Source organism: Lissotriton helveticus, chromosome 4_1 (genome assembly GCF_964261635.1).
Source record: "Lissotriton helveticus chromosome 4_1, aLisHel1.1, whole genome shotgun sequence".
Classification (NCBI taxonomy): Eukaryota; Metazoa; Chordata; class Amphibia; order Caudata; family Salamandridae; genus Lissotriton; species Lissotriton helveticus.
In genome coordinates, this window is record NC_136063.1 from 194803834 (window position 1) to 194875922 (window position 72089).

Consider the following 72089-nt stretch of genomic DNA (forward strand, 5'->3'; position numbering starts at 1 on the left):
TCTCAATTGTCTGGCCGGCTGATACCATCTGATTTTGTTCCTGAGGTAGGTTGGTCCCTTTCCCAGTAAAGATCTGAAGGTTATGCAGAGCATCTTGAAGATAGCTCTCTTCCTCACCGGGAGCCAGTGTAGCTGGTGTAGCAGAGGAGCTGATGGAGTTCTTGCTGGTTTGTTGAGAGCAAGCAGGGCCGCGGTGCTCTGCACTACCTGGAGTCGAGATAGAAGGTCCTCCCTTGCTCCTACCAGCAGCAAGTTTCCATAATCCAGCCGGCTCACAAGGAGTGACTGGATGAGGGTCTTCCTTTCAGATAAAGGAATCCATGGAAAGACCTTTCTAAGCATTCTCATGATGCCGAAGCAGGCCCCTGAAACCGCTTGACCTGTTCCTCCATGGATAGTCTATTGTCTATCTTGATGGCCAAGTTCTTCGCACAGCTCTTGGGTGCGGGGGCATTCCCAAGTTCAGTGGGCCACCATTCTGAGGACCAGTCCTCCGCCTTCCTGGACAGCAGTATTTCGGTTTTAGATGAGTTTAGCTGTAGAATTTTTTTTCTCATCCAGGTGGCAATGCTAGACATGCAGCTTCTGAACCTTGATTGGGTGGAGATAACATCCTCCCCAATTGGGACGATTAGCTGCGTGTCGTCCGCATATGATATGGTATGAAAACCATGGCCCCTGATGATGTCGGCCAGTGGGGTTAAGTATACATTGAACAGGGTCGGACTGAGCACCGATCCCTGTGGTACACCCTTGTCTACCTTAACAGTTTGTGATATGAACTCATCTAGCTGGATACTCTGGATATGTCCTGAAAGGAAACTCTGGATCCACTTGAGTGCCCTACCCTGCACTCCTATCCCCCCCAATCTGCCTAGCAGTGTCGTGTGTGAGATGGTGTCAAACGCTGCTGACAGATCGAGGAGGACTAGGATAACTGGGGTCCCGCTATGCAGGGTCATTCTTAGAGTATCTGTCACCTCCAACAGTGCAGCTTCCGTGCTGTGTGATGCACAAAATCCCGATTGGGAGGGGTCCAGGAGGTTATGCTGATCCAGGTAGTTGAAGAGTTGTTGGTTCACCTGCGTTTCAAGAACCTTCGAGCAGCAAGGGAGAAGAGAGATTGGCCTATAGTTCTGTAGGTCATTCAGGTCTGCTGCCACTTTTTTCAGGAGTGGCTTTACCCGTGCACTCTTTCATTCATTAGGAAAGACCGCCACCTCCAGTGAGATGTTATATATCTTGGCCAGAGCCTCTGCCAGGACCGAACTGAGCGCTGCCATAACGGCTGGAGGGGCCGGATCTAATGGCGAACCCGATTTTACACGGTTTAATAGGGGCCCCACTTGCTCTCTGGTTACCTTGGTAAAGGCATCCAACCCATAGGGCAGGGCTGGTTCTTGTGATCTGTTTCAGGGCAGATATTCCTCGTCTTGGTCGAGAGATGTCGGTTCAAAGGATTGGTAGATCAGATCGATCTTACTGGAAAAATACCTGGCGATGTCATCACACCTGTCCTGCGTGGGGGGGGAGGGCTTCATTGCTAGCCTTGGGGTTTGTGAATTCTTTCAGGATCCTATAAAGTTCCCTGGAGGAGTTGTCCGCCTCCATAATGTGTGCACCCATATATGTCCTTCTTGCTGTATTACAGCTATTTAAGTAGGCTCTGTGGGAAGTCCGATATGTTAATATGTTAATCTATCTGACACCTCCTTAGTTTTCCTCCACCTCCTCTCTAAAGCCCCTCATAGAGATTTTTCCCTCCTGAGGGTATCCGAGTACTAAGGCGCAGGGGCTGCCCTCTCCTGCGTTTTGGCTCTTTTCAGCGGGGCTATGATGTCTAGGGCTCCCTGAATGGCTCCAACTAGTCCTTCCCATGCAGAGTTGGGATCTACGTCCTTGTCTGTGCTTTATTTTATAGACCCCCGCAACATATGCCCACATTCCCCAAATTGCTAGGTGATATGATCTCCCACTTAGTTATTAACCACGTCAGAATCCTCATAATTGGAGCTTTTAATTCTTGGCCTAATGATACACGGGAAAGCGCTGACTCTAGAATTTACTGATCCCCTTTCTGGAATGAATTGCACCCAGCATGTGAACGCAGCCACTCACATAAAGGGGCACATTTTAGACCTAATTTGGAAATTTCTAAGTATTTCTCCATGTACCATTATTTCATTACATTCACGATCTTCAGGATGTCCTTTACTAAACATTTACTGACAAGGAATGATTTGGCCAGAAACTGGAACCGTGCTAATATTGGGAAATCTTGTTCCTTATTAACCGCCACAGCCCCAATGCAAAAAAAGTCCCCCCACATTCAGGCAAAAAACCTCAAGCCATGGCTGGAATTTGCCAGCGATAACATTGCGCCCCTCAAGAAAATTAAGATTATGCATCCCCATGACGCTCGACGAGGATTCTCGAACGATTTAAAGCTAAAGGAACTAGCCTTAAGGCAAGCTGAACGTAGATGTAGCCGCGATTACTCCTTGGACAAAAAGGCCTTTTATGTAATACTCCTTAAATAATATAAAAATGCTATCCTTCAGACCAAGGCTGAACATTTTTCCTCAAAAATCATAAATTCGGTGAACAAGTCCAAGGATATTTTCTCCATAGTCAACAAACTTGCCAAACTGGATAGAGTCATGGCAAAACCTGTTCCCTCGCAATCTTTATGCAACTCTCTCAATTTCTATTTCATTGAGAAAATTGACACGATTAAGGCAGGTATCCCTTCTTCTATTTCTTCTATGGCCTCTCCAATCCTATGTAAAAACTCACTTTTACTTGATCAATCCCCCCCATCTCAAAGGAAAACTTCTTTGTTCTACTCAAAAAAGTTGGTTCGGGTTTCCCCATCGATTGCTGCCCTCCTCGCATTTTACGTGAAGCATTTCTTACCTGCCCGGACCCTCTTCTTGCACTTCTTAACAATCCCCTTAAACTTGGTATTTTTCCCAACATCTTCAAAAGTGCTGAAATTGTTCTGATTTTTAAGAAGCCTAACGCTGATCCCCTGGTTCTTTGTAATTACCACCCCATTTTGCTGCTGCCTTACCTAGGAAAAATTGTGGAAGCTCATGTAGCAAATTGAACACTCCCACTTCCTTGACCCCCATCAGGTAGGATTTAGACCTGCTCATTCAACAGAGTCAGTGATCCTTGTAGTTATGAATCAGTTCAGAAGGGGGGCTGACAAGAGACTCACCCAGGCTTTGGTACTGCTTGATTTATCAGCTGCTTTTGATGCTGCTTTTGACACAGTCAATCACAGTCTCTGATCGACCGTGTCAGCAGCGCCGGGATCCAGGGTCTGGCACTGATGTGGATATCCTCATTTATTTTGTACTTATTACCTTTGATCTGGTCACTATGTGAAAGAATGGTTGAACATATAACTATGACGACCTGCAGCTGGTGTTTGATATAAATTCTTCCACTTCTTCAGTTTCCTATTTCTAGTATACCAAGAGCTTTATTAGTGATTAGTGAATGACAATCAACTGAAACTGAATCCTGATAAAACTGAGCTTATTTTGATAGGTGGACCAGCTAACCCGTGGAACTCTAGTTTGGCTCTGTTAAGAGCTTGGGGATTGTGATTAGTAGCGATCTGTCCATGAAAGCCCAGATTGGATTTGTGGTCTCTGCCTACTTTTTCCACCTGAGTAGAATCCGGAATATCAGTAGATTCTTGACCACTGAGGCTTTGACTCTGATCGTCCTAGCCTTAGTAATTTTGCGTATTGATTACTAAGGCACATTGTCTGTGAAGGACATTATTGCTAGGGGGTTGCATTTCCAATGAAATCATAATTCCATACCCCCACCCTAACTCCAACTAGTCTTCTGTCATGTGTAATGTGACAGGAAACAGTGTTAGTAGGAGAGTCCTGGTAGGAGTGGGAGTAAGGGGGGCAAAACCCCTTGGGTAGGGTTAGCATGGGATGCACACTTTCATAGAAGTAAGGAGCTACAAGAAAACAGTTGTGGGGAATGCCAAAGGGGGCATTCGGAATGCCTATAAGGGAAATTATGTTTCTTATTGCTAGGTCCCTATTTATTCATCATTTTGGTACTTGGGCGATTCTGCGAGAGTATCCTATGCCTAGGAGATGGGCCACTTTCGAAGTCCGCGGTATTCCTTCCTTCGCAGCGCATGGTGAAAAGTAGATATTTGTCCCAGAGGAATGCCGAACGTTTTATATCCATTTCACTAGTCGAATGACTAGACAAGTCAACACTTCTTTGAATAATTATGTCCGGCGACATCTGCTTCAAATGGCAGATATGTGAATGATTCTGCATAGATCAGGAAATATGGCAACTTCCATCGTCCAGTTCTGAGAAGCTGGCGACCTCCATTAACTAAGATGGAGTGAGGACCTATATAAAATGGAGTCGGACATCGGGGGCTTTACTTCACGTTTTGGTTGATTTTTTACTGTATCGATAACCTGTCACGTAAAGTAATTCCTCTTATACTTGGCATTTGTAAAATACTCAACCAGTGGTGCAACTGTGTTGACTAATATAACACTTCACCTTTTGTGTGATCTAGCCAATGTAAATTAAATTGCATTGAAAGTGAATACAATACACCACGTTCCTAGAATTACAATTTGAAAAGAAACTCAGATCATGTTGTATTTGCTAATACTGAAAAACGCTGGTGTTAGTAGTATAATTACAGGCAGAACAATTGCCACATTTGTAGTATTGTTGAACAGGTGGATGCTTATATAGGGACTGGATGTTGTTAGTTTTATGCTTAGGCTTATTAGCCATTACCAGATGATCTTTCAAATTGCAACCCTGTTTGAAAGAAAACAAAGGAATGTCAGGTGAAAAATCTCTGATACTCGGTACATTCCAGTAGTTGTTGATACTTGTTACTCGCAGTGGATACTATAGCGACAAAAGTAATTTAGGTTGGAAAAAAATATCCCTTTGTGAGTACCAAGGTATTATTAAGGAGCCCCCCACTATCTCTTGGGATAGCTTTGCTCAATTAACTTACATGACAATACATTATCTTCTCTAAAGAAATCCTTATTCAGTTTACAAATACTACAAATGTGTAAATACTGCCCATATGGAAGACCATCTCATGGGACACCAGGATGGAAAGTAGTATAATGTAAAATGTTCTTTCTGTGATTTTTCAAAACAGAGTGGAGTAGAGGCAGTTGTCTGAGATCTTGACAGTCAAATCTAGGTAATTTATTTTTTCACTGCTAGCATGATAAGTACATTTTTGACAGTTGGTTAGAATAAATACATATTGTTTGAGTACGCCCTCATTGCTATACCAGATCATTAACACGTAATTTATGTAACTTTTCCATGAACGTATTATGTGGTGGATGAGATTAAGACTGTTCAAAATTTAAGAAGACTCTAGGAATTTGACAAATAGAATTGCAAAGTTTGGAGTGAACACTGCTACCATTGATGCCCCCTTATGTTGTAGGTAAAATTAAGCATCAGAAAGAAAAAATATTTTTATTAGGGTAGTTTCCAGCAGAGAGATGATAAGTTCAGTGGGTACTGATAGTGGTGCTGGTTCGAAGTTAAGGAGGTCTTTTACTATACAAATGCCTCCTTCCTGGGGGTATTTGTATATAGCGTTTCTATGTCGAGCGTTACTAATAATACTTTTGTGTGGTCAAACTCCATGTCCTCTATCAGATGGATGAAGTGTGTAGTGTTTTTTTTAAATGGGATTTCATCAGGGAACATGTCTCTAATAAAAAAGTAAAAATTATCTCCTCAGGGGGTCCAGAAAAAATCCACAACCCAAAAGAATGGGTCTTACCAGGGGTGATTCCAGACTTTTATGGATCTTAGGAAGTGTGTACCATACAGAGTGAGTGATTTTTATTATTGAGGAAGTGATACTAATTATGACTTAAAAAGCCAACCATTTCAGCATTTTTGGTCACTTTTTTAATAGTGGCATTGATCTTTGGTAATGCATTGTGAGCCAATGGTGTTTAGGGTACAAGGTTGTGGATCTGTTCATAAATCTCATTATTGTACATTGCCTTGTCTTGTATAACTATCTTGCCTCCTTTATCAGAAGATTTTATTACAATGTTGTCATTTTGTTCAATTCAAGAAGGTCCTTTCTTTCTAGAAGGCTGTTGTTGTATGGAACAAAGGTGGGATCTTTTGGTTAGATGTAGAACTGAAAGTGGACTTCAGGCGTAGACCACTAATATTAGGCGTGCTATTGTTATCTTAGTTGTGAATGAAAACTTGGAGTCCTATTTGTCAGTCCCTTACTTAGCAAAGAGATCTCTGTCCTGGACAGGCAGTGTTGTGATAAATTAAAGATGGGTATTGCTGAGCGTGGGTTGTTGGGGGCTCCTTTGATAAAACTTCCAGCTGGTTTGGCATTCTTCTGGAGGAAAGGTATTCTTGCCCCTCCTACTGTCTCTCTTGTTGTTTCCCTGTTGGTCTCGGGCTAAATAATGACAGTGTCATTCGGCTTGTAATGAAGTTTCTGGGCCCTTTCCCCCATCTGAGTTGCTTGAGTCCACTGAAGGCTCCGAGAAGGTGACCACAAGTTAGGATTTTTATCTTCCTCATGATTGTGAAGTGCCTGTTTAGGACGGAGTGGTGTACAAATCATATAATAGGCATGGCCATGTTTTTTCTTTATTCTAGTTCTTTATATCATGGTTAACCTTAGTTACCTTTGTCTGATGCTCGAATTGGTTAAAGTATCTGACTGTAGAATAGCATTTTCCAACTCAAGAATTTCTTCCAGTTCTAGTTTACTAAGCTCCAATGCAGAGTTGATCCTTTGGACCTGCCAAAGCCTGGAGCAGGTAGTAGCAGTGTGGCTAAATTTGTTTCTAAACTTTCTATCATCAATCAAAATAGCAGGTACATTTTGCACTCATTGATCCAAAAGGATTACGTCTGCCCTTAGGTATTAAGTAAGCATGGGAGCATAGAGTTCAGTATAAATGTATTTCTTTGGACACTTTTCTACTTGAGAAACATTTTCCTCGGTTGGTTAGTGCGTGGTATTATTAGAAGCCAACAGTGTCTGAAACAATGTGGGGCCACTAATAACTTTAGTAATGTATTCCTCAGTGTATATATGGTAAGTCCCTAATCTGCCATAATATATAAAGACAAGGAGGAAGGAGGAAGAGAACTTATTCTAGATATATTGGTCAGAGTTCATATTATAGTATAAACCTTTGCAGTTCATAAACTGCACATTAACTATGCCAAAAAACAAGGGTAAACCCAATTTCTTAAACCAGGAAACTGGGACAATAATTTATGTCAAAACATCGATGGTTCACTGTAGACTCATTTAAAGCACTAATCTTTGATTACGTTTTGTGGATACAGCCTCTATTTACAAAGGATATCCTACGTAAGTGAAAAACATACATGACAAGAGATTAGGGGCCAGATGTAGGTAGCTAAATAATGGTCGGTAACGGGCGAAACTCTGTAATTTTCTCGTTACTGACTGGCATTTAGCCCGTTCTAATGTAGGAGGCTGTAACTAAGGATTCAGTAATTTACCGATTCCTTATTTTAAGGAAACGGTAAAAAACCGATTCCTTATTTTAAGGAATCGGTAAATTACCGAATTCTTAAAACCTATGTAGGTAGCACTCAAGTGAGTGCATTTTTGCCTTAGGGATTCGTTATTTACCACCAACTACAAGTTGGTGGTAAATACCGAATACCTTTAAAAAAGCAATATTTTGCTTTTTTCAAGGAGCCATGTGGCAGACATACATGCCCTTAGGGCATGTATGTGCGCCACATGTGCACACATGCACGATTCAGGGGTGCAACAGGGTGTCAATGTGACACCGGGTAATAGTTAATGGCTTCCCATTCATTCCTATGGGCCTCTAGGCCCTTAGGAATGAATGGGAAGGTATTTCTTATTACCGAATCAGTATTCCCGAATCTGTAATAAGAAATATTACTGAATCAGCAAATTTTACCAATTCATTACCTACATCTTATTTACCGATTCCTAAATACCGAATCAGTAAAATTCTGTATTTAGGAATCGGTAAAATGAGATAACCTACATCTAGCCCTAGATTCTCTAAAGAAATTCTCTTTCTGTTTACAATTTGGACAAATGTGTAAAAAGTGCCCATAAGGAAGACCACATGGAAGACCACCTCCCTCTTTTTTCCTGATATGTTTACTTTTCTACAGGGTTTCTGTTCCCACTCATTAAGAGTACCCAATGTTTTCCCTCATCTCTTCAAGGCTTGACATGTGTAAGTCAAGCTTTTTTTTATTTTGGTATACCATCCATTGGTGGTTTCGGCCCAAGTACTCCCGGAAAAATAGTGCTCACTCCTACTGTCCTGATGATAGCCTCCCTTTGATCAGAGGTCAAAACACCGACGTGTACAGATGTTATGTAGACTTTACCCTCTTCACCTTTGTGAGCACTGTTCACTCATAGTTATTGTGGTCCTGAATTGTTTAAATACATTGTTTTTATTTTCATGTACTATGGTTGGGCTATAAACTCTTTATTTGGGTCACAAAGATTGCATATCTTTTCTCTTTTAAACTGACCTGGTCCGTAATGGCTGCATTGTTGTTATTTGGAGTAGTGAGTGGCGTGGCGATTCCGCTTAACAGAAGGTAAGACAATGGGATCAATACATGAATGATGGTTGGTGGCCCTGTCTGTCCCTCTTATATGGGGTGGGTGTTGGGATAAAAATGTATTTTTTATGTCAGTGTTCATGTGCTTGGGATACTAGTAATAGAGACTGAGAGCATTCAGAGTGTTCTTTTGTAGTGTTCACAAGATACCGGCATGTTCACACTTAGTGACCTTGTGGTTGCTGGGGATAGGTCTGGATGGCCAAATCATGGCATGATGAGTTGTTACAATTTGATTAATTGTAGTTTCATGTTTGGAGCACAACTGACAGTGCCTTTCAATGTGTATAAGGTGCTGTTTTTTTGGGTGGGTGATGTTTTGATGCACCATTGCATCGTGGAACATGAATTGGGTAGATTTGTTGTGTGAGAAGATAAATCGGTATGCATGTAGGAACGTGTTTGGTAATATATGTTTTTAATTTGGGGATAGTTCTAGGTAGCATGGAATATTTGAATTTGGAATGACAACACTGACAGAGGCTTTTATAAATTAGGTGGGCGGCCCCTCTCTTATGGGGACTGAGTAATTTATTACATCCCCATGGCGGAACAGCCATCCTGATATAGATATATAAGTAAACTAATAAGGGCCTATGTTTGATGGTAAAACCTTTAACCACGGCTAATCACTTGGGGGCTTATCCATGGGATTTTGGCCTAGGGCAGACCAGCAAAGCACCCAGCTGCGCTGCCATACACCAAAGTGAAAGGGTAGGAATGCACCGCATTTAAGCAATTTGGTGCAGAGCTGTTCTTTCTGACTGCACTGGCGCTGTTTCAGCAGTCTAGCATCAATATAGGCATCCTTGTACCATGGTGCATGTTGTCTCGGTTGCAGGCAGGATTTTTTTTATGCAGGTAGGGGAGTTTGTTCCTTTCTATGTGTGCTGCATAATTCAGCACGCAAGGAAAGAGGAAAAAACCGAGGAGAAATTAACATATTTCACCTCCTTACGTCTTACCCAGGGAGGTGTACAGATAGGGCCCATCCCCAGGATTACATCAATTTGAAAATCTGAAGCAGGGCGAAACTCTATTGGAGTTGTGTGAAAAAACCCAACACAATGCCCATTGAATGCCTTCCGTGCCTTCCGTGCGCAGAATAAGGCGACGCTGCGATTTCCACTGCGTCACTTAACTCATGCCGTATGAGGTCACTCAAAGCCACGCAAAATGAGAGCACATTGGCGCGCATGTACCACTTTACGTGGTGCAAAAGTGATGCAGGGCTCTCATAAATAAGCCCATATGGGGTATTTACCTCTGCTCCAGTGCAGTTGGCATAAAATTGCACCTAGGTCCCAGTCCACTGTGAAATTTTGTTTTTTCATAATGCTTCACTTTTTCTTAGGATTTGTCTTCAAAATTTTAAAGTGCATATCTCAAATTATTCAATAACCTATTTTAAATTGCTCAATAAATCTTTCTCTATTTTTCTAGATTGGTATTTTGTTGTGTTCTTTACTTTGGAATTGTTTGTACTACTTGAATTTAGCAGGAATTTTTCTGGGGATTGCCTGTTGCTTGTGCCAATAGGTTACAGGGACTGAGATGACATTCTCCCGTAACTATGGTTTGACCTTACTATAGTGGGGTTATTCGGTTGGTAGTATTACCCCTCTCTCAAATTAATAACCCGATTTCTGACACACGCACTATATCAGCCTACAGATTTGTGCAAAAACTTTGACAGATATACCTCTGGAAGGGCTTGTTGATGGTATAGCAATGTGTTCTGCGCAATCCATGCATGCATATGTAACAATGTCCACGCACAGTTAAATGTATAGGCTGATATCTAGTGCTCCATTTAATCAGAGGTTTTGTACCTGGCAAACTGTTTTTGAAACACCTATTAAGAGAAAGATATGTGGTTCTGTTGCTTGTCATCCTTTATAGTTATTTCCTGTACAGTAATTGCTTCTGTCATTAACTTTACGCTGAGCATTGTTCCCAGTGGAAACCTACTTCTCTATGTCAATAAGCACATATTTATTTTGCAATAAATATCAATTCGTGTTTGATTTCCCAGTAGAATTCCCCATTTCATTTTGCTCCATGAAGCCATTCTGTTTAGGTATTTCAATGACCGAAACAGGGTTTTGGCAAGCAGAAATCATAGAGTGTTTAACGAATTGATTCTGTTTGCTTCCTGAATATTGTTCCTGATAATTTATTCCACACCGGGCAAGATTTATCCACTGCTTGATGCGCTCGAGCGGGCCCATGTTTCCTCAGCACGTGCAGACATTTTTTCATCCATCTCGGGCATACCTCTGTTTTCTGACATCCGTGTTTTCTCACAGCTTGCTCTCTGCGCAGATTAGCTCCTTGAATCTTTACTCATACATTTCAAATTACAAACAGCATTACTGTAGCTGAACCTTCAAACACGAATGAATGGAGATCAATGAATATTAAATAATGGAGTGACATGCTGCATATTTTAACTCCAGGAATTGTATTCCTATACTTTGGCGAATCTCTTGGAGTTGCACTTTTTACAGAACATTAGACAATGGGTGGACTGGTGGTGTAGAGGGCACTTTTGATGCGATCACAAACTGAAATTCTAGAGTTAACCTATTCATGAATGGCCTTTGTGACAAGCTTTGATTTTTCAAAATATTCATACATGTTATACATATATATAGGGGCGTTTGATGCATGAGATTCATCCACTGGTCTGTTAAATTGTCATTCACATTTTGCTTCCATCTGTGTGCAATAGGTTAGCCCACTACACCACTGGATCTCTTTACTTTGTGTGATAGCACAGAGCATGTGCACATTTTTCACATCAGCCTAAAAACAGTTCCAGCAACAAAGCTGGTTCAAAGTATGCTTTTTTATTTTACTTGATTTTGGTTATTTATTTTGCCTACAGTTCGGGTACCCAGTTAGATGTTGATTTATTTCCTATATCTTTTATATGCATGGCTTGGCAACACAGCTGTTGCCATAACTTATGTGATTAACAGAAGTACTATAAGCCTGCAGTTGTCGGTAGAAGCGGACGGCTTCACGTATGCTTCGCGTGCTGCCTGTATGGTGTCTTAATGCAATTCTACTTTTAAAAACTACATTTTTTGATGCTCTGATGTGCATTTATTTTTATTTTTTGCAGTGTGGCTTTTTTTATTAGTTTTTTTTTTACAACATAAAGAACATATAACATATATTCATTGCGCTTTGTCGTTACAGGGTTGCAGCACACACTGGATATGGAGCAGGTTGTACATTAAAGCAATATAAGTCATTGCTCAATCTTCGGTTTACCTAACCGTTTTTATCAAATTGAACCTACCTGTTGTGACGGTGTGTTGCATGGTCTTTGCACCTCCCCGGTCCACCGCAGCCATTAGCGGGCTGATTGTTGTGGAGGGAGTACTGCTTTGGCCCGGCCGGCGTGGTTGCATTTCCACTTCGGGTTGCCGTCTCACGGACGCCATCTCGTTAGGGGAGGCAGTCTAGTCTTTCCTTCCCCTTGCTCCAGGACACACTATTTAGGCTGCACATGGCACGGGAGCGCACTTAATAAGTCTTCAGTTGTCGGTAGAAGCAGACAGCTTCACGTATGCTTCGCGCGCTGCTTGTATGGTGTCAACGCAATTCTACTTTTAAAAACTAAATTGTTCTGATGCTCTGATGTGCACTTTTTAAAGGAAAAGAAGTCATTGCACGAACTTCGTTTTACCTAATCGTTGTTATCAAATTGTACCTACCTGTTGTGACGGTGTGTTGCGTTCTCTCTGCACCTACCGGTCCACCACAGCCATTAGTGGGCTGATTGTTGTGCGGGGAGTACTGCTTTGGCCCGGCCATCGTGGTTACACTTCCACTTCCGGTTGCCGTCTCACGGCTGCCATCTTGTTAGGGGAGGCAATCCAGTCTTTCCTTCCCCTTGCTCCAGGACACACTATTTAGGCTGCCCATGGTGCGGGAGTCCTGGCGGCGTGCTGAAGGCGCTCCAAAGGCAAGCCTGTCTGCCCCCGTCCGCGCCTGGACTTTGCCAGACCCCAGACCCCAGACATGTTGGCGGTTCTAAATCAGGGGTGCCAATTTACTCCAGGGAGCTTCTGATGTCCACCGGCCAGCAGGTCAGCCCATGCGGACAGTGTCTGGGGGACGCAGTGGAAGGACCTTTCTGTTGTACCAAGTGTGGCTACAACTCCTGCCCCTCACTGCCCCTGCCTCATCTATGAACATTTTACACCTCAATATCCGTTCTTTGGTTAAACACTACATTGAGATCTATGACCTCATAGAGGATGAATCTCCTGATATGTTTTTCATAACCGAATCCTGACTGACTGACGCTACTGTGGCTGAACCAGGCCTTGCACTTCCCCTGGGGTTCAGTATTTTAACTCTTAACAGGGAGACTAGAGGAGGGGGCATAGCTGTCATCTTTAAATCCTGTTACCACTGCTCATTCGTCAAGGAGGATGTGGCCGGGTGCGAATGTGCTTGTTTCGTAATTTCCTTTAGTGCCCATTCTTCTATCACAGGTTTATTAGTCTACCGCCCCCCAAGACCGATCTCGGAATTCAAAACAGCCATTATTGAGGCTGTGAGTTCCCTGGCGCTAACAGCAACACATTTTTTTCTTGTTGGTGACTTAAACCTACATTTCGACCGTCCCTCTGACCCTGAAATCAGCAGCTTGTGCGCCGACTTTGCTGCCTGTCAATTAAGGCAGCTGGTAGTGGGCCCCACCTACACTGCTGGGCATTTACTTGACCGGTTTTTCTCTAACATCCCTTCTCTTACGGTCAAGACACCTAGCCCGGTGTCCATCTCCTAGTGTCCATCTTTCTCCGGCTTCCCGAGCCAGTACCCAGAGCCGACCTCAAGGCCACCTTTAGACATTGCTGGCACAAACTCAAACTACATGACTTGTGTGCCAGCCTGGCATCCTCTCTCCCGATCCTAGACACTGACCCAGAGCGAGCGTATAAATCACTCTGCGTCTGGATACTACATGCCTTAGACACTCTCATTCCTGCTAAATGGTCCAAGGGTCGCTGCAAGAGTTCCAACCCCTGGTACGACGACTCTCTGGCCACCTTGCGCTGCACATGTAAGAAGCTAGAACGGGCTTGGAGAAGGGAATACGACCCTGGGGCCAAAACAGTTGTACCAGGATGCGATTAAACGATACCACAAGGCCATACATCTGGCACGAGCGGCCTACCTCACTAATGAGATCAAGTCCAGTAAAAACCCTGTAAAAAGCATTTTTAAAATACTTAACAACTTTAAAAACAGGAAAGATCCCTCCATTTCGATGATCAAGTCTGGGCAGAAATGTGAACATTTGGCCACTTTCTTTGTTCAGAAAGTAGACATCTATAAATCCTTCCCTATTTGCCCTATGGATCCCGTGGTTCCATCAGATCCTCTTCCCACTCTTATCCTGCCAGTGATTCCCCCTATCTCCCAGAACGAGTTTCTTACTCAGAGCAAGAAGGTCAAATCAGGTTCCCCTATAGATCCCATGAGGCCAGCCCAATTTAGAGACTCCCTACCTGCTCTAATCATGCCCATGTGTCCGATTGTCAATTCCTCTTTTACTACGGCGGTGGTGCCTTTGTCATGGAAGCAAGCAAGGCTGGTCCCCCTGTTGAAGAAACCCTCACAGGACTTGACTAAGCCAGAAGGGAAATTTTTGACCCATATCTCTCCTGCCTTGGGACTCTAAAATTGCTGAGGCCCACACTAATAACATCCTTTTGGGCTTTCTGAACAAGACCGCGCCTTGGATCGCTCCCAGAATGGTTTCCGTCGTGGTCGTAGCACTGAGACAGAGCTTCTAGCAGTGAGTGAACATTTATGGACCATTTTAGATTAGGGACAAACAGCGGCCCTGATACTGCTTAATCTCAGCGCCGCGTTTGACACGGTCTCCCATCAGATCCTCCTGTGTCGCCTAGAGGAGTCGGGGTAATAGGTCTTGCCCTGGAGTGATTTCAATCTTTCCTGTCTGACAGAGCATTCAAGGTCCCTACCCCCTTCCTCTCACACGTCCATTCCATCAAGCAGGGGGTCCCCCAGGGCTCGGCATTAAGCCCTGTTTTGTTTAACCTTTACGTTCAACCCCTGGCGGAAGTGGCGAGGGACCATTGCTTGACCATGGAACCCTATGGTGATGATATGCAGCTGGTGGTGGCCCTCTCTGATGACTATACTCGGGTGCCGCGCAATTTTGATGCAGCTTAGCGGTGCTCGCACATTGGATGACTACCAACTGCCTTCAACTTAACGCCATCAAGTCAGAAGTGCTGTTGGTGGGGAGAGATAAGGGGCTCTGGAGCACGAAATGGTGGCTGGCATCCTTGAGCAGCGCCCCCACACCCAAGCCGGCAGTGAAATATCTAGGGATCTGGTTCTACTCCACTCCTGGGTTCCAGGTGCATACCAAGAAGATTGCTGGTACCTGCTTTGTACTTCTCCGGGGTCTGAGGCCCATGCTGGGTTTCTTCGACCCACCCACCCATCAGTTGATAGTCCAGGCAACAATTTTGTCCAGATTAGACTATGCTAACTCACTCATGTTAGGCGCAAATAAGGCAGAAGTGAATCACCTTCAGCGAGTCCAGACGCAGCTGCCCGAGTCCTGCTGAGGCTCCCCAGAACTAACCCTGGGCGAAGCACTACGCTACGCTCGCATAGTTTGCGAAGTTTGCGCAACTTCGCACTACGCGAGCTGCACCATGCACAGTGCAAACACGCGTAGCGCAGCGTTGCGTAGTGCAGCGGTAATTTTTTGCTTGTTCGCGTTCCTCAACGTCATGTTCGCGACCGCGAGCAAGCAAAATTACATCCTGGTGAGACTCTCAACGCGGGGAGGTCAGGTTTCTCATTGCAAGTGGTCTCGCATGCTCGCGACCACTCGCGATGAGAAACTACCAGTCCGGGTTGAGAAAGCTGCCGCTCGAGTAAAAATCTACTCGAGCAGCAGAAAACTACAGCTCGCACTGTGCAAGATGGCGTTTTCAATGATTGCACAGTGCCGGATGCTTGTCCGCACTGTGCAATCATTGATAACGCATCTTGCACAGTGCGAACATGGTACTACGCAGCTCGCGTAGTGCTACGTGAAGTTCGCGTAGTGCGAAGTGCACTTTGTGTAACTTCGCGTAGCGCTACTTCGCGAACTACGCCCAGGGTTACCCAGAACCTGCTCTACGACAGGTGCATTGTGGCGCCTACATTGGCTATCCATGACTAAAGGGATCCAATTCGAAGCACTATGCCTAACCTTCAAAATACTAAAGCTTTCCTCTCCTGAGATTCTGTCTAATTTGCTGAGTCTCTGATTCGGTCCATGAGTGGGTCTGTAACTGGGTTAATGAGTCTCTGAATGAGTCTGTGAGTGAGTACATGAGCCTCTGAGTGGGTGAGTGAGTGGATGCATGAGTTTCTGACTTGGTCTGTGAATGGGTGCATGATTTTCTCAGTGGGTCTGTGATGGGGTGAGTGAGTCTCTCAGTGGGTTTTTAAGTAGGTGCAAGAATGTCTGAGTGGCTCAGTGAGTGGGTGCATAAATCTCTGAGTGGGTGAGTGAATGGGTGCATGAGTGTCTGAGTGGGTGTGTGACTGGGTGTTTGAGTCTCTGAGTTGATCTGTGACTGGGTGCATGAGTGTCTGAGTTAGTCTGTGAATGGTTGTGAGAGTGTTTCTGCATGTGTAAGTATGTGTGTGACAGTGCCTGTATGGGTATGTCATAGGGTGTGAGAGTGTCTCTTTGAGAGTCAGATTGGGTGTAAAAGTAGTTCTATATTTTTTGGGGATGCACTAGCTCTGCAGTTTCCTCACAGAGCTATTGTATGAATTTTTGAAACCATTCAATCAAGAAATAGCAGCCACTCCAGGAAAATACTTCACGTTTTCATTTATTCAACTGACTGACGAGTTTTGACCTTACTGTCTTCGTCAAAGGTTAGACGAAGACCGTAAGGTCAAAACGCTTCAGCCAGTTGAATAAATTAACCAGTGAAGTATTTTCCTGTTTTGCTGGTTATTTCTTGGTTGAATGATATCAAGACTTCGGGCAATATAGAATGAGAGTCCCCTTCCCGCCACCAAGCACCTCCCCGATAGGTGGATGCAGTAGGGAATAGCATGGGAAGCTGTTATTTATATTTATATTCATAGAAAAAAACAAAGGTTACAGGGACGTTATAGTTAGGCTCAGGTTTCCCTCATACAAAACCAGTTAAATTCAGCAGTTATTAGTTAGCTGAGCAAACTATAACTCACATCCCCGCACTGCACTGCTTATGACCTCACATATTTCATCACTCTTGACATTGTCAGTGACATCACTGATGACATCTCAAATGACATCACTTAGTTTGTGGGTCTTAAATATATATATTAACCTTCTACAAAAGTTAGATTACTATAACAGTAGGCTACTAATGAGTAATACTATCTCTAACATGTGTGACCTGAGTGGGTGTATGTCTGTCTGTATCTGTGTGTGAGTGGCTGTATGGACGTTTGAATGCATGCATGAGTGACTGTATGGGTAAGTGATGACTTTATTATTAAGACTAATACCGCTATTGACTTTGAAATTAGCAAAATGCAACATAGAGTATCCATAGAGTTAGAAGCAGCACGAAGATTATCCCAGGGCTTAGCCTTCTCAAAAAAATCATCTTTAGGTAATATTGCCTCCGCAAAAACTCCCGAGCGTCTCTCTGGTCCCCGGCCATTGATAATAAAGGCGGATATCCATCACCTTCCATCAACCCCACCCTTGGAGCCATCTTTTATTCCTTTGTCGACATCCCCAAAGCTCACCCAGATTTTGCTGTTAAAAACCCCTGGTTTGGGTATAGGTATCCCTAAAAATTCTGTGATGCCTAAGCCACTTGCAAATGTTAATAATAGAGATGCTATTCACAAAAGGAAATGCCTTGCGAGATCAGCTTATGCCAGGAAAAAGGCCAAAATTGCGAGGGCACACTTCTTTAATAATCGTCAATTCATGGCTTTAAATAGGGTAGGTACAGATATTCCCCAAGCTAACACCTATCTAAATGGCGAGGAGACTGGTCCCAGTCTAGACAGTGCAGAATTAGATACAACAGCGGGGGAAATCCTTTCAAATACCATCGAGGGGGATATCGTGGGACCGTTAGGTGAGCCTGGTGAGCAACAGGGGGGTGATGAAGATTTCCTTAAAATTGTATGGGAGACATTGAAAAAGCTTTTATCCCCCTTGGAACTTAGACTCTCTCGAATAGAAAACAACCTGTTAGAAATGGACAAGACAATTGTTACTCGAGCTAGTCTTAGTCTAAAACAAATGGAATCAAATATTCTACAGGGAGATGAGAGCATTCCACAGACCCCAGCTGTAGTTTTACCGGCCCTGCCCCCGCTTATCCCAAACCTATATCCAAACCTCGCACAAAGGACTGTAACCCTATAGTTATTACCCCACAAATTACTGCCCCAATCCATCGCACTCTACAAGGCACAGCACCCACAAAATCTGGGTCTCGGTTCGCTGTCCAACAACAACTTAATAAGACTGCGAACCCACGTACATATTCTCAGGGACCTAGAAATGGAAACAGACATAACTTTCGTGGGGGTTTTATTGATTTACCACCTGATGCTAGGCCATATGTTGTAGTGTTAGCTGTGTGCCTGTTTTGGAGCCACAATCTCATGAGAACCATTGGTCACAAAAAACAAAGTTATTTATTGGCTTAACGCAAATAGACAGCTACCAAACCACCTAAGAAGTAACATCCTAATGGTACGTAGGGTTCCTTGGGTAGGCCCTACACCTAAGTCCATCACAGGGGACTGTATTGTCGTCTCATTTGCAGATCCATGTACAGCTCAACATCTATGTTCATGGGATACACGAGGCGACAATTCAACTATTGTTGTCAGGCCACTTACCTTTTTTTATCCCCCACGGCAAAATGCAAACCTAGAGGAGAACTGGTCAACAGTCCAAAATACCAAGCGGGGTGGGCGAAGGGAAGATTGGCAAGGTCAAAGGGGTTGGTGGAAAGGGCTCCAACTTCTAATATGTTCGGATGTTTGGATGAGGTTGATTGACTTCGGGGGGTAAACGATTTTATTCATGATCCCGAACTCACCTCTATCCCCGCGACTCCTGTTTTCACCCCACTAGATGCATCCGTAGATAGTGCTGCTTCCACAAAAGGATCATGTTCTGACCTAAGCCCTCTAACTAGGCCTATTGCGACTGGGGTGGAAGACGCGGGCCTACCAGAGGTGGAAGACGCAAGCATACCGGAGGCTATTCCTACCTGTAGTCAAGTGGGACCGCTCAAAGTGGTTTCCTGGAACATAGCAGGGTTAAGGGGTCGTTTGGATAATGATGATTGGGCCGAGTTCATCGACAACTACGACATTGTTGTTTTTCAGGAAAGCTGGGCAGTTGTTCCCTTATTTAGAGCGGGGCACCTGAACCACTATAAGCCTGCCATACAGGGCCCAAAGGGTAGAACCTCCGGAGGCTTGGTGGTGTGGATTAGAGCTTCTTTGGGGTATCAATCTACGGAAATCATGGTAGACAATACAGACTTACTTTGTATTAACCTCAGCAAGGGTAACAACGAGAGTATAGTACTAATAAACATCTATGCCCGAGGTAGTCAAGGTGGCCGTAAGCAATTGGTCATGAAGGACCTAGATTTGCGTTTGAGGAAGTTAAGCCGTGACCGTTTTATCCTAGTGGCAGGGGATTTGAACTGCTCATTTGAACCCATCCTAAGTTTAGCTGAAGACGTGGGAGCTGACGAGGACGCTGTTTGGAATATCCCTCCACTAACCATAGGTAAGGGTGTTAGGGGAACCGAGGCGGCCCTACACTGGATGGGATTTTGTATGGAGTGGGGGTTTCGGGCAGTGAATGGCCGCACACCCTCTGATAAGTCCGGCAAACCAACCTTCGACAACGGGACTAGTACAAGTCGAATCGACTACATACTAGTTAAAGTTGTTTTTTGGTCATTCGTGATGGATATGGAGGTAGAGGTAAGGCCGGAGAGCGATCACAATCCCCTCTCGTTGGGCCTTAGGGTACCCTGTTTGGGTGATGTACCTTCCGTAACAACATGCCCGACGTCTGAGATTACTTTGTGCAATATTAGAAGACGGGTAAAATGGCCCAGGGTCATAGCAGAGCCTCTGCTTATTAAAGAAATAGAGGAGGTGGTATTAAAACAATGGGTAAGATGGCGGAACTGCCTCCCCTCAGTGTGGTTGATTCTCCAATCATTAATCTACATGAAAAGTGCTTCATGGAATTAAAAAGTCTGCTCACAAAGCCATCGAATTCCAAGGAAGTTAAAGTTCGTAAAAGGTGGTACAATAAGTGTTGTAGGGAAGCACATACCAAATTAATTGCAGCAGTTAAATCGAGGAACTCCAATGAGATTAAGAATGCTAGGCAAATCTATAAACAGGTCTTATGGACAGCCAAGAGGGAATGGGATGACTCTTATTGGTCAGAACTACTCTTGGCGTGTAAATCATCTAATCAATTGAAGTTTTGGGAGACTGTTAAGTGGGGCAGGGACTCGGACTCTCAAACACCTGTTAATTATGTCTCTGCATTGGATTGGGTGGGTTTTTTCACCACGCAATTTGAAGACTTGAGTGTTGTGCTTGATACACAAATCAAGCCCGCATCGGGTCTATTTCTCCATAATGTTGGGGCAGCTCCCACTTTTTCTCCTTTAGACACGGTGCATGCCCTTGGTTCTGTTCTGCCAGGGAAAGCACCGGGACTGGATGCAATCCCAGCAGATCTTTTCAAATCGAACCTTGATGTATGGGTCCCCTACATAACCATGTTGGCCAACGCAATTGCAGCAGGGGCCAGGATCCCTCAATCTTGGAAAGGGGCAGAGATCTTGCCAATATTTAAAAAAGGGGATCGTTCATTGCCAAGCAATTATCACCCCTTAAGTCTGATCGACTCACTCCAAAAAACAGTCTCTAGAATGGTCCTTGCAAGAATTCAGGGTTGGATAGAGCAGGAAAATATACTATCCCCCATGCAAGCTGGGTTTAGACTGGGCACTAGTACTATAGACCAGGTGTTCAGACTCACTATGCTTTATTGGAAGGTGTTTTTTTTGGGTGGAGGGGTTATTTATGCCGCATTTGTGGATCTTAAGTCGGCTTTTGATTTGGTTCCAAGAGCGAAACTCTGGGATTCACTAAGACTCATGGGCCTACCTGTCGAACTCTTGGAAATAGTCATGAGACTACATGAGGACAACTTTGCCCGAGTGAGGTGGGGCAAACAGGGTCAGGTGACCGACAGCTTCCCGGTAAAACTTGGGGTGCGTCAGGGATGTGTGCTGGCCCCCACCCTGTTTCTCCTTTTCATCAACCAGGTTGTCAAAATTTTTTTTAATTCTCAGACTGATGCACCAACACTGGGCGGGTCTAAGTACCCGATGTTAAGTTTTGCCGACGATACCCTGCTTCTCTCTAAAACCCGTAGTGGGTTGCAAACAGCCCTGAATAGGTTTGCTGAGTTTTGCAGGGTAAATGACCTACAGATCAATGTTGATAAAACCAAATTTATGGTTTTCAGCAACAAAACCCCGATCAAAAGCTCCGCTACTCTAAATGGTGTCCTGATTGAACAGGTGAAAGCAATGACCTATCTGGGTGTGACCCTTGATTACCAACTTAGCTGGAAACCCCAGATGGAGGCATTAAACCTTAAATTTGTCCGTCTTACGGGTTGTTTATTACAGGAACAAAAAAAATCCATGACTAAACGTATTGCTCCTGTATTAAAGATACATGAAGCTAAGATTAATGCAGCTACCTTGTATGGTGCTGACATTTGGGGTTACAAGGATCTGTCCGCACTGGTTACTGCCCAGAATAAGTTCTTGCGAAACCTGGTAGAGCTTCCCCAGTCCACACCTACCAAACCACTGCTGCTAGATCTAGGCTGTAAACCCCTAAATGAGATGGCCCGGCTTCGTCTGGTGGCACTTTGGCGACGGCTTTGGACAACTCCAGAGCTCAACCTTTTTGCCAGTGAATTGGAGGAGGTAAAATCACTGTGGGGTGCCAATAGAATCCCCTGGCTTAGGGAAGTCAAACACGTTTTGTATGTAATGGGCCTTCCCGAGCTGTGGACTAATCCGAGGGGTTCCATCTTCCCCTCAAAACAAGACTTTAAAGACCAATTCTGGGCATCGGTTAAATCAACTACAGTTACCCAATCTTTAGATACCAATCTAACAGGGCATTTTTTGACCCACAAATTGACACCCTTTCTCGAGCCATATTGGGATCTGATATGCAAAACCCTCGATCGGAAATTGTATCACCAGTTCCATGTAGGGACACTCCCCATTAATTCCTTTACTGCAAAGTGGGCGGGGAATGTAAACAACAAATGTCCCTGGTGCCCGGATCACGTGGAAAGTATTGGTCATCTGTTCTTTGCCTGTCCAGCCTATCGAGCCCCACGCCTAAAATGGCTCAAACCCCTATGTAGTAGATTGGATAGTAGGGGACACCTCGACGCCCTCTGGAAGCTTCGAAATATCAGATCCGAGTTCATTGTGATTTGTGTGGCCAAGTTCCTAGGAGGGGCATGGTTGATTCGTATTAGGAATTTGAACACTTTTTAAATGATAATAAGGTTTATGAATGCTGTTTTTATCAATTTATCATGTATTGTATGTCGTCTTTTATGAATTTTATTTCGAAATAAAGACGTAATGACCTGGGTAAGTGAGTGGATTTATGAGTAGGTCTGTAGGTGTGTGAGTGGTTGTGTCAATGGTTGTATGGGTGAATGAGTGGCAGTGTGAGTGGGTGTTTGTTAAGTGAGTTGTGTGAGTGGCTGTATTGGAGAGTAAGTGTCTGTGTAAATGGCTGTATGGGTGAGGGAGTGGATGTGTGAGTGCTTGTATGGACGTGCAAATGGGTATGTAAGTGGTTTTGTGGGTGAGTGAGTTAGTATGTGAGTGCTTGTAGGGGTAAGTGAGTAGCTGTGTTGAGAGGCTGTATTGGTAAGTGAGTTGGTATGTGAGTGAAAAAGTTTGGTATGATCCATGGATCCCACCGAAAAAAAAGAAGCTTTTTTGGCCCTGCAAGAGCCAAGTGCCCTAGGGGGTCAGATGATTTCTACACTGCCCCCTTTTCTTTTTTTGTTACTTTTATTCTGGGATCCACCTCAATCTGAGTCCCAAGAAGACTCCCAACACTTACTGGTTTGAAGTGTTGGCAGCCAATCAGACCTCAGCACAAGATCGGGACAGGTTGGGGATCCTCTGTCTCTCTCTCTCTATAAATATATATATATATATATATATATTTGACAAAGACCACTTTCGTGGTTGAAACGCGTTACCTGGTTGTTTGTGGTCACAAATAAAAGCCCAAGTGTGTTGGAATCTGTTCACATGCTGTAGCAGGCAGTCTGATTGATATTTACATATATTTCAAATGACGATGTGCGTAATAAACATAAATAAAATACTGCTGAGAAAGTTTCAAGGCACCTTTCTTCCACAGTTCAATGTAAATAACGCTTTTTGTATATTCATTGGTTTACACAATTGTAAATTTAGACATTTTCGTTTAAAAAGTGCCTGATCATTTGCAAATGTACATGCTTTGTATAACCCTAGTTTTAAACAACAGGGGATCACTTGCACAACTTTCTCAGTGTGGGGTGTAGTACCCTTTGGCCATACATCACATTAGATTTCCATAATGATTACATGCAGTTTCCTTAGTGTAGGGTGTAGTACTTATTTGTCAAGCATCATATTCGATTGCCATCATGATTTCACATATTGTAATCATAAAATTACTTGCGAAGACCCCAATATATTCAGTTCATCACGTTAGTCATATCTTACTGTATCCAACATATTAAAACGGGGAACATCCTTTTCAACGCAACTTTTACCACGCAGTGCTTTTACAACGCAGGCTTTACCACGAAAACCATTACAACGCATTGCCCTGGGGGGCGCTCTAGGATAAGTAATAGTTTAATATACTATCCAACACCTTCCCTACTATCCACGGGGACTGGAGTTGGAATAGTAAATGAAACTATTCACTATCCAGCACCCCCAAAGCAATGCGTTGTAATGGCTTGCGTGGTAAAACTTGCATTGTAACAGCATGCGTGGTAAAAGCATGCGTTGTAACAACGTACATCCTATTAAAACCATTAGTCTGAGTAAAACCCTGGGCCACTCAACTCCCAATTAAACATAAAATCAAAGAAAATGAGTTAAAATGTAGCTCTCAGTGGAATTAAAAAGCCTAACAGATTTAGAGGATTATGGGAAAAAGCCTACCTTCCTAAATTTGTGTGCAATTCTTCGTCATTATTGAATACAAAGAGAATCAGACACCAGCTTACAAAATATATCTGGATTCTAATCTGCGTAATGCAGATGCTCTGTTTGCTCCCCTTAGGGTGTTGGGATACAGTATCAATCCCAAAAGTATTTCTCCTTCATCCAATCTCCTTCATAGTGTTCCCAGAAGTGTTTTGCTGTGTTGTAGCTCATATCAGAATTAGTGATTGGCCTCCAGGGTTCTAAATTCTGTTTATGAACCAGGAAAGTGGTGGAACCTATGTACCACTTGTCATATGGACAGTGATAACGTAGACCACAAAGTCAGTTTTACATGTAATTAGCTTGGTAATGTGCACTCTCTTTTTGACTCTTTTCAAAGTAAACTCCAGGACATTCGTACTGTATTTGCATGCCTTGCAATGTCCACACTTTTTAAAGCCCTTACTCTGGTGGAGACATTGTGAACCCCTTGGTGATAGGTGGCTATGGACCACCATGTCTATGAGTTGAGAGATTGCATTGGAAAGTGATATTCAGTGTTTCACCTATTTTTGCCCTCAGTGTGGTATCTTGTGTAAGTATAGCCTACCTGTTTTTGACAATTTTCCTCAAGGTGGTTGCCGGGCTTGAGAATTTCATAATTATTCAAATAGGTTCATTCTAGGGTAACTTTTTCTCTGGAGGTTTTGTTGTAAAGTTTCCTCTTTGTTTTTTGATCTGCTCTCCTAATGGCTGTCACAGAGCCTTTTTTGGATACTTTCTGGCTAACAAATGGTTAATCATATCAACTTTGATGTTGGTATTGCTACTGTTCGTACGGCTATTTCTTGTAGCTCTTAGTAATTCGATGTAAAGTATACTCCAGAGAAAGCTTGGTGGGTGGCAGCTATTGGCATGTAAGATTGAATTGCCGGCTGTGTCTTTCAAAACAGTTCAGTGTGTAAAATACCTTCTTTGAGATTTAGTCTGATATCCAGAAAATCAATTTGTTCCCTGCTATACTGTGAAGTGAATTTAAGGTTCACTTTATTTCTATTTAATTTCTCAAAGAGGGTCAATAAATCATTTTCATTGTCCTCCCACGAGGAGAAAATATCATCAATGTATCGTAGCCATACGCTAATCTGGTTTGTCCAGTCACTTAAGTCATTGCCCCAGAGGACCTGCTCCTCCCACCAGCCAGGGCCGGACTGGCTACCAGGCAGTTTGGAATGCTGCCGAGCTGGGGGCTGATTTTACTGCAGTGGGGGCTGATTTTGTTCAAGGAGACCTGCATGTGCTTCGAAATACTGAAAGCAAAACTAATTTCATTTAGCTCACGCAGGTCCCAATTAACAAAATCAGCCCCCAGCTCAGCAGCATTCCAAACTGCCCGGTAGCCAGTCCGCCAAAAGATTGGTGTAGCTCAGGGCAAAGCAGGTCCCCATTGCAGTTCATTTGTACCTGTCTGTAGATGGTGTTCTCAAATATAAATATATTCTCCTTTAGACAAGACTACATCATTTCTAGTAGCATTTGTGTATGCTGTAGAACATTGGCACCTCTGGTTCTCAGGAAATACTTGCAGACATTGATTCCATCCTCATGTCTTATACTAGTATAAAGACTCTCTACGTCTAACAATACTAGCCAACACGCATTTTGCCAACACAGACAGTAGGTTTTCTGTATAAAATCGTATCTATCCCTAATATTGGAATTGAGGTTTTTTCCACTTCTTTCAGGGGACTTGATGTGAATGCTATGGCAACATGCTTTCCGTTTCTACTCTGTAACCACACTACGCCTAGCCCAGCAGAATGGACATCAGTAATGATGATTATTTTATCTTTAGAGTTGAATGGTTTCAGCGCAGGCACAGAAGCAATGTCTGTTTTCAAGCCAAAAAATTCTCTTTCACACCCATCACAACATACAAAGCATTCATTCATGCACATGAGCTTACACATACATCTGGTCTTATCAGCAAATATAGGAATGAACTTTGAATAGTGCTTGACTAATCCTTAGAAAGACCTAAGTTGATCTTTGTTACCCAGGGAAGGAGCTTTCTCCACCACTGACACCAATTTCATCTTGGGAGAAATTCCCTCTTTCATCTATCCAATGACCCAAGTATTCCACACCAGACACTTCAGTCTTGCATTTCTCTCATTTGATGGTCAAACCACTCATCCGAAAAATTCCAAGCACCGCTTTCAAGACTCCGTCATGATCAGCTTGATCAGCACAAAACACCAGGATATCATCCAGACCTGTGGTATATCTTAAAACAAATGATGTATGGCCCTCTGGAACATGGTGGATGCTGAGGCCAAACCAAAAGGCATACCTTTGAATCTATATGCACTCTGCGGAGTGACAAAGGATGTCAACATTTGAGACTCTAGAAACAACACTATTTGTGATAATAGGACGATAGATCCTAAGTGGAGAGCACTTTTGCTCCCTTGAAGGATTATTAACATCTCCCCTATGTTGGTCAAAGCATTACAATCCAACCAGATAGCATCATTCAAATCCTGCAAATCCACAAAAAGGTGCAATTTGTCATTGCCCTTTCTCGCTGTCACCACTAGCGTTAACCATTATGATGCTTCTGTTTCTTAGATCACTCCTGGGTCATGTAATCTTTGCAGTTTAATACATAACGGTTCTCTGATAACAATAGGGAACACACATGACTTACGAGCTTTAGAAATAACTCCTTTCTTTAAAATAATCTTGGGCATGTTATTTTCAACATTCCAAACTCTTCCATGAATGCCAATCAGTGTTGTTGCCCTCACAGCACATACCCCTGATCTGGATGGTTCAGATCTAGTTGAATGCACAAATATTGCTGTTGAGGCCATCCTAAGAGACACGCACCCTCCTTGACAAAATACAGCTTGGTTTGCATAGCCAGCCGTTGAAACTCCAATTGAGATTCCATATACCCCAGTAGATCTATGAGTTTGTTCCAATAAGCCACTAATCACACATCTGGGGATCTGAGATTATGATCAAGGAACTTGCACAAGTATTCACTCCCAACATAATACCAGGCCCCCAAATCTGCCATCACTCTTGCGTCTTCCCCATCACCTTTGATGGCTCAAAATGGGTTATCTTCATTTATATTCTCCCACATGCTGACTTGTAAAATGACCTTCCACAGAGTTGATAGATCCCTTAGTTGTCTTTACTCCACTGATCCTTCCTTAACACACCTTGACAAAATGCTCCCTAATGTCCTTTTCTGCTCCTTAATTGCTTCTTTGGCTTGCATTTCCTGCAAATGTGACCCATTGCTGGAAATGGATTGTCTGCTGGCACATTGCCCTTCAACCCACACTTAAAGCAAGTCACACAATTCCTTTCTCCTAGCTTTTTTGCTCTGCAGGCAACTTCCACTCGCTTCGACTTATGAGTATCATGTTCAACATACCCCCCCCCCCCCCCCGAGACAACTCCTTGAAACCTTCATTTGTTATTTCTGACCTTTTCATCGTGTCAGTGACCCTTTGTAGGGTCAACCCATTGTTATTCAACAATATTTCTTGCACCTTCTTGTTGTTCACTTTCATAACTAATTGATCCCTCAACATCTCGTCTAGAAAATTCTTGTGATTACAAGTTGATGCAAATGCACCTAGTCCTGCAACATAGCTCTTAAGTGGCTTTCAGAGACGTTGACTCCTCTTCAAAAATGAAATCACTCCACAACTTTGTTTTTTCCTCTTTCCCATATTCAAATGTATTTGTTGCATTGTTGTGCCGTATTTGTACGTGTTCTCCACCTCATCTTCCTCCTCCACTCTAGGTGGGAGATGCTGTAATATGTGCCCTCCCTTGACTCCAAGACAATGTTTGCGCATCGCAAATTTCCAAGATGCAGTAAAGTTATCTCTGCCCACCGCCAGAAAGTATGCCTCAAATACATCTATTCAATTCTCCCATGGTAGTGTGGGTTCTCCAGGTGTGTTTAAAAAGAATGCGGGCGGCAAAATTCGTAACATGGATAGTTATCAGTGCAAGAGACACAGAGGCACAGTCACTTTGTCCAATAACCAAGTTTTTGTACACAAAAACCTTCAGTATTTCATATTTTATTTTATTTATTATTTTTTCCCTCAAAATAGCGTTACTTTTCCTTTAGCTCAAGTTCCTGTAATGAAAAGGTTTCTTACCCACAGATTCAGGCAAGTAAATCTTCCATACTGGCAATGCGATTGCTCTCTTCAGCAAGGTAGCCTGATCCCGTTGTAGAATAGCTGAACAAGGAGTTGCTAAGTAACCCTGACTGGCACAAGTAAAGCACCCATCGCTTCCTGTGGTGATGCTCATTACAACTGATGGCACATCACATGCAAGAGTGACTGTGTGACGACGTTTGTGGAGGAAACTTCAACGCACTCAAAAACCTCAGCATGCACGAAAACCTTTCTTGAGGACATCACACAGACTGTCAACTGCCACCACTCCTCCCAAAACTGCCACTATTTCTGCTACAAGGCTGAAAATCTGTTACTATGCGCAACAAAAATGAGCAGCAGAGTGGCAGGATATCTGACACAATCTCCATTGCTCAACATTCACCTAAGCATCAGCAGAGCCACCCATGGTTCCTCATGTTCCGGATCTTTCAGCAGCTCTCCTCCCAGTTGTAAAGGGTGAATTATTCCTCTTCACCAGTGAAATGATCCAAAGGAGCAACTTGGTGGAGGTAAGAGCGTTATTTAGCATGGCTCACCTGGGAGAGAGACATCGGGCAACTGCCACATACTGGAGTCTTCCCGTCACCATGTTTTGATGCACAAGAATGCAACATATGTGACCACTTGCCCACTGGTAAATAATGTATTGTCAACAGAAGCCTTGGCTTTTCTCACAGATTTTTTGCAATAGGCTTTAGCTCAAGCCACAGCCTACATTGAAACATACCTATGTAATCAACTTAGGGTGAACAAAGCAAAAAGAATGGGGTGATGGACGGAGTGCTGAAACTTTTCAGACACTCACACCCAGTCACAGACCTGTGTTGAATCCATAATTTTTCTTTAGTTCACTTCACCACCCCAGTTGAGACACAGCTATATACAAATCAGTCGTGACCCTGTGCCTCATGGGAACAGTCCAGACCGAACTGCCAAGCCATGTCTTTTCTGGACCGGAACCAAGCATTTAGGGACAGGTTTCGGGCCAACAGCTCTCATCCGCCAGGATAGCTTGAATCCAGTGGCAAAGTAAGCAAGGGATCCACGTCTGGGCATACCCTGCCAACTTAGGGCAAACAAAGGAAACACAAGGAGGTGATGGACAGAGTACTGAAACTTTTCAGACACTCACCCCCAGTCACAGTTCTGGGTTGAATCCATTATCGTTCTTTAGCTCACTTCGCTAAAAGCGCGAAACTGGTCCTAGGATACTTGTTTCCAGTCTAGTGAGGACCTGGCCTGGCATTTCAGGCTGGACTGTTTCGAAAGGGGACTGGGTCAAGACTGATTTGCATATGACTGGGTCCAAACTGGAATGGCATGGTGAGCAAAACACTGATAGATTTAGGCCCAGATCCATGTACTGTGGTGAATGTATGACATTGTTCTGCATTCTGTTCATCAATTGTTCTTTTTGCATTTGTCACCCTGCGTGGGACAGGTATGCTCAGACATGGATCCCGTGCTCTCCATGCCACTGGAGTCAAGCTATCCTGGCTGATGACGGCTGACAGCCCGAAACCGGTCCTAGGATGCTTGTTTCCAGTCCAGGGAGGATCCGTCCTGGCAGTTTGGGCTGGACTGTTCAGATAGGTGCAGGATCAAGACTGATTTGCATAAGGCTGGGTCCAAACTGGAATGGCATGCTGAGCAAAAAAACAATGAATTTAGGCCCAGATCTCTGTACTGGGGTGAATGTATGACATTGTTCTGCATTCTGTCCATCAATTGTTCTTTTTGCATTTGTCACCCGAGTGGGACAGTATGCTCAGACGCGGGTCCCATGCTCTCCATGCCACTGGAGTCAAGCTATCCTGGCTGATGAGGGCTGAAACCAGTCCTAGGATGCTAGTTTCCAGTCCAGGGAGGACTTGGCCTGGCAGTTCGGGCTGGACTGTTTTCATTGGGCGCAGGGTCAAGACTGATTTGCATATTGCTGGGTCCAAACTGGAAGTGCATGGTGAGCAAAAAAACAATGGATTTAGGCCCAGACCTCTGTACTTGGGTGAATGTATGACATTGTTCTGCATTCTGTCCATCAATTGTTCTTTTTACACCTTTGTATACTGGCACATGTTTGGAATGTACAACATGAGTCCCAGAATAACATATCATGCATGGACACATGAACCCTGTCCAACCTGACTGTGACAATGCAGGCTACCTTGCAGCATCAGGCCACTGTCTTACTTCGGCCCGTGCTCACAAATTTGGACTGTAAAGCAATGAAATGGAATGGACTTGTCAGAGGTGAAACTGCTCACCTGAGAGTGGGGTCAGGTGTGGGGCCTGTGAAGTATCAAAACACACTAGAACAATCCAAAAGCAACTTGTATAATGACCTGTATGAAATTACATAGCATGCAGCTGTCCCAACGTGCGGGGTGAGGGCACACAGGTGTCAGCTGCCATGGTAGGAGCCAGCTGAACTCCTGTCATCCACTAAATCAGACTGTGTGTGAGGGGGAATGCAAGTGATGCACACAAGAGGACCATGTGTGTTGAAACAAAAGATGGTGTGTGGCCCTGGTGGGCTACTGGTAGTGCAGTGCATTGTAGGCGCTATCTGAGCACCTTGAACTGCCAATGTGTCTGAATGGAGAGACACTGCATAGCAAGCAGGTGAGAAGGGATATGCTCACTGCAAGGTAGCCTGACCATTACACATGCACTGAGTGTCTGACCAATACACATTCACTGAGTGTCTGACAGTGTCACACTTAAGTTGCAGTTGGGAAGGGATGACCGAGAAGAGCCCATTGGGGTACTACTTCCTAAAGGAGAAATGGCCTGGGTTAAGCTGTAGCACATGGCAGGAGGGAGTCAGGAGGCAAATTATCTCACCATGCCACATATGTCAAAGTTGGAGGATGTGAAACATGGATATGTCAAGGGATAGGATGAACTAGTTTGCAATCACAAAGGGCAGGATTCAGGGACGGTGAAGGCTGAGGTGGATGGGCCCAGTTGTGTGGCAAAACTGGGCCAGGTACCAGTGGCGACTGGCGACATTTCAAAGTGGTGTGCGAGTTTGGGGCAGGGAGCCTGTACATGGTCCTCGCCAGGCTGCGCAGTACAGCCTATTGAGGTAGTTCAAGGGTGCTGCAAATTCTTGAGGTAGTAGTAGAGTCTTGAGGTAGCCTTGTTTCATGCATTGTTGGGGTAGTTCAAGTCACCTGAGGAAACCTCGGTTTTGGCTGAGGTGAGTCAGTTGGTGCGAAGCCAAAGCGGGGATAGGGTTAGGCGTGGGGGCGGGGGTAATCCCTTCGGGTTGGAGCAGTTGAGGAGTAGGGCTTTAAGGTGCATTTTGAATTTTGTGAAGGATGGGATCGTTCTGATGTCTGCTGGGATGGAGTTCCAGATTTTGAGCGCATTTCTCGCGAATGACGTAGCAGCGGTTGATTGTTTACGTGCTCTCATGGGGATGAGGAGGAGGGAGTTGGAGCTCCTGAGATTCCTTGTCTGACCTGCCCTTTTGAGCTTGGCGGCTAGGTAGTCTGGTTTCCCTGTGTGCGGGGCTTTGTGCATGAGGCAGGCCGTTCTGATGTACGCCCGCTGATCAATTGGGAGCCATTTTAGTTCTCTTAGTGCAGGAGAAATGTGGTCATATTTCCTGATTCCAGTGACCATTCTGGCTGCTGCATTGAGTGTTGTTTTGAAGGAAGCTAGGTGGGTTTTAGCTGTACCAGTCAGGGTTGCGTTCCCATAGTCGGGTCTAGATAGCACCAGTGCTTAGGTGGCATGTTTGAGGTCTTGTTGGGAATGAATGGTTTAATCTTGTAGAACAGCTTCAGGTTGAGGAAGGCGGTCTTTACAGAATTATTTTATGTGTTTGGCCATGTCCACTTTGGGGTCAAGGGTGATTCCTAGTGATTTTACAGAGTTAGCTAGGGTGAGATTGCTGTTTAGAGTATCCCAAGCTTTAAGCCATTCTGTAATATGTGGGTTCTCTTCTTTGTTGGAGATGAGGAGGATCTCTGTTTTGTCCTGATTACGTTTAGGGTGATTTAGGGACAGCCAGTGTTGAATTTCTTTTAGGGTGTTGTTTAGTCTGAGGATGTCATCTGGGGAGGAAGTTTCCAGAAAGCTCTGGGTGTCATCAGCATATAGGTGGAAGGGGATATTATCATTTTTAAGTATGGAGGTGAGGGGTTCCATGTAAAGGTTGAACAGTTGCGGTGAGAGCACTGAACCTTGGGGCACACCCCTGCTGACAGGGTGTAGGTCAGAGGTAAAGTTTTTGATTTTTATCCTTTGCGATCGGTTGTGGAGGAAGGAAGTGAACCAGCGGAGGACCATCTCATCGGCACCCACCCTTTCTTGTAGGGCCTTGATGAGAAGATGGTGGTCTACCGTGTCAAAGGCTGTCGATTGGTGGGGATCAAGAAGGTTGATGTTGTCCATATGCTGAGTCAATTGTGATAGCATTTTTCGAGAATTTTGGAAAGGAGGGGGAGATTGGAGAACGGTCTGAAGTTGTTCAGATCTGTGGAGTCCAGGCCTGTTTTTTTTTGTAGTGGTGTTTTTTGGCCTTCTTTGAGGCAATCCAGTATGATGTAATTTCTCAGGGAGCTGTTGATGATTCTGCACCAGAACGGGGCTATTGTGAGTTTGAATTTTTGGGTCAATTGGGAGGGTATGGGATCAAGGACGTGTGAGGCGGGTTTGGAGGTGGAGATTAACTTGATAATCTTGGTTTCCGAGATTGGATTGAAGAATTTCCAAGTACTAGTGAGGTGCCTGTATGTGCTTTTGGTTAGGAGTGGGGGCAGGCTTTCACTGGTGTGGTTGGTGGTGATGTCAAGTGAGAGCTTGAGATTTGGAGATTTTTTCTTCAAAGAAGATGGCAAAGTTTTCTCACAGTTCCTTAAAGGCCTGGGTAGAGGACACAGGGGGCTTAGTGGTTTGTTGTTTGATGATTTTGAACAGTTCGTTGGGCCTGCTTTTTGCATTGTCCAGGGTGGAGCAGAAAAAGTTTGATTTTTTGTTACGTATGTGTGTTTTGTAGTTTCATCGAGCTGATTTGAGTTGTTCGAGTAGTCTAGTGGAGGGGTTGTTTCTTCACAGTCTTTCTGTGGCTCTGAGATGTCGCCTTTCGTTATTGATGTCTGTATTAAACCAGGATCTAGATGGGATGTTCCTGGTTTTTTTTTGTTTCAGAGGGGCTATTTGGTCAAGAATGTAAGTCAGGGATGTGTTGTAATGGTTGGTGAGTTCTGTCGTGGATAGATCCCCCATGGAGTTGTTGAGGAGGTCATGTTGATCTGGGTGAGGTTTCTGGTCCATTTGGGTTCTTCTTGGATGGGGAGTTGTAGAGTGGCTGGCTGCGTGAGATGGAAGAGGATTAAGTGGTGGTCAGACCAGTGTACGGGCAGGGCGTGGTTTATTTTCACTGTCACATTTGGTGATAATGGCATCAAGGATTGCTCCTTTGTTGTGAGTTTCTTCTGTGCAGTGTTGGTGAGGTTGTTGTTATGTAGAAACTCGCTCAGGTTTTGAATTAGCGGGTTGCTATCTTCATTCTAGTGTAGGTTGAGGTCTCCCAGAATTAGGTTATTCGCCTCTCGTAGAGAGCAGTGGGCGATCAGGTCAGACATGTGCTCAGCGAAAGTCGTGGGGTTGACTGGGGAGTGGTAAATAAGGTGGCAGGTTAGTGTTTTGTTGTTGCTTGTGTTGATGTTGACTGTTAGGCACTTAAAGGTGAATTAGTTGAAGGAGTCCATTTCCGACATGGAAATATTGTCTCTGTGGATGATTGGTATGCCTCCTCCTCTTTGGTCTTTTCTGTCTTTATTGGTGATAGTAAAGCCTGGGGAAAGAGAGTGTCTAGGAGAGGTGTGGAGGAGTCGTTGAGCCAGGTTTCAGGGGTGAATGCTATGTCTATGTCGTGAGTGAGGATGGATTCTGCTAATTCTGTGGCATGTTTGATGGCTGATCTGCAGTTTATAAGCATGCAGTTAGTGGGGGTCGTCTCTGCTTTGGGTTTTTTGTTAGTGGGGCTGTGGGGTTGGTAGTGCGGGTGTACGGCGGCCTGGATGAGTTTGGAGGGGCTTGGACTCTTCCCAGTCCGGTGATCACCTGGATTTTGTATTGGAGGGTGACAGCTAACGAACGGATTGTCATTCGAGGAGGCGAGGTCTGCCGCATCACTCTCATACATGGCGTCTACATTTCTTTTGGGTCTCTGTTCCAGAAAGGGATCTTCGCGGGGGGACTACTGATGGTCTTTGTTGTGTGTGGAGGTTGGAGGAGTAGGCATGCTGGGGCTGCTGGGGCGCCGTGAGGTTAACTAGGATATCGCTAAAGCCGCAGATAATAGTTGCTATCTGGGTTTCCAGCTTGGAGAGACGCTGCTCAGTTTTGAGATCGTTGAGAAATCTGGGCTGGTTCTGAGTGAGACTGTTGGGTCTAGGAGGGGGGTCCCGGGTATTGGGTGGCTTAATGGTTACTGACGTTGTTTGTTTTGGGTTCGGAAGAAGAGAGTCTCAGGGGATTGGATTGCCTTGTTTTGTGTGTGTTGTCCGTGTGGGGTCTGCACGGGGCCGTGAGAGCAGGATTGCGGGGGTCTTTTTGGGGAGTGGGTTCAATGTTGCCTGAAGGTTTGGGGAGGTGGGCATTCAGGTAGTTCGGGGTTAGGTGGAGGATCGGCTGGAGGTGGGGGTGGGAGCCGGCAGGTGGAGAGTGGGGATGGGAGCTGTAGGTAGGGGTGGGTGGGTCTTGTTCTTGATGGGAGTGGGGGTGATGTCATGTGGCGGGGGGTCTTGCTGGGGAGTAGGTGCTTTGTTGCCTGTGGGTTGGGGAGGTTGGTGTTCAGGTTGTTCATAGTGGGTTCAAGTGGTTGGGTCTTGTTCTCTATGGGGGTTAGGTGGCTGTCATATGGTAAGGACACTTGCTGGGGTATAGGTGCTATATTGCCCGTGTGTTTGGAGAGGTTGGTGTTCATGTTGCTCATAGTGGTTTGGTGTGGGTGGGAGGCTGGTGGTGGGTGAGGATGCTTGTCTGTAGGTGGTGGATGAGAGAGGGGGCCTAAAGCGGGAAGAAGAGGGGTCATGTTTCCTCTGGGGGTGGTGAGGGGGATGTCATGTGGTGGGGAGTGAGGTTGATGGGGATTGTTTGGGCGGTAGGTGGCGGTGGCAGTGGGAGCCTTCAGGGGAGGTGGAGGGGTCCTGTTCTCCCAGGGGGTGGTAGGGTGGATGCCGCATAGAGAAGGGCATGTGTGGTTGCTAGGGATTACCGGAGCAGAGGGTGGGTTCAGTTGGCGCGTCCAGTTCTTCTGAAGGGGGTGTAGGGAAGGGGGGGGTAGGGTTCGTGGGAGGGTGTATTCCGGAGAGAGGGGAAAAGGGCATCGAAGGACTCTAGATTGTCGTTGCTGGCTTGTATCAGGACTGTGCCGTTGGTGTAGATGGTAACCGTGGTGTTACCAGTGCACCTTTAGTGGTACCTGAGCTATGTGAAGTGTTGCAGCTATGTGAAGTGTTGGTGGTTTTTAAAATGTTGAGTTGCTCTCTGAGGATGGATTTTCATACTTCTTGTCTCTCAGTCTGAAAGATAAGATCCATTTTTACCTTTCCTTTGGAGGAGCAGTGGTAGATGTCAGCGAGAAGTGATTCAGGATGCTGTCTGATCAGTTTCTGCTTAAAGTTCTTCTTCGCTTTAGTTGAGAGGTCAGGTGGGAAACTGATTGTGAGGGAGTTCAGGCCGTGTGGAGTTATAAGGTTCGAAGAGGGTCCTTGCTCTGGCAAGACCCTCACCGCACCTAGGAACTGAAAAATAGAATCAAAATAACATTTAGTTATTATCATGTTATCTTTCCTCTGCACTGCTTTCAAAGCACTAGGAAGATACTCCTCTCCTTAGCAGAGGAGCCGCCACTGGTAGGTACATCATAAATTCCAGCACTAATACCATGTGTGGTACAGCTTGACCCATAGCCCTTAAAAGCAGCCAGCCATGTCAGTCCATGGGATATGGCAACACATAGTGTTGGTGTTGTAGGCACACAAGAGTCAATGTATGAACTGGGTTCCATCAGTGTTTGGCAGTAGGTTGAGTCCCTGGCCCAAAATGAAGATTGCTAGAAGAGGCATGTACACGTACAAGTGAGGAGACCTGAGTCAAATGATGTGTGATACTCTACAGATGACCAACACTGGCAATGATCAAATGGGATGAGGGTCAGTGCTAGTAATTTCCTAGTTTGGCGGGACCATTCCCTCTGAGTTGGTACAAAGTGACCACAAATATAGAGCCAACATTCATAATACATGCCATCACACATTTCTGCAGTGTAGCAAGGTTGGAAGCTGTGTAGAGGTGTACATTATATGCGTGAAAAGCTATACCCTTGGCTACATGAATGCAAAATGTGCATCTAAGACAGCAAACAAGGTAGAGTGCTGTGGTGTATTGTGTGAAAGGCAGACTTCAGGATCATAACTAATTCAACTAAACCCACTTCCTCTTCACAGGATCTGTGGGCTGCATACTGGTTACAGGTAATCCAGGCACATTGGGGACTAGGTACAATGTGCACAGTAGTGGTGTTAATACTTCAAAACACAATCAGTATAGGAATCATGAAAAAGAAAGCAAATCACCAAAGCAGATGTGGACCGTACCTCATATCACACATAGAGGAATGGTAGGCTAAGTGAGATGTGTCATGACATGACAAGTCAGCCTTGTCACACAGTGATTGTGTGAACAATGCAGAGATACTGCCATCTGAAAGGCAACTACAGTGCAACTTGGACTCAAAACCTATGAGTAATCATGTCCTATGCATCAATGTTGGCCTGAACGTGAATTAGTAGAAAGTATGAATGTCAACCAGATTACTTATGTCAACATCTATCATAGGTCACCATTAACATATATCTATTTCATTGCAGAGGATCTACCACCACTTCCTGACAGCTGCCTGTCCTGGATGAGAGTCCTGAGAGGATGACACACTGCCAACCATCAACCAATACACCCTCCTGCAAATCCAGCATCTCTGTTACCGGGAAGGGCCGACAGCAATGCAGGGCCTCCAGATGATCTGCCTATCATCCAATAAACAACACCTTCCAGCCCACCCCCGGCCTTGGACTCCGAGGACCCCCAGGTTGAATTCCAACATTGTGCAGTAGGAGTCCTGCAGGAGTTGGTCGATGAGGTCTAGGTGGGGTCTAGACTGTGGTGGGCACCCTAGAGGGAGTTCGTAGGTGCCTCAGCTCCAATAAGGACAACTCTGAGGCTAAAGAGGCACCTACCCTCTGCTGCATGGCTTGGATCCATCCCTGGCTGACATTGCTCGTGTCATGAGGCTGAGGCATGAATAACTGCCCTGTTGTAGTGGCACCAGTGAAGTTGCCAACCAGCAGGGACGATCCACAACATCCTGGAGTCCATGGAGTGGAAGGAGGGCTCCTGCATAGCAACAATCGGTGCCTTACATAGAGACTTTGTTGTACTAGAAAACCAGCAGGATGTGCTGCCTTACTTGTTTGTGCAGAGAAATGCTGCTGTGGACTGGTGATCCACATCTTCAGCCCCTGATGTGTGTGTACCTCTGTTGCCTCTGGCACCAACAACACCCCCTCACAGGAGTCACCATACATATCAGAGGAAGAAGATGTGGACTTCACCTCTTTCCACTGAAAAACTGGCTGGTAGCATGTCTCTGAGTCACATGTTCCAGTTCCTCTTTTGACCTGTGCCTATGACAATGCCATTGTACTTCTTACCTGGTACTCTCCTCTATTTGCTTTTCCACCTGTTGATCTCACCCATTTGTTGCATTCCTTAATGGCAATTTGGTCCTGCTCCACTGGAACACTCCTCTCCTCCACATGTCCCATGACATGTATCACCCATGGACCCTATCCAATGGCTCACAAACTAAGTGGGGGTTGTTGCTGCAAGGACTGCCACTTACTCCTTGTTCCTTGATTCACATGTCAATAAAATCACTTATCGTAACAAGCATGTTGTATGTCTGTTCATGATTGGATTAAGTAGACCATAGTGGATGTGCTGACCCTATAGATACTACCTACTATCTAAAGAAAATTGTGTTTCATTGACCATGTGAAAATGTGCACAAGCCATGGGAAATAGTTTATTTGATGTTCATCTTAATAAGTAGTTACCCAAAGTCACATGCATGAAGTGCTGCAACTAGCAATCAGTCAATGGTAAGACTGAATGAAGCTTCTTCCCAGGTGGTAGATACGTTCATGCATACTAGCCAACGGTGATGTGACAACAAAATGGTGCAATTGAGAGTGTGTAAATGGCTGGCGTCAGTGTATGACCAAATACATCCTTGATTAGTCACAATGGTTTAACTTAATCATCCACACAAAACATGTAGTATCACTTACACATACAGTGCAACAGTAGATGAATACCTCTTTTGAGTTGTGTGCCACTTACAGTGCTCAATCTCCTTTGAAGATCCCTTAAGTGACTCCATTGCGATAAAATCTACTCCTTAGGTTCTCCACCTAGTTACACACGTATACAAACTCTGCTAGGAAATCCTACAGCATGTGCTTTACCCAACCTAAGCAGATATGACAGCTGTCACGTAGTTACTAAGTAAGCAGTTGTGAAAGTGCTAAAGAAAATGTATTTAAAACACCACAAAATTCTTAAAATCCAAAAGTAACTAAACCAAACTAACTAATCCTAATCTAAACAATGCCTAAAATAACCTATGCTAAATTACCTAAACAACCCTAACTTAAAAGTATTCTAATCTACCTAACCTTAACTTATCCTCCTCAAAACATATACCACAACAGACATGTTAATCATCAATGTCACCCCTTCATACACATTTACACATGAGACAAACATAAACTAGACCTATACATAAACTACCTGAGATTAAAACCTAAACAAACATGTTTTTTCAATTTTTTTGTAAATCCTTTTTTAAAATAAAATGTATACATATCCTAAATATTAACCCCCACTCACTAAATAACCTACCCATCCATAACTTAACCTAATATTGTGCCCTTACACAAGTTGACACAGGTAGCCATGTAGAGTTTTGTAGACTTCTTTATTGGTTCCAAGTAAATATGTACAACAGTCCTACCCCCATGTAGAGGACACTAAATGTAAAATGTAGAAATGGGAATAGGACCCAAACCCATCCCTCATGTAAGGGAGTAAACTGTGACTACCACCCACCAAATACTAAAATACATTGGTCACCCATCTGTAGTGAAACGTAAACTGTGGCATCACAAAACACTAAAATGTTCTAGAAACCATGCAAAATAATTCCAATTGCAGTACATTTTGAAACTGTGACCCACGCCGGTGAGCTACCTCTCACCCGAGTACTACTAGCCAAGAAACACCCTTGCGTTAGGGAACCTAACGTTTGGGGTCAACACTCGAGAACAACTCCTAGAAGAATCCTTGCGACAAGATTAACTAAACACATCCTCTATGTAGATTTGAAATGTAGAGTCCAAATACCTCATGAAACTGATCATCAGTGCTAGCACGCACCTACTAGAAAAAGACCCAATGCTAAATATAAAGAAATATGTACCACTCTACTAGGCCCAATTCGCTGACTGTTGATATGAGAACTGTAAAACTAAGCATGGGCGTAAAATCCGATCCGCTCGCGGAATTTGCGGATTTTCGGCAAATTCGCAATCCGCGAATTCTCGCAAATTTAACGAAAATTTGCAATTTCGCACGCAGCGGATTTTTTTGCTTGGTCGCGCTTGACAAATACAATATTGCGGCGCGCGGCGTTCACTTACCGTCATTCAGCATTTGAAGAGTTGTTTTTCTCCATGTTTGCGTGTGCTGCGCCATTTTGGATCTTGCTGCGTGATCCCGCGGGAGTTTGTCGACCGCGATTACGTCATCGCGCCCGCCACCTTGCACAGCGAGAGTTTGTCAATGCGAGTACGTCACAAAGGCTCGTGATCACGCATCGCGGGAGTAAACAATTGCGAACACGTAGACAATCTCGCAACAATCTCGCACTCACGAAATTGCAAAATTTGCAATTCTGCACAAGAAATCCACCAGCAAGCAGCATAAACCTTCTGAAAATGATGATTTTTTTATCAGAATAACTCCTAAGGATGACATTTGCCTGCATTGTTTTTTGCAAGGAGTCCATTTTGGGGGGGGGGGGAGGAAGGAAGTGCCCCACAGTCTCCAACTTCCTGTTCCTGTCCAGCAGGCTCCTCCCAGTGCTTTCTTCATTTGGATCTTGACCTGGAAGGATTACTTTTTGTGGATGCTGCTGGATATTTGGATTTGAGGCCTTTTTGACTTTCTTTGGATCACTTTTGGATTAGAAATCAACTTTCACAAGTAAGTTTGTTTGGGGCATTACAGTTGCTGCAACTACAATTTTGGAACTTTTTCAGAACATGACCATGTGGGTGGGGGCCATTTTGAGTGCTGGTACAGGCAGGCCCTGGCCATGTGCTTGGGGTGCAAGGGGCCATTTTGAATGCAGGCAGTGTTGTCAGGCCTGCACCCATTTTGCCTAGCTTCCATCCATTATGCCCAGGGGTAGTGAGTGGTGCATGGGCCTAGTCTTTCTGTGGGGTGTCTTCTTGAATTTAAACATCATTGAGGGCATGGATGGCATGGGATTGTGCTGATTTTTGTGTGTTTTTCGACTTTTTGGGTTTTGGGGTGTATAACTGATGTTCCTCTGTCTTCCATTGCTTTTAGGTGCACAAGAGAACCACCAGTGCCAGGAAGAAGTCCTGCAGCGGTGTGTGTGCAGCATAACGTCACGCGACATCACGTGTGGCCACAGACAAGACAACTCTGCAACTCGTGCAACTGCGGCCTGCTGTTCTGACCTCTGAAGAAGATGGCCCCAAAAAAAGTTCCCCGTAGCTCCTATAGCAAGATAGTTGCCAGTAAGGAGCAGAAGAAGCAAGTGGCGCCACTTACCAAGGAGACTGGTGTGCCGACCGCCACATTTTTTGGGAAACAAATAAGTACGCCTGCAGCAGCGGCGGGGTCTGCTGGGGACCAAGCTGCCAGGAGCAGCACCGCCGCTCCATTGGGCTCAGTGCCACCACCACCACGCCAACTTAGGTCCAAGCCCTTGAGTGCTTTAGGGGCCGCCAGTATAGTTGTTCAATCACCATCGACCAGTGATGTTGGCTCATCGCAAGAAAGTAGCAGCAATGTCCCTCAATCAACACAGGTTGTTGTAACTCATCTGACGAGTGTTCAACAAACACAGCCGCAACAACAACCACCTGTGCAAGTAGTACAAGCCCAAGTACATGTGGAAGGAGAGGCAGCGCAAGGAGATGTGCCCACAGTAGTTGTTCCTCCCGAAGTAGGGGCACATCAGGAAATCGACATTCAAGCCGAGGTATCATTTGAGGAAGCCACTCCTCCTGATCATTCATTGTCTTCTACATCCCTAGCAAGGAAAAGATCAAGGATGGTGTCTACATCTTCTTCAAGCCCCCTTCCTTCTGATGATATGGATCAAACTTGGGAACCACCACTGCCGTCTGAGAGTGAGGCACACCATGATTTGACAAAGGTAGCTAAGCGTAAGAGGAAGGTCCCCGAAAGTCTCAGAGTTATGGAGTGTGATGATGACGCTGAAGAAGAAGTGGCGTATACTCTTGCTGATGAAGACTCTCCTGACGACGACGCAGTCATCATAGGTGTCACTCCAGCCTCAGCGGGCATGCAGCAAACAGAAATTTTTACCCTATCCCGAAATGCTGCTGAGCGTGATGATGGCGATGTGACAATGGGACCACCACAAATGCATTAACTAGTACACCACCACCTACTGCTTCCATATTTTCTCGCCAGAAGGGACCTCCATCCACCTCCACCTCAATTAAGTGGTGATGCAAGTGTACAACGTAGTAAAGTTCGGCAACACACATCCTCCACTTCATCTGCCATTAGCAGCATGACCAGCAGTATCGCCTCCTCCGCCCCCCACAGACATTTGAAGTCCGCAGTTTGGGACTTCTTTAGTGTTTGCCCAAAAAGGGAAAACATAACCATTTGTAGCATTTGTAAGCTTGCAGTTAGTCGTGGTAAGCTTGGTACCAACTATGGTACCGGAGGCCAGAGAGGTCATCTTAAGAGACAGCACACTGTCCAATGGCTTGCGCACCTAAAGGAGATCAAGGAAGCCCGAATTGGAAGTGAACAAACTGTATCTGTTGATGTTTCATCTGATGATGACGAGGAGGAAGAAGCGTCAAACATTTCTTCACCTACACCCAGTACCCCTGTCAGCACCACACCCCCTGTGCGCCACACTAAGAGTGTGGGAGAGAGTGAGACACCAATGCGAAAAAGTTCATCATCACCGAGCGTAACTGGGTCGAAGAAGTCATCATCTTCCCGTAAAAAAATGGTCAAGCCCATCATTAGAAGCATGTTGTTTTCAGATGCGCCATTTGAACGCAACCACCCAATGGTGCGTCTGTATGACACTAAGCTGGCTAAAATGCTAGCGCTGGACCTTCTCCCTTTTTCTTTTGTGGAAGGGGTTGGTTTTCTTGAATTAGTGGCAACGCTCTGCCCTAAATGGAAGGTTCCTAGCCGGTTCTATTTTGCCAGAGTTGCAGTTCCAGCACTACATGCAGATGTGCTGGAGATGATTGGGGCAGCTTTGAAGAAGAGTGCTGTTCACACTATACATCTGACAACAGACATGTGGACCAGTGGCGCAGGCACTGATTACATGTGCATCACTGGCCACTGGGTCTCTTTTTCAGGAGTTACAGCAAAGCTAAGGACAGGTGTTGACACGGACAACGTTTTAAAAGCTGCTCGGAAACATGCAACACTAGCCATGTTTGGCATGGAGTCAAGTCATGCAGCAGAAAACATTTTGCAGGAGTTTAACACAAAGGTCTTTCAATGGCTGTCCCCCAAAAAACGCATGATTGGTTATGTTTCCACGGATAATGGCGCCAATGTAGTTAAGGCCATGGATAAGGGTAACTATTTCAGAGTGTCGTGTTTGGCGCACGGTATAAACCTGGTTGTTAAAAAATTCTTGAGTGAAGAAAGTCCAGCGTGCGAGTTACTGACCACCTGCCGAAGAATGTGCACACATTTCAGCCATTCTTTTAAGGCCCGGAAGCATCTGAGGGGCCTGCTACATGAACGTCGACTGCCAGTGAAAGCACTCATCCAGGAGGTGGAAACATGTTGGAACTCAACCTTCTACATGCTTGAGCGTCTGTTTGAGCAGTTTACGGTACTCGCTCGATCAGTATTTCCTTACACTGGGTACAGCTGTGAAGGACCTGAGGTTACATGCGGAGCAATGGGAGCTAGTTAAAAGCCTGACAGACATGCTTCGTCCTTTTCAGGTCTTCACGCGTGCAGTCAGCATGGAGGACTATAGTTTGGGAAAAGCTATCCCATTGTTGCGCATGCTAGAGCACCAACTGAAGGCGGTGTCTTCTAAGTTTCAAAAAGATGAAGAAAAGCAAGAAGCTTTTGATTTGGCGGAGAAATTATTACAGCGCCTACTTTGCGATGAACGTCTTCAAAAGATCCACACAGAACAGCATTACATTTGTGCTACTATTCTGTATCCACGCTACAAAAAGGCACTGGCAGGCAGAGCATTGTACAAACGTTGGCTAGCTCTGTCAGCCATGAGGTTTGAAAGAGAACGGCAGGAAATTGAAGGAAAAGGCAGTACATCAGCATCAGCAGGCCATCCGGAGTCCAAAGAATCCACTTCTGCACTTGTGGCTGTGGCAGGAGTGACCTCTCAGCCGTTAAAGACACCAGCAACCGGATCATCTGCACCAGACACAACAGCAACATTGTGTGAAGAAGACGATTGGCTAACTCAGCTTGGGTTTGCTTCTGAAAAGGTCCCAGCAAAAAGTAAGCAAAGTGGAGGAACCCTGCAGAACCTTGAGTCGATGGTGCAGGACTATCTGAATGACCCAACAGAGGTCTATATTCATGATGACCCATTGGCGTATTGGCATGGGAAAAGAGAATTGTGGCCAGAGATCACCAACCTGGCTATAAATTACTTGTCTTGCCCACTCGCAAGCGTGTCTTCTGAACGTGTTTTCAGTGCTGCTGGCGGCATTGTAACTTGCAAAAGGACCCGCCTCTCGCCCAAAAATGTGGAGAGGTTAACAATGATAAAGATGAATCAGCACCTCATACCGCCAGATTACAAAGTACGAGAATACACGCCGAAAGAAGACGAGGAGGACACCAACTTAGATGAGGGAATTTCTTCTCTGTTAGGTGACCTACTCCCGCCTGAATTCGCAGAGTATGAGGACGAACTCTGCTTCCCTAACACCGAGGTCTGAAAATGAGCCAATGAATCAATAACTTTCTTTTTCATCCTTATTCACTTTTATTCCTGTGTGTACGTCTTTCTTTGTTTTGCAAAGTCAATATAAATAAAAAATGTAATCACCCAATTACAAAAACAAGCCCATCAGCAGAACTGTCTTCACTTATTTGCTTATTGATTTGAAGGTGCCGCAGTATGCATTCCTCAGGTTCACAAGTTCACAAGAACATGCTCCTCTATCCTCCTCCTCCAGACTCCTATTTCCCTCAAAGCAGAGGGCTGGATTACGCCCAATGAAGAAAGACTCTGCACTTGTGGGGGTGTTCTACTTCTTTGCGGGTGAGTTGACGGCTCTGGGGCCATTGCTGGGAAGGTCTAATACCGGAAAAAAAGTGGTTTGGACAAAATCGGAGGCAAATTTTTCTTTGCGTTTTTACTTACTTGCTTGTCTTTGAGGTGCTGTTTGGGGGGGTTCCTGGTGTTTGTGGGTGGGTTTTGGGGTCTGGGAGCACTGCTGGCACAGTCTAATTTTGATTGCATTTGTTTTTAAGGAAATCCATGGTGGAAAACGGGAGTTATGGCCTAGCTGCACAGCGCGTTTGGACAATGACAAAGTGCCCATTTTTGTACTTTTTTTTGGGCTGTTTGGGGGTCTTCTACTTGTTTTCGCCTGGGTTGACGGCTCTGGGGCCATTGCTGGGAAGCTCTAATACCGGATAAAACTGGTTTGGACCAAATCCATGAGGAAAAAGTTTTTGCTTTTTCTGACATTTCGGTCAATTTAGGGTTTTCGGGGGCCTGTTTGGGGGGCTTCCTGGTGTTTGTGGGTGGGTTTCGGGGTCTGGGAGCACTGCTGTGTATGGATAGTTTTGATAGCAATAGGTTTGAAGAAAATCCACGGTGGCAGAGGGGAGTTAGAGCCTAGCTGCAGAGCGCGCGCGGAGCGACTTTGGAAATTGCCCAGAAAATGACAAAGTGCCCATTTCTGTACTTTTGCTTTTTGGCTGTTTGGGGGGTCTTCTACTTGTATTCGACTGGGTTGACGGCTCTGGGGCCATTGCTGGGTAGCTCTAATACCGGATAAAACTGGTTTGGACCTAATCCATGAGGAAAAGGTTTTTGCTTTTTCTGACATTTCGGTCAATTTAGGGTTTTCGGGGGCCTGTTTGAGGGGCTTCCTGGTGTTTGTGGGTGTGTTTCGGGGTCTGGGAGCACTGCTGGGAATGGATAGTTTTGATAGCAAGAGGTTCGAAGAAAATCCATGGTGGCAGAGGGGAGTTAGGGCCTAGCTGCAGAGCGCGCGCGGAGTGATTTTGGAAATTGCCCAGAAAATGACAAAGGGCCCATTTTTGTACTTTTGCTTTTTGGCTGTTTGGGGGTCTTCGACTTGTTTTCGCCTAGGTTGACGGCTCTGGGGCCATTGCTGGGAAGCTCTATTACCGGATGAAACTAGTTTGGACCAAATCGGAGGCGAAAACTTTTTTGCGTTTTTGCTGACTTGCTTGTCTTTGAGGTGCTGTTTGGGGGGTTCCGGGTGTTTGTGGGTGGGTTTTGGGGTCTGGGAGCACTGCTGGCACAGTCTAATTTTGATTGCATTTGTTTTTAAGGAAATCCATGGTGGAAAACGGGAGTTATGGCCTAGCTGCACAGCGCGTTTGGACAGAATTGAAAGAAGGCCGAAAAATATTGTAAGTATGAGATTTTCCATTTTTGCTTTTTGCCTGTTTGGGGGTGTTGTGCTTTTTTGCGGGTGGGTTGGCGGGTCTTGGGGCATTGCTGGGAAGGTCTAATACCGGATAAAAGTGGTTTGGACCAAATCCATGCTGAAAAGCCTTTTGGCATTTTTTGTAACTTAGGGTTCGTTAGGGTTAGCACTAGCAGCAGTATTCCATGTGTTTGGGGGTGTTTTAGATTTTTGCAACTGGGTTCTGGGGTCTTACAGCACTCGTGGAAATGTGTAATCTTGGTTGCAACTAGTGGTTTGAAGAAAATCCATGGTGGGAAAGGGTGGATTTTGCCTAGTTAAAGAAAGCATTTGCCACTATTCTTAACTTAGGGCTCGTTAGGGTTAACAGTACTGTATTGCATGTGTTTGGGCGGGGGTTATAGATTTTTACGACTGGGTGGGGTCTTGGAAAACTTGTTGTAATGTCTAATGTTGCTTGCAAGTCGTTTGAACATAATCCATGGTGGGAAAGGGGGGTTTTGGGCATACCTTCTGAGTGCGTTTTGACACGATTTGAAATTAGGCCTCTGTGAGGTAGCAGCAGTATTCTGCACGTTTTTGGGAGGGTAATGTGGGGTGTTCTAGATTTTGGGGATTGTCATCTCTGAAAGTGACGGTATAATTTTTGCACTACACAGCGTGCCTTTTATTTCTCCGAGGTGTCTTTAACACTTACTGTTGTATTTTTCCATCATCAATTACAGGCAGGCTTTTACCCTGTGCCATCGATGTACTACTCAGGCGTACAATTAGCGATCCGCAAATCCGCATCAGTCAGGCAGTGGACAGTGTGTCTGATCACCAAGATTGATTGACGGAGCATCCGATGGAATGACGGAGTACCGCGAGTAAGAGGAATGGCTGGATGCATCGACTTCACAAATTCAACGGGACAACTACAAAAAACAGTAACAGTATCCAAAATTTTCCTTATGTTTGCAATGATATTCTTGTGAACTTGAACTTACTTCTACGAGTGTGCGTTTGTTTGATCTCTGCTTCAAATTCATCCCTCCAGCTATTTGATACGTCTTTGATATGTTAACACTAATTTAATGTTCTAAGTGTTTATTGGCTGAGGGCAGAGAGGCAAGTGAAATTGCGCAATGACTGCAGCCCTGTACTACCAAGTTTGCCAATTTGTTCCTTCGTAGTTACTAGTAAGTTGTAAGCATGGGCGGATTTTGCGGATCCACGATTCACGGATTTGCGGATCGTGGATCAGCAAAAATCGGTGGATTTTGCAGATTTGCGGATCCGTGGATTTGGGGCGGGGCTTCCATGCGAGTGCACATGCCTCTTGTGTGGGTAAAAGGTCCGATTGTGTTTTGGGCTGATGAATGAGTCACTGCATTTGAGCTTCAACTAGTTCCAGCGACCATGTGTGTGTTACTATGCAATCGCCCAAAGGGCGCAGGGGTCCCTTAGGTGAGCTGTCCATCATAGTGGGTCAATGGCGGGAAGACGGTGCACACCGCGAGTGTGAGGGCGGGGCTTCCATGCGAGTGTCCAGCATACCGCTGATTTTCGAGGGTAGATTTGGGAAGAAGGCACACCTGCCTCGACGACGCTCACGATTTTTTTTGGGCAGATGAATGAGTCACTACATTTGAGCTTCAACTAGTTTCAGCGACCATGTGTGTGTTACTATGCAATCACCCCGAGGGGTGCAGGGGTCCCTTCAGCTTCCTGGCCACAGGAACAGCACGAGGATTGCGCTTGTGAAAGTCAAGGATACAAAGGCCGCTATCCAGCATCACAGCTGATTTTCAAGGGTAGATTTGGGAAGAAGGCACACCTGACAGAAGCTCCTGGTCACAGGAAGGCCATGTTATAAATATTTTACGATGGTGCCGGCAAGCTGCCAGCGCCATCCTAAAATAGTTACTAAATTAGCTTCAACAGGAAGCTCTAATAGATAAAATAAAGCAGGTGCTCGAGCACCTGCTTTATTTTATCTATTAGAGCTTCCTGTTGAAGCTAACTTAGTAACTATTTTAGGATGGCGCTGGCAGCTTGCCGGCGCCATTGTAAAATAGTTACAACAGGCTAGCAAGGCTTCAACATTTGCCCCCGGAATCCGCCGCTCGCGGATTTGCGAATTCGCGGTAAATTCGCGGGAGTTCGCGGATCGCGAATTTACCGAAATCCGCAAAATCCGCGAGCGGAACGGATTTTCCGCCCATGCTTAGTAAGTTGCAGTAAGTAGTAGTACTACTTTTCAGTAAGCTAACCATCCATGTACCAAACAACTTCTCGCATGCAGTAGTGCACTTTCTTTATGTCCCTTTAAAGGTTTATCGATATCTTCAAATCCAAAGATTTGTTTCTCTTCATTTGTTGTTTTACTGACCATGTTGTGTTTTTTTTCCTCTCTACCAAACTTCCCCCCCCCAAAAAACCCATTCCCATCCAATTTTCAAACCCTAACCCTCTTCCCCCGGGCTGTGTGGTATTTCATTGATGTGTGACTGACAACAACAATAAATTCCACACACTTGCTGGGAAGGATAAGGTCAAAGCAACCAGAAGTTCATGTGCGCCATCGTGGATTGATAATAAGAACATCCTCCTCCTACACGACGTGAACAATCTAATGCTTAATGCTTACCTTACGTTGGCACTGCTTAGGCTACAATTTAGGACACTGTTCTGTACCGTACTATCTATTGTACTGTTTCTAATACTACGCTCAGGCCACTCAATGTTTAATTTCCTCTTTTTTTCATATGGTGATACTGCCAGTGTGTACCACTACTGCTACCAGCAGAACAATGATATTGCATCCATCGAGGATTCAAGTCAACAACCAACCTTATTCACCAACCGTGATTCGCAAATCACAGGTAAGATAAGCATATTGGGGAGGTAGTAGAATTATGGGCTAGGACTAAGTTTGGAGGAGAGCAGAGACTAACAGTACTACTAGTAAACTACTAGAGTTGACTAACTCGGTTACTTGCATTTTGGTACATTTAGGATAAGATATTTCATTCATGCTGGTAAGTTTGAAAAACCAAACATCCAGTAACCACCGCCAACCCCCACACAAAATAATATGAGCGTGTTTACTGTGTTTTTGAATGAAAAATATAATTATTGAGAAATATAAATTATGGATGTTGTTGTCGTCACAAAAATAGAATTACCCCAACTCACCCCCCTCCCTAACCAAACCAATGTCCAAAAATCAAAAAGTACCCTTTCCCAAAAACCCAATTCCCACCCCTCCAACAGTCTTTAAAAAAGGGACAAGGGACAGTCACTTCCTCCGGTGGCGTTTAGAGAGCTGGTGCTGCATGTCCCGCAGCTCTTTGCGGAGGTCCCGGACCTGGCGCTCCAGGAAGTCCACTCGCTTTCGGAGGCGGCGCTGGCATACGATCCAGGCTCTGGAGGGGGGCAGCTGTTGTTTTTGCTGCTGTGCGGCGGCGGCGGGAGGCTGTCGGGCCACGGCTCCGTTTGGCTGGAGGCTTGTGGCTGGTGGACCCGGGGGCAGTGGAGGAGGATGTGGAGGTTGTTGTAGTTTCCTCCTCATGCTCCCGAGCCCACAACCGTCGATACTCGACACAAATAGCCTCCAGCTTACGGGGCCTGGCCCGGACAGCCATCTCCTTACGGGTGAGCTTTTTGGAGTAGCATCTATGAAAAAAGAAAGAAAAATACTGTAGCCAATAGTCTTTAACATAAAGTCAAAATAATTCAACAGAAAGTTGACACTCAGTAACACCAGCATCAGTAACACCAGCAAGTAGCAAACACAGTATAACATTTTTAAGATAACGGACCAGGTTTTTTTTGATTGTCGATCCACAACTGGCGCCTCCCGTATGTGACATTATTTATAATTTCTAACCACTATTTTGAGGGTGCCCCAGATAGGAGGAAGAACCTAAACCTCCAGTTAGGACCAAGATCCAAACATAATTGATACAGCAGGTATCTGTGCACACGTCGCCTTTTACAGAGTAAATGCTGTAGGTAATCAAACAACACAACCAATAGACAAACAATGTGGAAGTAGTCTCAATAGAAGTCTTTCTTCAATTCAGAGTATATCCACCACGCCCAGCCAACACGTGTTTCGTCAGGGCTAGTAGCCCGCGACTTCATCAGGGCTCCCGCGGGCAGCGGTTCCAAAGCTATTGCCACAATGGCTAGGTGCTCTCAGCCGGTTCTAATTCTGACCCAGCTACCGGGTACTGTCGAGGTTCTAGTTATTAAATAGCTACTTACCAAGCCCAGGGATCTCCACACCAAGCAGGTCGACCAAGTCATGCTCCCGGTCCAAGATGTCACTCCACCGGTGCGTCACTTGGTGGTAGGTGCGCCAGACCCCAGACTCCTTATGCATGCGCCGGCACACCTTGTCCCACAGCTGGCGACGCTCCCGGAGGCCGTAACCGGAAGCAATCCGCCCACCTGCTGCCACGGTCTTAGGGAGGTGGACCTGGACAAAAACCAGCAAGGCGGCCACCTCCACCGCAGAAAAGATCTCCCTGGGCTGCACTTCCTCCCCCCTCCAACGCCCGCAAGGGAGCAGGGTACGTTGGGCTGGGCCCTTCCCCTTGCCCTTGTCGCCTCCCTTAGCCATGCTCCTGGGCACAAGAAGAAGGAAAGAAGAATAGGTGTGAAAAAAATAAGAGAGAGAGCAAAAGAAATAAACACAAAATATAGATATAGGAAATTGAAGAGAGAGATAATAAGCAAAAAAAGATGTAAGGTGGATAGAAAGGTAGCATGCCCAAAACCATAGCAGTGAATGAAAAACAAGATGGCCGCGCCCATAGAGGACCGCGTGGGTAAGTTTGCGCGATATTTCCCCCGCGAGCACGCAAAAACTCCCACGAATACGTAATCACGCGCCGCATACGACGCAAACTTGCAACGAGCGGCCGGAAATGGAAAAACGTCATGCAAACAAGATGGCCGCGCCCGTACATGACCTCGGTGCGTTGCAAGCGGCCCGCGAATAAGCAAAAAACCGCCCGAACACGCAAAAAAAAAGAAAAAACGCCCGAACATGCAAAAAAAAGAGGAATCAGCAAATTCGCACGAATTTGCGGATTGCAAGTTCGATTTCGCGTCCCTCAAATCTCGCGAAATGGAAGAAAAACAAATTTTGGAAAACTGAAAGCACTTAACAGGTGCAAAAGTTCAAACTAATTGTAACCATTCCCTGTAGTAACTTCCTGAGGGGCCCCTCCAGAGTTCAGTTGCCTACTTTCAACTATTCTCTGACCCTCAAAGCAGGGTCAGAGAATAGTTACAAGTATGGCACATTGCTCCTGTAAAAAAAAATAACTGCAACAGGAAGGTCTTACAGCTAAGGAAGCAGGTGCCAGACTTGAAGCACAAATTCAGTAACACATTAACCAGCCCCAAATTAATTCATCTCAGTTGAGGCTGGGAAGGTGTGCTTTGCTTTCCCCCCATAATCTACAGTGGTGAACAAGAGGGTGGTAGTGGTGAACCAGAGGGTGCTGTGATAAACCAGAGGGGGACAGTGAGGATCCAGAGGGTGGCAGTGGCAGACCATAGGGTGGCAGGGCTGAACCAGAGGATGGCAGTGGCAAACCAGAGGATGGCAGTGATGAACCAGAGGGTGACAGTGGCTAACCAGAGGGTGGCAGTGATGAACCAAAGGGTGACAGGGAGGAACCAGAGGATGGCAGCGATCAACCAGATGGTGGCATTGATGAACCAGAGGGTGGCAGTGATCAACCAGAGGGTGGCAGTGATGAACCAGAGGGTGCTGTGAAAAACCAGAGGGGGACAGTGATGATCCAGAGGGTGGCAGTGGCAAAAGAGAGGGTGGCAGTGATTAACCAGAGGGTGGCAGTGATGAACCAGAGGTTGCTGTGATAAACCAGAGGGTGGCAGCCTTGAACCGGAGGGTGGCAGGGATGAACCAGAGGGTGGCAGTGGCAAACTAGAGGGTGGCAGTGATGAACCAGAGGGTGGCAGTGATCAACCAGAGGGTGGCAGTGATGAACGAGAGGGTGCTGTGATAAACCAGAGGAGGACAGTGATGATCCAGAGGGTGGCAGTGATGAACCAGAGGGTGGCAGGGATGAACCAGAGGGTGGCAGGGATGAACCAGAGGGTGGCAGGGATGAACCAGAGGGTGCTGTGATAAACCAGAGGGGGACAGTGATGATCCAGAAGGTGGCAGTGGCAAACAAGAGGGTGGCAGTGATGAACCAGAGGGTGGCAGGGATGAACCAGAGGGTGGCAGGGATGAACCAGAGGATGGCAGTGATGAACCAGAGGGTGGCAGCCTTGAACCAGAGGGGGACAGTGATGACCCAGAGGGTGGCAGTGGCAAACCAGAGGGTGGCAGTGATGAACCAGAGGGTGACAGGGATGAACCAGAGGGTGCTGTGATAAACCAGAGGGGGACAGTGATGATCCAGAGAGTGGCAGTGGCAAACGAAAGGGTGGCAGTGATGAACCAGAGGGTGGCAGGGATGAACCAGAGGGTGCTGTGATAAACCAGAGGGGGACAGTGATGATCCAGAGGGTGGCAGGGAGGAACTACAGGGTCGCTAACAGGCTGGACACGTAGAAATAACATGGTCGCGACCGTTGCGACCACACAAGTAAGTTTGCGTTCCCGTACTTGTACAAAACACTCGCGAACTGGCAAAAACAGCAAATTCGCAATTTCGCACGAATTCGCAAATTTTGCGAATCGCGAGTTCGCAAATTCGCGAACCGCGAATTCACAAAATTCGCCCATGACTTGACAGCATGAATGGGCACAGACTAACCATGGTGACAACAACAAATATTACATGAGCATAACATTGAAAAACCAGATGTCAACCCCCTCCACCCCTTGCATGCTCGGGATGGCCCCCGGCCATCATGCGTCACCGTGTGTGTGTGCGGAGGACAGCCGGGGGCTGTCCGAATCCTGCCCACTATTAAAATCGGCCACACAGCAAGAAAATTCGAGCCGCATGCAAGGGGTTAAATAAACATTTCTAGTAAACAGCATTGTAGCGTTATAACTGCAAGCACTCAGTTTAGACAACATAATGTGTGTCCATATGAACAATGTGGCTCCAATGAGAACATGCGATAATGAAGTAAAAAAACTGCTGTGACATGAAATATAAATCAGTCCCTCAAAACGCCCTACTTCAAAACAATGGCGTAAACACTAGCAAAACAGCTGAGTCCATAGAATGCTGTAATGTCTATGGAGCATGTCCAGGCTGGGGCACTGGTGATTGGGGTAGTCAGTTCACAAGGACACTGGTGGGGCTGGCAAGCCTGTAACTCCATAAGTCGCCAAAATATGCTGTGCCCTTACACAAGTTGACACATGTAGCCATGTAGAGTTTTGTAGACTTCTTTATTGGTTCCAAGTAAATATGTACAGCTGTCCATATTCCAGTTACCAGCCTTCACTCCAGCTGCCAACCTTCTCTCCAGCCCCACCAGGAGCAGCCTCCCTGCTGCTCAGCCCATCTCCAACTATCACCACTCATCCGCACAGACACCTAGGCATTCCATTCATCACAGTCAGACCAACATTCTGATACCATCTCTCACTCTGGCTGAGCAGCTAGGAGACAGCTAGGCTGGGTAGCATTAAATATCACAATGAGGGTATAACACTAGCCCTATGCAAAAAACGGCCCTAACCTATGATAAAACGGCAATCACTAAAAACAACAAATTTTAACTGATTTTCATAGTCTGATTGTTGCACTGGGATAGTGGGGACAGTCTTTGGTGGCACTGCCAGCTCTGATGAGGAAGGTCCCGGGACTACCCCTAAATCACCAGCATAGAGCCCTCCCACTTCCTGTGTGGTGCTTTTCCTGTCCCCTGCTTTCTGTCTCTGAGGTGGCTACTTCCAGATTCCCTTTGCCTTCTATTCCTCATACTTTTCCTCACATGCACCTGTAGACTGTGGCAACGTGCCTGAGTTGATGGTACCTCTCCAAGCGAGTTCGGTAGGCCTTCTCCTGTTCAGGGGTCATGTTGTCTGTTGGAAAGGAAGGCCATATGTGTCAGACCAAGCTGAAGTTTTCCAACTTGTTATCAATTACACCCTTGAATTACTATTGGCAGCACAAGTGGCATGTCCAGCGAAAAAAAGACATCTAAGGAACAAATCATGACCATCCGTCATAAGAGGGAAACAGACTTTACTCCAACGTTTTTATTTCAGATTACATTTACCATGCATTTTTTACTTCAAATAGACAGTTACGATGCAAGACTTAACAATGCAAGACTTTACCACTCAATTGATCAGTAAATGGCAGTGTTTCACCTTGTGAGGTAAATTTCTAGGGGTGAGAGTTGGCATGGGCTAAGGTTCCTGTGTTTTAGCGCTCAGGGCATGTGTTTGTTTTGTTAATATAGGACTTGGCTATGTTCGGTGCATTTTAGGTGAATTTGGATTGTAATATCCAACAATATCCTAATATTGTATTATCCTGTTTTGTTTTGCACCTCTAAAAAGTCTGTGAAATACGGTCTCATTTGATGGTCTCAGGTTCCCCAGTGCACACCATATTTAGTAAAGATGTAATATACAGCAATTTAAATTTCTCCTTGCGGTTTAAATAAATTTCACATGCAGATATTTAGTGACTCTTCTTTCGTGTCACCTCAATACTCTTTTTTTACTTTCATTAAAAATTCGAGGTTGTAGGGGCTTTAATGTCTCTTTTTTACAGAGAATAGAGCCCTTTGAAGCAGGATGGACGATCAGAACAGAGAATGATGCATTCAGGTAAGTTTATTTTACTTTCTATAATACATTCAATACTTTTCCAGCACAGAAAGAGAAATGATATGTGTGGTGAAAGTGTACATGCTTGTTGTTTTTGTGATAAGTGTACTTTTAGTGTTAATGGATATACAAGTGTGGTAATGGTATGCGTGGGTAAATATATTTTGTAAAGACGTGCATGGTAAAACCAAGTGTCGTAATGTCATACAATCGCAGGCGCGCTCGCTAGCCACGCCCCCTTGAGGCCACGCCCCCTACCCCGTTATAAGGCGCCGCCCGCAACTCTCAGTCAGTAACCAGATTCCCAGACCTGAGGCGGAAAGCCGGGTTCTGGAGGTACGCTATTTTTAAATTTGTAAAACTGTAACTTGTATATACTGCTTTTTAAACGTGTTGACTCAAGAACCTTGAAAAGCTTACCTAATTCTCTCACCGCCCTCCTACCACGCAGCCGATTGAGCGCTGCTGCGGTAATTGTTTGTTGTGATCTCTCAGCGGCCGCCATCGCAGGCGCGCTCGCTAGCCACGCCCCCTTGAGGCAACGCCCCCTCCATCTGCTTCATTATGTGCCTTGGCAGGAAGCGCAGCGGGAGCGCCGTTTGCGCGCCGAAGGCGCGCCTAAGGCAAGCCCGTCTGCGCCCGTCCGCGCCTGGACGGGCCCAGGGACCAGGCATAATGAGGAATCTATTAGGTACTCCCCCCAAGAGCTGTATTCTTTCCACAACCCCACTCTTCAATCCCTGGACCCAACCACTCTCGCCCGCCTCAAGGCAAGTAATATTCTCTCTCACCATCACTCACAGGAATTGGCCCCTATCTCTTCTCTAAAACCCATAAACAGCAAGCCCCCCCCTAAACCTAATTCCCGGACCCTCCGCTGCCTTTATCTTAACACCAGATCCCTGGCCAAACACCAACTAGATATATTCCTGCTCTTGAAAGCGGATAGCCCCGACATACTCTTTGTCACTGAGACATGGCTCACTACAGACTCCCTGCCAGATATACTCTCGGCTATACCATCAGACTATTACATTCTGTCTGCAAATAGAAAAACAGGAAAAATCGGAGGAGGTGTTGCCGCTATTATTCATAAAGACCTTAGGTTTACCATCTTACCCCCCCTAGACTTACCAGACACGGATAATCTAGTCATCAAATCCGACACTGAGACTGGCACCATGGTGCTAGCACTATTATACCGGCCACCTACATCTATGCCCTCCTTCCCTACCTCCCTGTCTGAGCAAATAGCAGGTCTAGTCGTCGACTATGACAAGGTCATGGTCATAGGAGATTTCAATTATTGGTACAACGACCCGGAAGCCGGGCCTCACGCAACAGAACTTTTTGAACTCCTCTCCAATTTAAACCTCCACCAACATGTCTTGATCCCCACCCACGAAAAAGGACACATCCTAGACCACATCTGGTCTCGCAATATTCCCACCTCCTGCCCTACGGCCTCACCATGCATATGGTCTGACCACCATTTATTGCAATTCTCGATCACCATCCAGGGTCACTTTAACAACCAAGCACCCCTGGGTGGGTCAGTCAGGAAATGGAGATCCCTAAATCTCCAAGATTTCCTCTCCACCCTGACCAACTCCATTCCCACCCAGGGCTCAGACATAAATCTGATGGACAAAGCTCATACCGAATGGCTCTTCTCTGCATGCAATGAACATGCTCCCCTTACCAAGTTCTCCCGCGCCCGTCGCATGGACGCCCACAAATGGTTTTCCGCCGACCTAAAAAAGCAGAAATTAGAACTCCGTCAACTGGAGAGGAAGTGGAGACACGGCTACCACGCCACAGACAGAGCATTTTACAAGACAGCCCGCAAAAATTACAACGTCTCTATCCTATCTGCCAAAGCCTCCTTCTTTTCTGAAAAAATATCTAACGCCAAAAACAAATCTCGAGAAATTTTCAGAGTCGTCAACGACCTATGTAATGACGCCAGAACCTCTCCCTCTCAACCTGCCTCACAGGACATGTGCAACATGCTTAACAACTTCTTCAAGGAGAAAATTGACATCATAAAAACCAGCATCCAAACCAACCATGCTGTAATGGATGACTCGGATATCTGCAGAAACCCTTACACTCTTCAGGATATCCCCCCCATCGAACCACCCAAATTACTGGAGCTAATGAACCGAGTAAAATCGGGTTCACCCAACGATCCCTGCCCCCCGCATATCCTAAAAGAAGTCTATGCTGCCCTCCTCCAGGGCATACTCCCTATTCTGAACACCTCTCTATCACGGGGAATAGTACCCGATTCCTTCAAAAAGGCTACCCTGGTCCCTCTTATCAAGAAACCAGGCGCCGATCCCTCCAACCTCTCTAACTACCGCCCCATTTCCCTTCTCCCTTACGGTTCTAAGCTACTGGAAACTCACGTAACCAGCTGCTTATCTAACTTCATCGAAACATCTGACTATTTGGAACCCAACCAAGCGGGATTCCGCCAGGCACACTCCACCGAGGCGGTGATCCTCGCCGTGCAGAACACCCTAAGGACCAATGCCGATAGTGGAATCCATCAGGCCCTCGTGCTGCTCGATCTATCGGCCGCGTTCGACACGGTGGACCACACCATACTTTTACACCGTGTCGAACAAGCCGGCCTCAGCGGCGCGGCTCTCTCTTGGATTAAGTCATTCCTGACGGGCAGATCCCAGGCTGTAAAGTTGGAGAATTTCACAGCCCCCACACTCCCTACCACTTGCGGTGTCCCACAGGGCTCCTCTCTGTCCCCCCTCCTTTTTAATCTTTATCTCAAACCCCTACTGCACTCTTTGAAGGATAGGAAGGTCACCATATTCAACTACGCAGATGATCTGCAGCTGGTATTCCCCCTCAACTCCCCGGACTCTGTCGAGGAATTTCAAAAGACCATGCTGCACATCCAGAGCTGGATGGATCGGAACCACCTTAAATTGAACCCAGGAAAAACTGAGTTAGTACTCCCTAGCAACAGTGCACTCAGTTGGGGGCCCCACTTTTGGCCACCCTCGCTAGGTACACCTCCATCCCCCTCCCAGTCAGCCAAAAGTCTTGGGATCACTCTTAGTGCCGATCTCTCACTGAAGACCCAGGTTGGAACTGTGATCTCCTCCTGCTTCTTCCAGCTAAGAAAGATCAAAAAAATCGCTCACCTGCTGACCAACTCTGCTCTTATCCAAGTGGTGCTCGCTTTGGTTCTCTCGCGGCTAGATTTTTCCAACTCTTCCTACCTGGGCCTTCCCCTCACCATCGCTAAACGCCTGCAGATTGCTCAAAATCAAGCAGCCAGATTAATATTTAAGAGCAATCGTAGGAAGTCAGCCAAACCTCTGTTGGCCTCCCTCCATTGGCTCCTCATCACTCATCGGATCACTTTTAAGACAGGCTGCATAATCTTCAAGGCTCTTCACGGAAAGAGCCCCAGGTTCATCAACCAACTCATTAACAAATATGAACCTACCCGTGAGCTTCGCTCCACCCATCTGTCCCTTCTCACGGTGCCGACTTTCAAAAAGAAACGACTCGGCGGATCCAGCTTCGCATTTCTCGCCCCTAAGACCTGGAATTCCTTGCCCTTGTCCATCCGGAGCTGTACCAAATTGACAGAGTTCAGACGAGCCTTGAAGACCTGGCTATTTAAACAAGCGTACGGTTAGGGCAATACACCATCTGCCCCTTCACTTACCTTCTACCATCTGCTTTCTTCAGCGCCATGAAACCCCTGGGTGACCGTGCGCTTAACAAATTCCGTATAGAATAGAATAGAATAGAATACAACTGTAATAAGAAGCAGTACTTCTCCTAAAGTTACATTGCAAAAGTACTCAGGTCTTGGCCTTGTAGGGACATTAAATGGCAGTGTACCCATGTGAATTGTAAGACTGATTTGGAACAATTATGTTGTGTACACATGGAATGGTGCACATAGTCCATGTAGGTACTCCCTGCAGCATGCAAGAGGGTAGCATCTATGGCCCATCATATATGTAAAATGAGTAATGTGTAACAAGTTCAGGTATTTGTGTCTCAGCAGTGCTTAACTGTTTTGGCAAATACACAAGGCCACACACATTACAGCATAGAATTACTCTGTGTCAGGTAGTTGAAACGTAGACGGAGTGAGGCCAACTACCTCCAAATCAACAGACCTGTTTGACACTTCTCCAATATTGACTCATGGACATACCAGGAAACCTTTTACATAGATCGCGTCAATAAATTAAAGCAAGAGCATGTGGTCCTTTACATATCCACGTGCATTTTCATACATTTCAGTACAGATTGTTACCTTGATGCACATCAACTCATACATTATCCATGTGATAAGTATATGCATTAATGCTCTAGATCTCATATGTATGTGTGTATTGTGCTGTATCTTGCAGGTAATAGCCCAAAACCATTCAATGGTGACAATTCCTGGGGGGAGACAGTATGGACAACAACAGCAGTAGGTGGTGGACTGTGAAATAGCATGTATGCTGGCAAAAATGTATGCCTGTGGTACTTAACATTTTGTACAGAATACCGCAAAGGTATGAACATGTATCAATTATAGGGTACTGAGTATAGGAGGGCATGAGTTAAGCATGTAACTGCATTGGCATGTTTGGACTGGTGACATGTGCCACATCTACTCAAACCTATTCTGTCTGCACTTAGGTAGGAATCATCAAAGCCTGTGTGGACCTGCAAGTCAAAATTGACCATATGTTGCCATACACAAGCAATATGATTACGACAGGCATTTTGAAGTATATCCCTTCAATTCTATGTTTGCATAGAATTTCTTGACAATATTCTTTATACCACAATGGCATTTTGCTATTTGCTCCTCTGTCACCCCATCTCACATGTCACCGAAATGCAGTACTCTGAGGTATGCACACGTACCCATAATGTGGGATGACAGTTGCCACATGTCATGATAAATGTGGGTTAAGGGGTAAACCCGAGTGTGTCACTGGTATTTGCAATGAAATTACACATTCACAGGAACTGATGGGGATGTGTAACTTGCCCACTTGTTTTACTATCCTGAATGATAAATTTCAACATGTCCACCTCACAAATTGCAGCAGCTATACTAGGATGGATTTATGTTTCGGTATGCCAAGCTTTCTCACATGGTCTCCCAAGTCCATTGGAGCCCAAACGTTTGCTAGACGCTGAACGGCAGGTACATGTACGGATTCCAAAACATTTTGCTGTTTTAGTGGCATGAATGCCTGACATGCCTTCAACCATTTGGACTGTACTAATTTTGGTCGGGTGGATGAACATATTCTGCAAGCGTGGGCATGGTATGATGTGAACTTGCAATACAATTAAATTGGAAAATATGTTCACTGTGCACATGTCAACTAACCCTGGGCGTAGTTTGCATAGTAGCGCTACGCGTAGCTACGCAAAGTTCATTTCGCACTACGCAAGCTACGCGTAGCTACACGAACTGCGTGGTGCACTGTGCAAAATGCTGTTCTCACTGATTGCACAGTGCCATATGCTTGTCCACACTGTGCAATCATTGCAAACCGCATCTTTTGCACAGTGCAAGCGGTCATTTTCTGCCGCTCGAGTAGATTTGTAATCGAGCGGCAGCTTTCTCAACGCGGACTGGTAGTTTCTTATCGTGAGCGTTCACGAGCATACGCAACCACTCGCAATGAGAAACCTGACCTCCCCGCATTGAGAATCTCGCCGGGAGGTTTATTTTCCATGCTTGCGATCAGCAACTTGATGTTGGTGATCGCGAATGAGGCAAAAGTCTCACCGGGGTGTTATTTTGCTTGCTCTTGATGCAGAATGTATTGTTTTTGGTGCTTTGGTGTTGATGCGTGGCTTCTGACCGATACTTCATATGCAATCCGTCATGAAATGGGCCAATCTGTGTTTTTTCCTCTATCTACTTAAGCGTCACATTTTCTACAAAAACGTCACATTTACTACTAAAGCGTTCTTTTTGTCAGACACCTCGCTAGAGAAATGGGCAAAGAGTTACAGACAATACATGACAATGCACAACGCATTGCTTTTGACGCTTTGGCTTTGATGCATGTCTTCCGACCGACGCTCCAGGTGCAATCCGTCATGCATTGGGCCAATGAGTGTTTTTACTTGACACAACTATTCCTTTGTGTGTGGTACAGTGAATTGATTGGTACAGTGCAGGGAAACACTCCCATGGATCACTTTTATTGTACAAATTATCTTTGCTGACATGCTTGTAGACTTACCATGTGTCACATGTGTATGTCAACAGTGTGCATATGTGTGACTCCTTGAGTTAATGATGTGGGCACTAGGCCAGGCATTATATTGCTGTGAAATACAGACAAATTGTCAAATGTGTATATCTTGAAATATCAATTTGTATTACATTTTGTATTATTCTTGCCATTTTGGTGGTATCTGTGTAGTAGGCATTTTTTGTTCCTTGATATTACACTCTTATGCAAATGATATCCACATTGTCATACAAGATTATTGCCCTACCTGAAGATCATACTATCTGTGTGCATTACTGACAAATGTCTGTGTTACGGACACAATACACACTCAGGAAATTACATAAACTGACTACTTCAGGCTGTCTACACGGTATGTGGCATGCAGCTGACAGACTGACTATATAGGACCCGATTCCGATGTGGTTAGGAAAGCATTCCCAGCTAGGGCCTGATTACGGTGCGGTTAGGAAGGCCTCCTAACCTCATTTGCTCCTTCCAAATCGGACCAGGAACGTGTCTTCCTGACCGAGGGCCAGATTACGATGCGTTTAGGAACATAGGCTCCCATAGAAGTCAATGGGAGTCCAATCAAATTGTATCTGGAAGCATCAGGATGCATCATACTCGGTCGGTTGGACTCTCCCGATCCGAGTTGGTTGGAAACCCTTTTCCAAACTGATTTGATTGGGAAGATTTCCTGACCGCATTGGAATTGGGCCCATAGATGTGAAAGGTATGTTTCTAGGACATTAGGTCACCTGTACAATTATGCACAAGTGTGATGACTTCCAAGTAGGAATATGTTTAGCATTTCCATGTATTACATTACTCTGCAACAGAGAGGGCTTACTTGCCCTTAGAATGCTGGTAGGTATTCACACCAGATGGTCATATGTGTATTTATTGACAGGTTAGACCATTCTGACCTTGGATGCATCAGTGCATGCTATCTTAGCAGGAGTGACTTTACATGTAGTTATTATACCTTAAAATGTATTTGGATATTAGATTAGCTTTGTCTCCTGACCAAATTAGCACACATAGATGGAGCTGTAGAAGTCACAGCATTTCTTGTTTCAGAGTAAGACAAAGCTACATGGTCCCATCAATTCCTGCATGTAACAGTTGCATCCTTTTGCACTGGGTCAAGTTTGCCTCCATTGTGGCCTGGGTAGCTAATCTAGCACCAGCACAGGTTAGGACTCCACATTAAAATGTGTTTTGTGAGATGCCACACTGATTTTGCTATGTTCTTGCAAACAGTTTGCGTAACATATGTAGATTAACTGGTTTACACTGTGTGCCTATTCACTTCATATGGTCCTCTGTTCACTGTCACAGGACAATAGGTTCGCAATACTGGCCTCAACAAGCGTAAAGCAGTGGAAAAAGTAATGTTTTACAACACACATTCTCCGTACTTGCGCATTATTAACATTTACTCTCACTTTGGATTGTGGTAGGATGTCTGACTGTCAGTACACAGTTTCTCCACACATACTCACAATGTGCACACTGTTCCACATTGCTACCTTTGTTTGGTGTAAGTCTTCCACACACACATGCATTTGGCACATTTTGTTGATATGCACACATGTTTTGGACCACATGATGGTGTTCTGGCTGAGAATAACACCTAGCTACTGACCTTTGTGATGGACCAAATACAATTAGTTGAGATGTGAGTTTATTGATGTGTACAGTTATTGTTAAATGAAAGTGCTCACACAAAGGAAGTGTTCATTCATTTATTTACATTTGTTGATGCTCTTTCAAAACAAATATTGGCCTTAGGGCCATCAAACTGGTTCAGGCTTCACTGAAAAAGTTCTACGCAAACACATGATGGACGGAATGCTGAATAAATCATACATTCATCCCCAGTCAAGAGAACTGGGTTAAATCCATTGTTATTTTGCTCACCATGCCACCCCAGTTTAGACCCAGCCATGTGCAAATCACCCGTGACCTGAAAGCCCAAAACCGGTCCTAGGATGCATGTTTTCAGTCCAGGGAGGACCTGTCTTGGCCGTTCAGGCTGGACTGTTCCCATTTGGTGCAGGGTCAAGACTGATTTGCATTTGGCTGGGCTTAAACTGGAATGGCATGGTGATCAAAAAAACAATGGATTTAGGCCCAGATCTCTGTACTGGGGTGAATGTATGACATGTATTCTGTCCATCAATTGTTCTTTTTGCATTTGTCACCCTGAGTGGGATGGGTATGCCCAGACGTGGGTCCCATGCTCTCCATCCCACTGGATTCAAGCTATCCTGGCTGATTAGGGCTAAAAGCCTGAAACTGGTCCTAGGATGCTTGTTTCTATTCCAGAGAGGACCTGGCCTGGCAGTTCTGGCTGGACTGTTCCCATTGGGCGCAGGGTCAAGACTGATTTGCATTTGGCTGGGTCCAAACTGGAATGGCATGGGGAGCAAGAAAACAATGGATTTAGACCCAGATCTCTGTACTGGGGTGAATGTATGACATTGTTCTGCATTATGTCCATCAATTGTTCTTTTGCATTTATACACTGAAAAAGTACTGCACAATGGTTTTCCTTTGCAGAGTTCCAGCAATAGAGCCTATATTTCCCCCTCTATCCTCATCTTTATCCTCATCCTCATCTGCTGCTTTCTGCTCCTCGTGGCACTGGTCCCATGGAACATTACTCCACACACAAATGTTGTGAAATATACAACAAACCAAGATAATTTTGCAAACTGAAGGGGGGAGTATAGCAATCGCCCCATGGACATGTCCAAACACTAGAAGTGAGACTTCAGTATGTAGAAATTCTGCTTCACGATACCCCTGGCCTTGCCTAGTGCATTGTTGTAGGTGCGCTCAGCCTCTCTCTGGGGATGTGCAAATGGGCTCTTGACCCATGATTGCAGACCATATCATTTGCCAGCTGAAAAGGAGAAGGTAGAAAATTCAGTAAATGCTGATGGTCACTGATCAACCCACATTCAAGTTGTCATGTGTACTGAATGACTCCTACACAGTTCTACCACTATTGTAAGCAATAGGTTACATTAAGATTAGTACAATTAATTCCACATTGAAATTCCTCTTCTCTGTGTCAGATTGAAACATGTGTATGGCCTGCCACTTTTGACAGTGCCACAATGAGCCAAACACATTTTGGCTGTGGCTTGGAGTGACAGGTGTTTTGTAGGTCCATTGCCACAGTAAGTGAGGGTATGTTGATCATAAATTGGGGTTTGTTGTCATCCATAGGTAGGCTGTACCAGTACGAATCTGTTTCACATGCACACATACATGTGTTACTGTGGAAGCACTGATGGCGTTACTGCACTACCTATTGATGAGGGAGCCTTTGAATTGCTAATTACCTTTCGGAAGTGTAATGTGATGAATGCAAGTGGTTCATGCTACATTTAGACACACTGGCAACAGCCATGGCAGCTCATCCAATGCGAACAATGTTGCAATACAGCATTTGTCCAAGCATTGCATTGCTCAGGTTCTTCTCACTATTGATAGACACACAAACAGTGGATTAGCATGTCTTGACACTTGTGACTTGCAGGTTTGCATTGCACATGTGCCTTGATGAATGGTGCAAGTATGTGGTTCACTCCTCTAACATATGTACTGTCCCAGGTAGCACACACAGATATGTCCATTAGGTCATTGATTATTTTATGTTATTAGGTCTGTCATGTACTTCAGATGTATTTACCAACCAGTAGCCCCTTACCATATCTCCCATTCTGGACACAATCATTGATGATGGAATACCTGAAGATGTATGTATCATGTCAAACTCCCGCCCTGATGGTACATGATGACCTAGACGTCCATCGAGTATGTGTGTATCCGGTTCCTGTAGTGATGGTATGTAGCTACAGGGGTGATCAGTTGCACATGTGTGCAGTCCATGGCACCCAGCACATATGGGAAACCGGAGATTGCTTGATCTCCAGCTGCAGTTGTTGTGTTTTGGGGAAGAGGAGGTACTGTGGTGTTAGGCAGATAATGACATACAGGACAAAGGCAGGAAAGATTCCTGCCACTCTAGCTGTTGTAATCTGGAGCGACCCAGATGCCAACTTGTTAACGACAGCCATGAGATTGACCTGAGGGGGGATATTGGTGGACGTGGGAGTTGGTAGCTGGAGCCAAGGCCTCCCTGAGTCCGCTGCCGATAAAAGAACTCCCTTCTCATGCACTGCCTTTGTTGTGATGAGGGGTGTGTGGTTGGGGTGGTGGTTCTCATCTCCTTGCGACACCAAGCTGAAAAATCAGTGCCTCGATTGAGTAGTTGTGCTTGGCGCACTGTTCTGTCTGGCTTCTCTCTATATGCCAAAGCCAATGCATCCTTTCCTACACCTGGGTTACCAAAACGCAGGAATGTTGATGCATTTGGGCCACTTGCTGGCAATGCGTCACTTCTCACTAAGCTTGTAAATATCAATGCGTTGGTTTTACATGAGAAGTTATGATGGAATGTCTACCTTGCAAAATTACTACTTATGCAATACTGTTGGTTCAGGGGCTGGTACATTACGACGCAGAACTGCAAAAAATGATACGTCGGCGTAGATGTATCACCGTGTAAATGTGGATTACTGCAACACCATATTGAAGACAACATAAACATGTCTTCAATATGGTGTTGGGGCAGGTAGTCCTACCTTTATTGTTAGTAAAAATCACTATATGTTTGCACTTTTTACAAACTACAAGTTTCCCGTGACCGAAATGCGTCGGGCGTTTTGTTCGACAGCGGAGTGCTTTTGAATATATATATCTATCTATATATATATCTATATATATATATATATATATATATAATATATATATATATCTATATATATATATATATTATATATATATATATATATATATATATATATATATATATATATATATATATATATATTCACTGAAAAAACCATAGGTTATAGACCATATATAGTTAGGAATTAGCATTTAAAAAACCTTATTTTACTCACACAAAACCATTGAAATTCCATATATAGTTAGTTGCACTAACTATATATCGCGCACCCGCAATCCACTGCTGATCATGTCACATATTACATCATTCATGACATGGTCAGTGACATCACTGATGACATCACTGATGACATCTCAAATGACATCACTGATGACATCACTGATGACAACATCCAGTGACTGTATTTTTCTGTAAAGTTAAAATATGTCTTGAGTGGATGTATAAGTGTCTGGATGAAGGATTTAGTAGGTGCATGACTGACTGTATGAGTGAGTGATTAAATGTGTCTCACTGAATGCATGGGTTAGTGACTAAACTGTCTTAATTTGTGCATCATTATGTCTGTTGTTCTGTAAACTGCTGCATGTGTTGATCATTAGCTATACGAGAGGCTATATGTGTTATTAATTGGTTGCCCAAGTATTTCTATGGGAGATTGAGTTTGTGTGGGGGTGGCTGGAAGGTGTGTGACTCTATGCATAGATGTGTGAGCAGTTTATTCACTAGGTGTATGAGTTCAAGAGTGCATGTGGAAACAGCTACATGGGCAGTTGACTGTGTGCATGAGTGTATTGATGAGTGAATGGATATCTCAATGCTACATGTCATAGTAAGTACATATGTAAAACACAGTACATGTGAGAGTTGGCATATATAAATAACTGTGCATGAGAGCCACTGAATGAGTGAGTGGTTGTATCGATCATTGTGAACTTGTATCAGGGATTGTATAAGAGAGTAAATATGTGTTAGTATATGTTTCAATAAGTAAGGTGTGTTTAACTGTATAGTTGAAGAAATGGAGGTGAGATTGTTTCTTTGCATGACTGACTGGGTGTGTGAGTAACTCCATGGATGAGTGGCAGTGTGTGAGTGTCTGTTTACACTGAGTGTATCTAAGGTTATATTAGAGTCTGAAGAGGTTTATCGTATTAGCACAAGAATGATGTCAAATGAGATGTCATCAGTGATGTCATCAGTGATGTCATTTGAGATGTCATCAGTGATGTCATCAGTGATGTCACTGACCATGTCATGAATGATGTAATATGTGACATGATCAGCAGTGGATTGCGGGTGCGCGATATATAGTTAGTGCAACTAACTATATATGGAATTTCAATGGTTTTGTGTGAGTAAAATAAGGTTTTTTAAATGCTAATTCCTAACTATATATGGTCTATAACCTATGGTTTTTTCAGTGAATTTTCAAGGTTTTGTAAATGCTAATTCCTAACTATATATGGTCTATAACCTATGGTTTTTTCAGTGAATTTCAATGGTTTTTTAATAGCAAATATCATAAGCTGTCGAATGTCAAGTACGTGGTAAGTAAAAACATTTTTGTGTTTATGCACACTGATCTGCTTTGAATGCTGCCCCCCACCCCTCATTTCTATTAGGAGTACTCTCTCTTTGCAGATAGTGAAGGGTAGTTAACGCAGCCCTTTGCCCCCTTTGTAATACGTCGTGCCTGCTTCTCTCTCCATTTGATTGATTGTTCTCTTTGGTTCATTCTCTATTTACAAACAAGCACAGAGTCGCAATACTCTGTTTAGTCTTTGCAGATAGCGAAAAATCGTGTAAAAAAACAAAAGGAATCGAGCAAAATCAGTAGGCCACTAATGGGATCTCTTTTTGACCTCGCTAAAATAGAAACATTAGGAACAACCTGTTGAAAATAGCAATGCGTATGTACATAAGCGGCGTTCATTTGTGTTCACAGTACCCCTTGTTGATTTTTTCAATCGAGCATTGAATTGTTCGAAGTTAATTCTCTTAAGGATCTTCTCTACCTGCAAACGAGGAAGAATAGGAATATTCTCTCTCCCTTTGCAGATAGTGAAGGGTAGGTAACGCAAGCCTTTAACACGTCGTACCTATTTCATTCCTCATTGATTGATTGATTGTCCGAACATTGACTGTTTGGGAATTAGTTCTTTTTGGAGGTATTCCCTGTTTGCAAATAAACGTAGGAAAATCTTTGCAAGTAGTGAAAGGGTACGTAATGCGGACCTTTCTCCCCCGTTGTAATCTGTCATGCCTATCTACTCCCCACTGATTGATGCACCTTTTTCACCCGGACCATTTACTAGAGATACGTCATCTGGCCCGACCAGAGAGCACCCCTAGTGAAAAGGACATATGCAATAATAACGAAGTGATCACTGTATCCTGTTAACAGAAACTTTACCATGAAACAACCTGGAAAGAAAAAAATAGGAAAACGAAAATCAGTAGGCCACTGATGAACATGAACTTTTATTAAACAACAAACAAAGAAACGATAACATAACGTAATGATAAAACCTATTAATGTCCTAGAAACAAGAAAACGTTAAAGTATGCCAGTGGTGAGAGACCAGAAAAACAGTCCGAGAAACCAAATCACCCCTCACTGTCCCAACTCATGCACTCTGAAAGTTCAAAGTTTTGAGGAGTGCTTGTAACATTGTCTGAAGCCTATTTGCAATTGCTTCATCTTCACTATTCTTAAAGTAAGTGGGGGCTGTTGTGATGCGGTGCCACCCTGAACCGCTTGACGGAGGCCCCCGAGGGACGGTGTCATGTCGCGGACTCGGAGGGGGCGCTTGGCTCCGGCCCCCTCCCCAAGTCGTGTTGCCCTGGTGTGGCCTGAGATCGCCCCCGACATAGGTGGCCGGCTCCCGGGGTCAAGCGGAACTTTTTTCCTTTTGGTGACTCTTCCATTCTTCACCTTGTCCCACAATCCGTTTCACCTAAAGACACGCTGTAGTGGGGCACCCCTTTTCCGTTTCATTTGCCATTCAGCCCGCTTTTGCTACACTGTGCCTCTTCCGCTATTCAGCTGTTTACCGCCCGCTCTTTCGACTACAGCGTCTCGCTCACCATGTACTTGAGTTGCTCCCGCTCTTGCGGTGCAGCGATAGGCGGCTGCCACAGGACTCTCAAAATGGCGGCCATCTCTTCAGATTTGGGCGTGGTCCACTAAATGGGCCTGCGACACCTTGGAACTCGGACGCTTGTCTGCTAGAGCTTGGGCTCCATTCTCGAAAGCGTCCCCTCATCCTTGAAGATTCTACAAAAGTCTTGGGGGCCCCCGACTCCCGCAGGCTTCTGGTGGGGAGCGCCTAGCATGATTGCTCGTGGAATGGCCACGACGGAGCTACGAAATGGTGGTGCTCTCATGCTAACGCCAGCTTCAGTCTGAAACATCCAGAAACACTGTAGACTACCAATTCGATCAGTTCCGGTAGCGCTCCAACGTGACCCGGTAGAGAAGAACTTGCCCTCCCCTCTTTGACTGATGGTTCTTGTTGCCTGTCCCTTCTGTTGTCATTTAACAGAACTATTTAGCCTGCTGAAAGGGGTTGTGTGCCGTCCGCTGGTTGGTGGAGACATTTTGACTATATTCTGGACCTGCGTTGTCGCGTAATGCGTCATATGACGCGCCGCGTTAGAAAGTTTAATAAATTATGAAACACAATAAACAATCCTTAAAAAATAAAAAAAAATAAAAAATAATCAACAAAAGCAACAGCTAGGTAATACACATATAATTTTATCTCCGCGAAGCGGAGCGCTGTTACAGATATATATCTTGTTTCTGAACGTTAATTTCTCAAAATGCACTGAAGCACATATATTGAGACCTAGCAAAGGCACATCGGGCTACCAGTCCCTACAATTTTTCCAAGTTTCGTGCAAATCCATTCAGCTGTTCGATCCTACCGAGAGACAAGATGGCGGCCGCTACGGACTGTTTGGAATGTTTACAGACACCGGAGAGCCAATCAGCTTCGCTTCGCAAAGCTCCGTAACGCGAAAAGTACGCGAAGCGGTGCGCTGTTACAGATATATACTTTTTTTTTAACGTTAATTTCTCAAAATCCACTGGAGCACATATATTGAGATCTAGCAAAGGCACATCGGGCTACCAGTCCCTACAATTTTGCCAAGTTTCGTGCAAATCCATTCAGCTGTTCGATTATTATTATTTTTATTTTTTTTTGCCCCGCGGGGCCCTTTTAAAACCTCCACATCAAACCTAGGGGGTGAGCGACAATGTACTATGCCCCCTTATGGTCATTTGCCCCTTCGCTTTGGCCTCCTCTTGTCTCTCGATCCTACCGAGAGACAAGATGGCGGCCGCTACGGACTGTTTGGAATGTTGACAGACGCCGGAGAACCAATCAGCTTCGCTTCACAAAGCTCCGTTGCGCGAAAAGTCCGCGAACCAGAGCGCTGCCCGGTCCGCTGTTACAGATATATATCTTTTTTTAAACGTTAATTTCTCAAAATCCACTGGAGCACATATATTGAGACCTACAAAAGGCACATCGGGCTACCAGTCCCTACAATTTTGCCAAGTTTCGTGCAAATCCATTCAGCCGTTCGGGCTAAAAGTGAGGCCAACCGCCCTATGGAAATTAACATGGGAAAAACGCGTTTTGGGACCCCTCTTTTTTCTCGGCCCCCCCTTGACGAACCCCCCCAAAATTTTCAGGGGCTGCTCAGAAACAAAATGTGCCATTTTCCTGAAAATTTCAGCCAATTCCGTCCACAAACGCCAAAGTTATTAGACATAGAATTTTCAAAAAACCCATAGAGAAAAAATCCTAACTATATATACCTACTGGCGACCGCCAGTAGGTAATATATATATATATATATATAGATATATATATATATATATGTATATCCACACGAAACACCCCTCCAGCAGGAAAGCAGAAGAGGCCACTCAGGGGAACTTTGGGAGCCATTTATTCAGGACAGCAAGGCAAGATGCATTTCGGCGTCGTAGCCTTCATCAGTTGCCGCTGCTACCGCGCTTTGACTCCACCCACGTCTTTTATGTGTCCTGCATAACCCTCATTGGAAGGTAAGTGAGTTCCACCCCAAAGTCACATGGTAATTCTTCCATAGTGGCTCAGATAAAACTTCAACTCCCAGAAGCCACCGCTCCTGGTGAGTATTGCTTGGAGATGGAACACAATATTCAGGGTAAAGGCGCGGTGATGAAATGGAGTTTTCATGGTGTCAAATGAAGTCCAACAAGCTCCCTCTGGTCCCCTTTACGTTCCAGCCCAAATTGTACAGAATAGCCGGGTCTTGAGACGATAATGCAGTGATTTCGGCTCCTCAAGCAGTCATGAGCTGCACCTGGCAGTAGTCCCTGACTGACCTTGCACTTGAGGCGGGCAGAAGTTGTTCCGATACCTCGGAGAAAAGGAAAACAAGCTTTAACAGCTAGTGCCAGCGTCACTCCTGCCGCTTTGCGGAACGGGGCCTCCTGCACACTTATGGCTAGTGCCCAAATTATATCCACACGAAACACCCCTCCAGCAGGAAAGGAGAAGAGGCCACTCAGGGGAACTTTGGGAGCCGTTTATTCAGGACAGCAAGGCAAGATGCATTTCGGCATTGTAGCCTTCCTCAGTATATATATATATATACATATATATATATATATAAACTCCACCACTGCCAGTATGAGCGTTGCTGCTGTCTTTGAGCGGTCCAGGTTAGGTCACTGGCTGACCTATAAATTCACTCCGAATTACCTCTCATGTAAAGAAGTTGACCTGGACACCCAGCGTTTGCAATAAATCCTTTATTCTTGCAAGAGAAAAGTCACGACGCGTTTCACCCTTACGGCTTGATCACGCTCGTCAGGCCGATAACAACGGCCATTTTTAAAATCCAAAAGCACACCCTACGTGCAAGTCATGTGACAAACAAAGTGAATCCGAGGACATCTTAGTCTAGTCAGATGTCTTAGCTAAACAGTACATATCAGCTAGCTTTATAT